This window comes from Triticum aestivum, chromosome 1A (assembly GCF_018294505.1).
Source record: "Triticum aestivum cultivar Chinese Spring chromosome 1A, IWGSC CS RefSeq v2.1, whole genome shotgun sequence".
Lineage (NCBI taxonomy): Eukaryota > Viridiplantae > Streptophyta > Magnoliopsida > Poales > Poaceae > Triticum > Triticum aestivum.
In genome coordinates this window covers 531,285,531-531,357,619 of record NC_057794.1, presented here as the reverse complement: position 1 = coordinate 531,357,619, position 72,089 = coordinate 531,285,531, and the positions used below count along the sequence as shown (strand labels likewise).

The 72,089-nt window shown below is 46.7% G+C and overlaps 2 protein-coding genes across 4 annotated transcripts; one reads left to right on the top strand and one right to left on the bottom strand.

Annotated features, from left to right (window-relative positions):
- Positions 1-20,159: 20,159 nt before the first annotated feature.
- Positions 20,160-25,516, top strand: LOC123063355 (uncharacterized). Of its 3 annotated transcripts, none has more exons than XM_044487130.1 (4): positions 20,160-20,490; positions 20,601-20,952; positions 22,180-23,884; positions 23,972-25,516. In XM_044487130.1, exons 1-4 carry the CDS (start codon positions 20,438-20,440, stop codon positions 25,105-25,107), a joined length of 3,246 nt encoding a protein of 1,081 aa, XP_044343065.1. In that variant the 5' UTR covers positions 20,160-20,437; the 3' UTR covers positions 25,108-25,516. The 3 variants fall into 3 exon arrangements, with proteins under 3 accessions (XP_044343065.1, XP_044343057.1, XP_044343051.1); XM_044487122.1 differs by having other exon boundaries at positions 22,180-24,763; positions 24,800-25,516; XM_044487116.1 differs by having other exon boundaries at positions 20,161-20,490; positions 22,180-25,516.
- A 214-nt stretch (positions 25,517-25,730) lies between these two features.
- LOC123063371 (GDSL esterase/lipase At5g45670) lies at positions 25,731-27,429 on the bottom strand. The gene is made up of 3 exons (XM_044487140.1): positions 27,053-27,429; positions 26,783-26,907; positions 25,731-26,677 (listed from the first exon to the last, which is right to left on the bottom strand). The coding sequence occupies exons 1-3, from the start codon at positions 27,297-27,299 to the stop codon at positions 25,952-25,954; spliced, it is 1,098 nt and encodes a 365-aa protein (XP_044343075.1). The 5' UTR covers positions 27,300-27,429; the 3' UTR covers positions 25,731-25,951.
- Between the last annotated feature and the right edge of the window lie 44,660 nt (positions 27,430-72,089).

Sequence of the window (72,089 nt, the reverse complement as noted above, 5' to 3'; positions counted from 1 at the left end):
TCCCACCTTAGTTGGAGCGGAATCGATGAACAGGGCCCTTATGAAGGGTAAATAGAAGTTGACAAAATCACGTTGTGGTGATTCGTAGGTAAGAAAACGTTCTTGCTAGAACCCAATTGCAGCCACGTAAAAGATGCAACAACAATTAGAGGACGTCTAACTTGTTTTTGCAGCGATTGATCATGTGATGTGATATGGCCAGAAGTTGTGATGAATGATGAATTGTGATGTATGAGATCATGTTCTTTGTAATAGGATTCACGACTTGCATGTCGATGAGTATGACAACCGGCAGGAGCCATAGGAGTTGTCATTATTTTTTGTATGACCTGCGTGTCATTGAATAACGTCATGTAAACTACTTTACTTTATTGCTAAACGTTAGTCATAGAAGTAGAAGTAGTCGTTGGCGTGACAACTTCATGAAGACACGATGATGGAGATCATGATGATGGAGATCATGGTGTCAAGCCGGTGACAAGATGATCATGGAGCCCCGAAGATGAAGATCAATGGAGCTATATGATATTGGCCATATCATGTCACAACTATATAATTGCATGTGATGTTTATTATGTATTATGCATCTTGTTTACTTAGGACGACGGTAGTAAATAAGATGATCCCTTATAAAATTTCAAGAAGTGTTCTCCCCTAACTGTGCACCGTTGCTACAGTTCGTCGTTTCTAAGCACCACGTGATGATCGGGTGTGATGGATTCTTACGTTCACATACAACGGGTGTAAGACAGTTTTACACAGCGAAAACACTTAGGGTTAACTTGACGAGCCTAGCATGTGCAGACATGGCCTCGGAACACGGAGACCGAAAGGTCGAACACGAGTCGTATGGAAGATACGATCAACATGAAAATGTTCACCGACGATGACTAGTCCGTCTCACGTGATGATCGGACACGGGCTAGTCGACTCGGATCGTGTAACACTTAGATGACTAAAGGGATGTCTAATCTAAGTGGGAGTTCATAATTTGATTAGAACTTTATTATCATGAACTTAGTCTAAAACCTTTGCAAATATGTCTTGTAGATCAATGGCCAACGCTAATGTCAACATGAACTTCAACGCGTTCCTAGAGAAAACCAAGCTGAAAGATGATGGCAGCAACTATACGGACTGGGTCCGGAACCTGAGGATCATCCTCATAGCTGCCAGGAAACAATATGTCCTAGAAGGACCGCTAGGTGACGCTCCCGTCCCAGAGAACCAAGACATTATGAATGCTTGGCAAACTCGCGCTGATGATTACTCCCTCGTTCAGTGCGGCATGCTTTACAGCTTAGAACCGGGGCTCCAAAAGCGTTTTGAGCATCACGGAGCATATGAGATGTTCGAAGAGCTGAAACTAGTTTTTCAAGCTCATGCCCGGGTCGAGAGATATGATGTCTCCGACAAGTTCTACAGTTGTAAGATGGAGGAAAACAGTTCTGTCAGTGAGCACATCCTGAAGATGTCTGGGTTGCACAACCGTATGACCCAGCTGAACATTAACCTCCCAGATGAGGCGGTCATTGACAGAATCCTCCAGTCGCTCCCACCAAGCTACAAGAGCTTTGTGATGAACTACAACATGCAGGGAATGGAAAAGACCATTCCTGAAGTGTTCTCGATGCTGAAGTCAGCAGAGGCTGAAATCAAGAAAGAACATCAAGTGTTGATGGTCAATAAGACCACTAAGTTCAAGAAGGGCAAGGGTAAGAAGAACTTCAAGAAGGACGGCAAAGATGTTGCCGCGCCTGGTAAGCCAGTTACCGGGAAGAAGTCAAAGAATGGACCCAAGCCTGAGACTGAGTGCTTTTATTGCAAGGGGAAGGGTCACTGGAAGCGGAACTGCCCCAAATACTTAGCGGATAAGAAGGCCGGCAACACCAAAGGTATATTTGATATACATGTGATTGATGTGTACCTTACCAGTACTCGTAGTAACTCCTGGGTATTTGATACCGGTGCCGTTGCTCATATTTGTAACTCACAGCAGGAGCTGCGGAATAAACGGAGACTGGCGAAGGACGAGGTGACGATGCGCGTCGGGAATGGTTCCAGAGTCGATGTGATCGCCGTCGGCACGCTGCCTCTACATTTACCTACGGGATTAGTTTTGAACCTTAATAATTGTTATTTAGTGCCAAGTTTGAGCATGAACATTGTATCTGGATCTCGTTTAATACGAGATGGCTACTCATTTAAGTCTGAGAATAATGGTTGTTCGATTTATATGAGAGATATGTTTTATGGTCATGCTCCGATGGTCAATGGTTTATTCTTAATGAATCTCGAGCGTAATATTACACATGTTCATAGTGTAGATGCCAAAAGATTTAAAGTTGATAACGATAGTCCCACATACTTGTGGCACTGCCGCCTTGGTCACATTGGTGTCAAGCGCATGAAGAAGCTCCATGCCGATGGACTTTTAGAGTCTCTTGATTATGAATCGTTTGACACGTGCGAACCATGCCTCTTGGGCAAAATGACCAAGACTCCGTTCTCCGGAACAATGGAGCGAGCAACCAACTTGTTGGAAATCATACATACCGATGTGTGCGGTCCAATGAGCGTTGAGGCTCGCGGAGGATATCGTTATGTTCTCACTCTCACAGATGACTTGAGTAGATATGGGTATGTCTACTTAATGAAACACAAGTCTGAGACCTTTGAAAAGTTCAAGGAATTTCAGAATGAGGTGGAGAATCAACGTGACCGAAAGATAAAATTCTTACGATCAGATCGTGGAGGAGAATACTTAAGTCACGAATTTGGTACACACTTAAAGAAATGTGGAATCGTTTCACAGCTCACGCCGCCTGGAACACCTCAGCGAAACGGTGTGTCCGAACGTCGTAATCGCACTCTATTGGATATGGTGCGGTCTATGATGTCTCTTACCGATTTACCGCTATCATTTTGGGGATACGCTCTAGAGACAGCTACATTCACTTTAAATAGGGCACCGTCTAAATCCGTTGAGACGACACCGTATGAATTATGGTTTGGAAAGAAACCTAAGCTGTCGTTTCTAAAAGTTTGGGGATGCGAAGCTTATGTCAAGAAACTTCAACCTGAAAAGCTCGAACCCAAGTCGGAAAAATGCGTATTCATAGGATACCCTAAGGAAACTGTAGGGTATACCTTCTACTTAAGATCCGAAGGCAAGATCTTTGTTGCCAAGAACGGATGCTTTCTGGAAAAAGAGTTTCTCTCGAAAGAAGTAAGTGGGAGGAAAGTAGAACTCGATGAAGTACTACCTCTTGAGCGGGATAGTGACGCAGCACAGGAAACCGTTCCTGTGATGCCCACACCAACTGAAGAGGAAAACCATGATAATGATCAAGGTACTTCGGATCAAGTTACTGCTGAACTTCGTAGGTCCACAAGGACACGTTCCGCACCAGAGTGGTACGGCAACCCTGTCCTGGAAATCATGTTGTTAGACAACAATGAACCTTCGAACTATGAAGAAGCAATGGCGGGCCCGGATTCCAACAAATGGCTTGAAGCCATGAAATCCGAGATAGAATCCATGTATGAAAACAAAGTATGGACTTTGACAGACTTGCCCGATGATCGGCGAGCGATAGAAAACAAATGGATCTTTAAGAAGAAGACGGACGCGGATGGTAATGTTACCATCTATAAAGCTCGACTTGTCGCTAAGGGTTATCGACAGGTTCAAGGGATTGACTACGACGAGACATTCTCTCCCGTAGCGAAGCTAAAGTCCGTCCGAATCATGTTAGCAATTGCCGCATACTATGATTATGAGATATGGCAGATGGACGTCAAAACAGCATTCCTTAACGGGCATCTTAAGGAAGAACTGTATATGATGCAGCCGGAAGGTTTTGTCGATCCTCGGAACGCTAACAAAGTATGCAAGCTCCAGCGATCCATTTATGGACTGGTGCAAGCATCTCGGAGTTGGAACATTCGCTTTGATGAGATGATCAAAGCGTTTGGGTTTATGCAGACTTATGGAGAAGCCTGCGTTTACAAGAAAGTGAGTGGGAGCTCTGTAGCATTTCTCATATTATATGTAGATGACATACTCCTGATGGGAAATAATATAGAATTTCTGGACAGCATTAAGGCCTACTTGAATAAGTGTTTTTCAATGAAGGACCTTGGAGAAGCTGCTTATATATTAGGCATCAAGATCTATAGAGATAGATCGAGACGCCTCATAGGTCTTTCACAAAGCACATACCTTGATAAGATTTTGAAGAGATTCAGAATGGATCAGTCCAAGAAGGGGTTCTTGCCTATGTTACAAGGTATGAGACTGAGCTCAGCTCAGTCACCGACCACGGCAAAAGATAAAGAAGAGATGAGTGTCATCCCCTATGCTTCAGCCATAGGATCTATTATGTATGCCATGCTGTGTACCAGACCCGATGTAAACCTTGCCGTAAGTTTGGTAGCAAGATACCAAAGTAATCCCGGCAAGGAACACTGGACAGCGGTCAAGAATATCCTGAAGTACCTGAAAAGGACAAAGGACATGTTTCTCGTTTATGGAGGAGACGAAGAGCTCGTCGTAAAGGGTTACGTCGACGCTAGCTTCGACTCAGATCTGGATGACTCTAAGTCACAAACCGGATACGTGTATATGTTGAATGGTGGAGCAGTAAGCTGGTGCAGCTGCAAGCAGAGCGTCGTGGCGGGATCTACGTGTGAAGCGGAGTACATGGCAGCCTCGGAGGCAGCACATGAAGCGATTTGGGTGAAGGAGTTCATCACCGACCTAGGAGTCATACCCAATGCGTCGGGGCCGATCAAACTCTTCTGTGACAACACTGGAGCTATTGCCCTCGCAAAGGAGCCCAGGTTTCACAAGAAGACCAGGCACATCAAGCGTCGTTTCAACTCCATCCGTGAAAATGTTCAAGATGGAGACATAGAGATTTGCAAAGTGCACACGGATCTGAATGTCGCAGATCCGCTGACTAAACCTCTCTCGCGTGCAAAACATGATCAACACCAGAACTCTATGGGTGTTCGATTCATCACAATGTAACTAGATTGGTGACTCTAGTGCAAGTGGGAGACTGTTGGAAATATGCCCTAGAGGCAATAATAAAAGTATTATTATATTTCATTGTTCATGATAATTGTCTTTTATTCATGCTATAACTGTATTATCCGGAAATCGTAATACACGTGTGAATACTTAGACCACACTATGTCCCTGGTAAGCCTCTAGTTGACCAGCTCGTTGTGATCAACAGATAGTCATGGTTTCCTGACTATGGACATTGGATGTCGTTGATAACGGGATCACATCATTAGGAGAATGATGTGATGGACAAGACCCAATCCTAAGCATAGCATAAAAGATCGTGTAGTTCGTTTTGCTAGAGCTTTGCAAGTGTCAAGTATCTCTTCCTTCGACCATGAGATCGTGTAACTCCCGGATACCGTAAGAGTGCCTTGGGTGTATCAAACGTCACAACGTAACTGGGTGACTATAAAGGTGCATTACAGGTATCTCCGAAAGTAGCTGTTGGGTTGACACGGATCGAGACTGGGATTTGTCACTCCGTATGACGGAGAGGTATCTCTGGGCCCACTCGGTAATGCATCATCATAATGAGCTCAATGTGACCAAGGTGTTGGACACGGGATCATGCATTACGGTACGAGTAAAGTGACTTGCCGGTAACGAGACTGAACAAGGTATTGGGATACCGACGATCGAGTCTCGGGCAAGTAACGTACCGATTGACAAAGGGAATTGCATACAGGGTTTGATCGAATCCTCGACATAGTGGTTCATCCGATGACAACATCGAGGAGCATGTGGGAGCCATCATGGGTATCCAGATCCCGCTGATGGTTATTGACTGAGAGCGTCTCGGTCATGTCTGCATGTCTCCCGAACCCGTAGGGTCTACACACTTAAGGTTCGGTGACGCTAGGGTTATGAAGATATGTATATGCAGAAACCCGAATGTTGTTCGGAGTCCCGGATGAGATCCCGGACGTCACGAGGAGTTCCGGAATGGTCCGGAGGTAAAGAATTATATATAGGAAGTGCTATTTCGGGCATCGGGACAAGTTTCGGGGTTATCGGTATTGTACCGGGACCACCGGAAGGGTCCCGGGGGTCCACCGGGTGGGGCCACCTGTCCCGGGGGGCCACATGGGCTGTAGGGGGTGCGCCTTGGCCATCATGGGCCAAGGGCACCAGCCCCTATAGGCCCATGCGCCTAGGGTTTCCCCCTAGGAGGAGTCCTAGTGGTGGAAGGCACCCCTAGGTGCCTTGGGGGGGAGGGAAACCTCCCCTAGGCCGCCGCCCCCCTAGTAGATCTCATCTACTAGGGCCGGCGCCCCCCCTGGCACCCCTATATATAGTGGGGGGGAGGAGGGACTTGATACACCAGCCCCTGGCGCCTCCACCTCCCCCCGTTACGTCTCTCCCTCGTAGTCTCGGCGAAGCCCTGCTGCTGTGACGCCCTGCATCCACCACCACGCCGTCGTGCTGCTGGATCTTCATCAACCTCTCCTTCCCCCTTGCTGGATCAAGAAGGAGGAGACGTCTCCCGTCCCGTACGTGTGTTGAACGCGGAGGTGCCGTCCGTTCGGCGCTGGTCATCGGTGATTTGGATCACGTCGAGTACGACTACATCATCACCTTGCAAGCTTCCGCACGCGATCTACAAGTGGTATGTAGATGCAAACTCTCTCCCTAGACTCGTTGCTTAGATGAACTCATAGATGGATCTTGGTGAAACCGTAGGAAAAATTTTAATTTTCTGCAACGTTCCCCAACAGTGGCATCATGAGCTAGGTCTATGCGTAGTTCTCTTTGCACGAGTAGAACACAACTTTGTTGTGGGCGTGGATTTTGTCATCTTACTTGCCTCTACTAGTCTTTTCTTGCTCAACGGTATTGTGGGATGAAGCGGCCCGGACCAACCTTACACGTACGCTTACGTGAGACCGGTTCCACCGACTGACATGCACAAGTTGCATAAGGTGGCTGGCGGGTGTCTGTCTCTCCCACCTTAGTTGGAGCGGAATCGATGAACAGGGCCCTTATGAAGGGTAAATAGAAGTTGACAAAATCACGTTGTGGTGATTCGTAGGTAAGAAAACGTTCTTGCTAGAACCCAATTGCAGCCACGTAAAAGATGCAACAACAATTAGAGGACGTCTAACTTGTTTTTGCAGCGATTGATCATGTGATGTGATATGGCCAGAAGTTGTGATGAATGATGAATTGTGATGTATGAGATCATGTTCTTTGTAATAGGATTCACGACTTGCATGTCGATGAGTATGACAACCGGCAGGAGCCATAGGAGTTGTCATTATTTTTTGTATGACCTGCGTGTCATTGAATAACGTCATGTAAACTACTTTACTTTATTGCTAAACGTTAGTCATAGAAGTAGAAGTAGTCGTTGGCGTGACAACTTCATGAAGACACGATGATGGAGATCATGATGATGGAGATCATGGTGTCAAGCCGGTGACAAGATGATCATGGAGCCCCGAAGATGAAGATCAATGGAGCTATATGATATTGGCCATATCATGTCACAACTATATAATTGCATGTGATGTTTATTATGTATTATGCATCTTGTTTACTTAGGACGACGGTAGTAAATAAGATGATCCCTTATAAAATTTCAAGAAGTGTTCTCCCCTAACTGTGCACCGTTGCTACAGTTCGTCGTTTCTAAGCACCACGTGATGATCGGGTGTGATGGATTCTTACGTTCACATACAACGGGTGTAAGACAGTTTTACACAGCGAAAACACTTAGGGTTAACTTGACGAGCCTAGCATGTGCAGACATGGCCTCGGAACACGGAGACCGAAAGGTCGAACACGAGTCGTATGGAAGATACGATCAACATGAAAATGTTCACCGACGATGACTAGTCCGTCTCACGTGATGATCGGACACGGGCTAGTCGACTCGGATCGTGTAACACTTAGATGACTAAAGGGATGTCTAATCTAAGTGGGAGTTCATAATTTGATTAGAACTTTATTATCATGAACTTAGTCTAAAACCTTTGCAAATATGTCTTGTAGATCAATGGCCAACGCTAATGTCAACATGAACTTCAACGCGTTCCTAGAGAAAACCAAGCTGAAAGATGATGGCAGCAACTATACGGACTGGGTCCGGAACCTGAGGATCATCCTCATAGCTGCCAGGAAACAATATGTCCTAGAAGGACCGCTAGGTGACGCTCCCGTCCCAGAGAACCAAGACATTATGAATGCTTGGCAACTCGCGCTGATGATTACTCCCTCGTTCAGTGCGGCATGCTTTACAGCTTAGAACCGGGGCTCCAAAAGCGTTTTGAGCATCACGGAGCATATGAGATGTTCGAAGAGCTGAAACTAGTTTTTCAAGCTCATGCCCGGGTCGAGAGATATGATGTCTCCGACAAGTTCTACAGTTGTAAGATGGAGGAAAACAGTTCTGTCAGTGAGCACATCCTGAAGATGTCTGGGTTGCACAACCGTATGACCCAGCTGAACATTAACCTCCCAGATGAGGCGGTCATTGACAGAATCCTCCAGTCGCTCCCACCAAGCTACAAGAGCTTTGTGATGAACTACAACATGCAGGGAATGGAAAAGACCATTCCTGAAGTGTTCTCGATGCTGAAGTCAGCAGAGGCTGAAATCAAGAAAGAACATCAAGTGTTGATGGTCAATAAGACCACTAAGTTCAAGAAGGGCAAGGGTAAGAAGAACTTCAAGAAGGACGGCAAAGATGTTGCCGCGCCTGGTAAGCCAGTTACCGGGAAGAAGTCAAAGAATGGACCCAAGCCTGAGACTGAGTGCTTTTATTGCAAGGGGAAGGGTCACTGGAAGCGGAACTGCCCCAAATACTTAGCGGATAAGAAGGCCGGCAACACCAAAGGTATATTTGATATACATGTGATTGATGTGTACCTTACCAGTACTCGTAGTAACTCCTGGGTATTTGATACCGGTGCCGTTGCTCATATTTGTAACTCACAGCAGGAGCTGCGGAATAAACGGAGACTGGCAAAGGACGAGGTGACGATGCGCGTCGGGAATGGTTCCAGAGTCGATGTGATCGCCGTCGGCACGCTGCCTCTACATTTACCTACGGGATTAGTTTTGAACCTTAATAATTGTTATTTAGTGCCAAGTTTGAGCATGAACATTGTATCTGGATCTCGTTTAATACGAGATGGCTACTCATTTAAGTCTGAGAATAATGGTTGTTCGATTTATATGAGAGATATGTTTTATGGTCATGCTCCGATGGTCAATGGTTTATTCTTAATGAATCTCGAGCGTAATATTACACATGTTCATAGTGTAGATGCCAAAAGATTTAAAGTTGATAACGATAGTCCCACATACTTGTGGCACTGCCGCCTTGGTCACATTGGTGTCAAGCGCATGAAGAAGCTCCATGCCGATGGACTTTTAGAGTCTCTTGATTATGAATCGTTTGACACGTGCGAACCATGCCTCTTGGGCAAAATGACCAAGACTCCGTTCTCCGGAACAATGGAGCGAGCAACCAACTTGTTGGAAATCATACATACCGATGTGTGCGGTCCAATGAGCGTTGAGGCTCGCGGAGGATATCGTTATGTTCTCACTCTCACAGATGACTTGAGTAGATATGGGTATGTCTACTTAATGAAACACAAGTCTGAGACCTTTGAAAAGTTCAAGGAATTTCAGAATGAGGTGGAGAATCAACGTGACCGAAAGATAAAATTCTTACGATCAGATCGTGGAGGAGAATACTTAAGTCACGAATTTGGTACACACTTAAAGAAATGTGGAATCGTTTCACAGCTCACGCCGCCTGGAACACCTCAGCGAAACGGTGTGTCCGAACGTCGTAATCGCACTCTATTGGATATGGTGCGGTCTATGATGTCTCTTACCGATTTACCGCTATCATTTTGGGGATACGCTCTAGAGACAGCTACATTCACTTTAAATAGGGCACCGTCTAAATCCGTTGAGACGACACCGTATGAATTATGGTTTGGAAAGAAACCTAAGCTGTCGTTTCTAAAAGTTTGGGGATGCGAAGCTTATGTCAAGAAACTTCAACCTGAAAAGCTCGAACCCAAGTCGGAAAAATGCGTATTCATAGGATACCCTAAGGAAACTGTAGGGTATACCTTCTACTTAAGATCCGAAGGCAAGATCTTTGTTGCCAAGAACGGATGCTTTCTGGAAAAAGAGTTTCTCTCGAAAGAAGTAAGTGGGAGGAAAGTAGAACTCGATGAAGTACTACCTCTTGAGCGGGATAGTGACGCAGCACAGGAAACCGTTCCTGTGATGCCCACACCAACTGAAGAGGAAAACCATGATAATGATCAAGGTACTTCGGATCAAGTTACTGCTGAACTTCGTAGGTCCACAAGGACACGTTCCGCACCAGAGTGGTACGGCAACCCTGTCCTGGAAATCATGTTGTTAGACAACAATGAACCTTCGAACTATGAAGAAGCAATGGCGGGCCCGGATTCCAACAAATGGCTTGAAGCCATGAAATCCGAGATAGAATCCATGTATGAAAACAAAGTATGGACTTTGACAGACTTGCCCGATGATCGGCGAGCGATAGAAAACAAATGGATCTTTAAGAAGAAGACGGACGCGGATGGTAATGTTACCATCTATAAAGCTCGACTTGTCGCTAAGGGTTATCGACAGGTTCAAGGGATTGACTACGACGAGACATTCTCTCCCGTAGCGAAGCTAAAGTCCGTCCGAATCATGTTAGCAATTGCCGCATACTATGATTATGAGATATGGCAGATGGACGTCAAAACAGCATTCCTTAACGGGCATCTTAAGGAAGAACTGTATATGATGCAGCCGGAAGGTTTTGTCGATCCTCAGAACGCTAACAAAGTATGCAAGCTCCAGCGATCCATTTATGGACTGGTGCAAGCATCTCGGAGTTGGAACATTCGCTTTGATGAGATGATCAAAGCGTTTGGGTTTATGCAGACTTATGGAGAAGCCTGCGTTTACAAGAAAGTGAGTGGGAGCTCTGTAGCATTTCTCATATTATATGTAGATGACATACTCCTGATGGGAAATAATATAGAATTTCTGGACAGCATTAAGGCCTACTTGAATAAGTGTTTTTCAATGAAGGACCTTGGAGAAGCTGCTTATATATTAGGCATCAAGATCTATAGAGATAGATCGAGACGCCTCATAGGTCTTTCACAAAGCACATACCTTGATAAGATTTTGAAGAGATTCAGAATGGATCAGTCCAAGAAGGGGTTCTTGCCTATGTTACAAGGTATGAGACTGAGCTCAGCTCAGTCACCGACCACGGCAAAAGATAAAGAAGAGATGAGTGTCATCCCCTATGCTTCAGCCATAGGATCTATTATGTATGCCATGCTGTGTACCAGACCCGATGTAAACCTTGCCGTAAGTTTGGTAGCAAGATACCAAAGTAATCCCGGCAAGGAACACTGGACAGCGGTCAAGAATATCCTGAAGTACCTGAAAAGGACAAAGGACATGTTTCTCGTTTATGGAGGAGACGAAGAGCTCGTCGTAAAGGGTTACGTCGACGCTAGCTTCGACTCAGATCTGGATGACTCTAAGTCACAAACCGGATACGTGTATATGTTGAATGGTGGAGCAGTAAGCTGGTGCAGCTGCAAGCAGAGCGTCGTGGCGGGATCTACGTGTGAAGCGGAGTACATGGCAGCCTCGGAGGCAGCACATGAAGCGATTTGGGTGAAGGAGTTCATCACCGACCTAGGAGTCATACCCAATGCGTCGGGGCCGATCAAACTCTTCTGTGACAACACTGGAGCTATTGCCCTCGCAAAGGAGCCCAGGTTTCACAAGAAGACCAGGCACATCAAGCGTCGTTTCAACTCCATCCGTGAAAATGTTCAAGATGGAGACATAGAGATTTGCAAAGTGCACACGGATCTGAATGTCGCAGATCCGCTGACTAAACCTCTCTCGCGTGCAAAACATGATCAACACCAGAACTCTATGGGTGTTCGATTCATCACAATGTAACTAGATTGGTGACTCTAGTGCAAGTGGGAGACTGTTGGAAATATGCCCTAGAGGCAATAATAAAAGTATTATTATATTTCATTGTTCATGATAATTGTCTTTTATTCATGCTATAACTGTATTATCCGGAAATCGTAATACACGTGTGAATACTTAGACCACACTATGTCCCTGGTAAGCCTCTAGTTGACCAGCTCGTTGTGATCAACAGATAGTCATGGTTTCCTGACTATGGACATTGGATGTCGTTGATAACGGGATCACATCATTAGGAGAATGATGTGATGGACAAGACCCAATCCTAAGCATAGCATAAAAGATCGTGTAGTTCGTTTTGCTAGAGCTTTGCAAGTGTCAAGTATCTCTTCCTTCGACCATGAGATCGTGTAACTCCCGGATACCGTAAGAGTGCCTTGGGTGTATCAAACGTCACAACGTAACTGGGTGACTATAAAGGTGCATTACAGGTATCTCCGAAAGTAGCTGTTGGGTTGACACGGATCGAGACTGGGATTTGTCACTCCGTATGACGGAGAGGTATCTCTGGGCCCACTCGGTAATGCATCATCATAATGAGCTCAATGTGACCAAGGTGTTGGACACGGGATCATGCATTACGGTACGAGTAAAGTGACTTGCCGGTAACGAGACTGAACAAGGTATTGGGATACCGACGATCGAGTCTCGGGCAAGTAACGTACCGATTGACAAAGGGAATTGCATACAGGGTTTGATCGAATCCTCGACATAGTGGTTCATCCGATGACAACATCGAGGAGCATGTGGGAGCCATCATGGGTATCCAGATCCCGCTGATGGTTATTGACTGAGAGCGTCTCGGTCATGTCTGCATGTCTCCCGAACCCGTAGGGTCTACACACTTAAGGTTCGGTGACGCTAGGGTTATGAAGATATGTATATGCAGAAACCCGAATGTTGTTCGGAGTCCCGGATGAGATCCCGGACGTCACGAGGAGTTCCGGAATGGTCCGGAGGTAAAGAATTATATATAGGAAGTGCTATTTCGGGCATCGGGACAAGTTTCGGGGTTATCGGTATTGTACCGGGACCACCGGAAGGGTCCCGGGGGTCCACCGGGTGGGGCCACCTGTCCCGGGGGGCCACATGGGCTGTAGGGGGTGCGCCTTGGCCATCATGGGCCAAGGGCACCAGCCCCTATAGGCCCATGCGCCTAGGGTTTCCCCCTAGGAGGAGTCCTAGTGGTGGAAGGCACCCCTAGGTGCCTTGGGGGGGAGGGAAACCTCCCCTAGGCCGCCGCCCCCCTAGTAGATCTCATCTACTAGGGCCGGCGCCCCCCCTGGCACCCCTATATATAGTGGGGGAGAGGAGGGACTTCATACACCAGCCCCTGGCGCCTCCACCTCCCCCCGTTACGTCTCTCCCTCGTAGTCTCGGCGAAGCCCTGCTGCTGTGACGCCCTGCATCCACCACCACGCCGTCGTGCTGCTGGATCTTCATCAACCTCTCCTTCCCCCTTGCTGGATCAAGAAGGAGGAGACGTCTCCCGTCCCGTACGTGTGTTGAACGCGGAGGTGCCGTCCGTTCGGCGCTGGTCATCGGTGATTTGGATCACGTCGAGTACGACTACATCATCACCTTGCAAGCTTCCGCACGCGATCTACAAGTGGTATGTAGATGCAAACTCTCTCCCTTGACTCGTTGCTTAGATGAACTCATAGATGGATCTTGGTGAAACCGTAGGAAAAATTTTAATTTTCTGCAACGTTCCCCAACAATGACTTCGGAGAACCATCACTATTTCATCTGGAAGATCAACTCCCACTTGATTCAAGCGATTGTTGTACTCAGACAATCTGAGCACAAGTTCAACAATTGAGCTTTTCTCCCTTAGTTTGCAGGCTAAGAAAATCGTCGGAGGTCTTATACCTCTTGACGTGGGCACGAGCCTGAAATCCCAATTTCAGCCCTCGAAACATCTCATATGTTTCGCGACATTTCAAAACGTCTTCGGTGCCTCAACTCTAAGCCGTTTAACTGAACTATCACGTAGTTATCAAAATGTGTATGTCAGATGTTCGCAACATCCACAGACGACGTTCGAGGTTCAGCACACTGAGCGGTGCATTAAGGACATAAGCCTTCTATGAAGCAATGAGGACAAACCTCAGTTTACGGACCTAGTCCGCATAATTACTACTATCAACTTTCAACTAAATTTTCTCTAGGAACATATCTAAACAGTAGAACTGAAGCGCGAGCTACGACATAATTTGCGAAGACCTTTTGACTATGTTCAGGATAATTAAGTTCATCTTATGAACTCCCACTCAAATAGACATCCCTCTAGTCATCTAAGTGATTACATGATCCGAGTCAACTAGGCCGTCTGTGAACATCTTCATGTTGATCGTATCTACCATACGAATCATGCTCAACCTTTCGGTCTCTTGTGTTCCGAGGCCATGTCTGTACATGCTAGGCTCGTCAAGTCAACCTAAGTGTTTCGCGTGTGCAAATCTGGCTTACACCCATTGTATGTGAACGTAAGAATCTATCACACCCGATCATCACGTGGTGCTTCGAAACGACGAACTTTCGCAACGGTGCACAGTTAGGGGGAACACCTTCTTGAAATTTTAGTGAGGGAACATCTTATTTACTACCGTCGTTCTAAGTAAACAAGATGCATAAACAAGATAAACATCACATGCAATCAAATAGTGACATGATATGGCCATCATCACTTTGCTCCTCTTGATCTCCATCTTCGGGGCTCCATGATCATCATCGTCACCGGCATGACACCATGATCTCCATCATCATGATCTCTATCATCGTGTCTTCATGAAGTTGTCTCGTCAACTATTACTTCTACTACTATAGCTAACGGTTAGCAATAAAGTAAAGTAATTACATGACGTTTATGTTGACACGCAGGTCATAAATAAATTAAGACAACTCCTATGGCTCCTGCCGGTTGTCATACTCATCGACATGCAAGTCGTGATTCCTATTACAAGAACATGATCAATCTCATACATCACATATATCATTCATCACATCCTTTTGGCCATATCACATCACATAGCATACCCTGCAAAAACAAGTTAGACGTCCTCTAATTGTTGTTTGCATGTTTTACGTGGCTGCTATGGGTTTCTAGCAAGAACGTTTCTTACCTATGCAAAAACCACAACGTGATATGCCAATTGCTATTTACCCTTCATAAGGACCCTTTTCATCGAATCCGATCCGACTAAAGTGGGAGAGACAGACACCCGCTAGCCACCTTATGCAACTAGTGCATGTCAGTCGGTGGAACCAGTCTCGCGTAAGAGTACGTGTAAGGTCGGTCCGGGCCGCTTCATCCCACAATGCCGCTGAATCAATATTGGACTAGTAACGGTAAGCATATTGAACAAAATCAACGCCCACAACTACTTTGTGTTCTACTCGTGCATAGTAACTACGCATAGACCTAGCTCATGATGCCACTGTTGGGGAACGTAGCATAAATTCAAAATTTTCCTACGTGTCACCAAGATCTATCCATGGAGTCATCTAGCAACGAGGGAGGAGTGGATCTACATACCCTTGTAGATCGCGCGCGGAAGCGTTCAAGAGAACGGGGTTGATGGAGTCGTACTCGTCGTGATCCAAATCACTGATGATCCTAGCGCCGAACGGACGGCACCTCCGCGTTCAACACACGTACGGAGCCGTGACGTCTCCTCCTTCTTGATCCAGCAAGGGGGGAGGAGAGGTTGATGGAGATCCAGCAGCACGACGGCGTGGTGGTGGAAGTAGCGGGATTCCAACAGGGCTTCGCCAAGCGCTGAGGGAGGAGGGAGATGTTTCATGGGAGGGAGAGGGAGGCGCCAGGGCTTAGGTGTTGCTGCCCTCCCTTTCCCCCACTATATATAGGGCCAAGGGAGAGGGGGGCGCAGCCTTGGCCCTTCCTCCAAGGAAGGGTGCGGCCAGGGAGGAGTCCCTCCTCCCCAAGGCACCTCGGAGGTGCCTTCCCCCTTTAGGACTCTTCCTTCCCCTTATCTCTTGGCGCATGGGCCTCTTGGGGCTGGTGCCCTTGGCCCATATAGGCCAAGGCGCACCCCCTACAGCCCATGTGGCCCCCCGGGGCAGGTGGCCCCACCCGGTGGACCCCTGGGACCCTTCCGGTGGTCCCGGTACAATATCGGTGACCCTGAAACTTGTCCCGATGGCCGAAATAGCACTTCCTATATATAATTCTTTACCTCCGGACCATTTCGGAACTCCTCGTGACGTCCGGGATCTCATCCGGGACTCCGAACAACTTTCGGGTTACCGCATACTAATATCTCTATAACCCTAGCGTCACCGAACCTTAAGTGTGTAGACCCTACGGGTTCGGGAGACATGCAGACATGACCGAGATGACTCTCCGGTCAATAACCAACAGCGGGATCTGGATACCCATGTTGGCTCTCACATGTTCCACGATGATCTCATCGGATGAACCACGATGTCAAGGACGTAATCAATCCCATATACAATTCCCTTTGTCTAGCGGTACGATACTTGCCCGAGATACGATCGTCGGTATCCCGATACCTTGTTCAATCTCGTTACCGGCAAGTCTCTTTACTCGTTTCGTAACACATCATCCCGTGATCAACTCCTTGATCACATTGTGCACATTATGATGATGTCCTACCGAGTGGGCCCAGAGATACCTCTCCGTTTACACGGAGTGACAAATCCCAGTCTCGATTCGTGCCAACCCAACAGACACTTTCGGAGATACCTGTAGTGTACCTTTATAGCCACCCAGTTACGTTGTGACGTTTGGCACACCCAAAGCACTCCTACGGTATCCGGGAGTTGCACAATCTCATGGTCTAAGGAAATGATACTTGACATTAGAAAAGCTTTAGCATACGAACTACATGATCTTGTGCTAGGCTTAGGATTGGGTCTTTGTCCATCACATCATTCTCGTCATGATGTGATCCCATTATCAATGACATCCAATGTCCATGGTCAGGAAACCGTAACCATCTATTGATCAACGAGCTAGTCAACTAGAGGCTTACTAGGGACATGGTGTTGTCTATGTATCCACACATGTATCTGAGTTTCCTATCAATACAATTCTAGCATGGATAATAAACGATTATCATGAACAAGGAAATATAATAATAACTAATTTATTATTGCCTCTAGGGCATATTTCCAACAATCCCGCTGTTGGTTATTGACCGGAGAGCGATCTCGGTCATGTCTACATGTCTCCCGAATCCGTAGGGTCTACACACTTAAGGTTCGGTGACGCTAGGGTTGTAGGGATATGTATATGCAGTAACCCGAATATTGTTCGGAGTCCCGGATGAGATCCCGGACGTCACGAGGAGTTCCAGAATGGTCCGGAGGTAAAGAATTATATATAGAAAGTACTATTTCGAGCATCGGGACAAGTTTCGGGGTCACCAATATTATACCGGGACCACCGGAAGGGTCCCGGGGGTCCACCGGGTGGGGCCACCTGCCCCGGGGGGCCACATGGGCTGTAGGGGGTGCGCCTTGGCCTATATGGGCCAAGGGCACCAGCCCCAAGAGGCCCATGCGCCTAGGGTTCAAGAAGGGAAGAGTACCAAAGAGGGAAGAGACCTCCTAGGTGCCTTGGGGAGGAGGGATTCCTCCCCTTGGCCGCACCCCCCTAGGAGATTGGATCTCCTAGGGCCGGCGCCCCCCCCCTTGGCCCTCCTATATATAGTGGGGAGATGGAGGACTTCTTACCGCACGCCTTTGGTGCCTCCCTCTCCCTCTCCAACACATCCTCCTCCTCCATAGTGCTTGGCGAAGCCCTGTCGGAGTACTGCGGCTCCACCACCACCACGCCGTCGTGCTGCTGTTGGAGCCATCTTCCTCAACCTCTCCTTCCCCTTGCTGGATCAAGAAGAAGGAGACGTTACGCTGACCGTACGTGTGTTGAACACGGAGGTGCCGTCCGTTCGGCGATAGGATCTCCGGTGATTTGGATCACGTCGAGTACGCCTTCCTCATCCCCGTTCTTTGAACGCTTCCGCGCGTGATCTACAAAGGTATGTAGATGCAATCCGATCACTCGTTGCTAGATGAACTCCTAGATGGATCTTGGTGAAACCGTAGGAAATTTTTTGTTTTCTGCAACGTTCCCCAACAGAAACATCTACAACCAGACATAGCAAATATGACCCCTTAAACGCATCATCATCATTGTTTGGTGTGTCCGTTTTGAGCCTCTATTTATGTGTCCGTGTAGGCACACTCCTCATTTTTCTTCTCATATGTCCGATCATTTGCACATAATTGATTGAGATGAAGAAAAAGAAATAAAAGAATGAGTAAAGAAAAAGAAAAGGTGGTCCAGGGTGGGGCCGCGACCTACGCGGCGGAATGCCTGAGTGCGTCCACGAGCCCTCATATCCTCCCCCATATTTGAGATGGATATGAGTGTCCGTGGACAGGCGTATAGGGATGAGATAAAGAGTCCGATTGAATCACGTTTTTTCCCATCTCTCTTGTTCAGCCACTGACCGGGCGCGTCCGCAGGCATATGAGGGATGATTTGAGGCGTCTGGCTGTAGATGTTCTAAGCCATGCCTACGAGGTCCGCAGGCTACTTGGCTTAGTTTAGATTAGTTTTGGTTGAATCTATTTCAAACCTGTTAAATTCCGTCTACGCTTGCAAGTATTTATAACGTGCTAGCTTAAATTCTGTCCGTGTTCGAATGTATTGATACGACACGGTTGAATGCCCGACACCCGGCTACGTGTCCATGTCCAGATGTGTTCGGAGACATTTTCGGCAGAAATTTGGCGATCCGAGGCTTCTTTCAATGCTTCACCTTGGACAGGTGTTAAGGTTGCCAACTAAGCGAAAAGTCTGATGTGGCATTGCTAGTTAAGAGGAAACGATGCTAAGCACGTGTACCTAGGTGAAAGCATAATTTTAAGTCTACAATTAATTAAATGCATGAAGCTTAGCACCCAAAAAATTAACACCTTTGCATTAGGACTAGAGTTGCTAAGGCATTTAATATACTTAGCACCTCATCTAAGTATCTTTGCATTGGAGTAGGTCTGAGATGCGCTCGCACGAGCCGAGTCAGAGATCGCGCGCACTGCACAATGCACATGCATTTAACTCGGGTATAAACGACGCAGTCCCGCCCCCCACCGAACACTGGCTCACAGTCGGTCACTACTACGACCACGGGCGGGGTCAGCCGGGTTCACAGAGTAATTAACTCGCGGCGCAACACACTTCCACCCACCTACTACCACTACACGTCTACACCACGCAGCAAACTACACAAACAATAATGCTAAACGTACTACAAGGAGTTAGGGTATTAGTTTCACTGCATTATCTTGCTCCATTGCAGCGTCTGCTGTGAAAATGGGCAAAACTGATCTTTATCTGAAACCTCAACACAAAGGGTATGTTTGGTTCTTGCCTATGGCTGCCCTGCCAATATTGGCTTGCCAATTATTTGGCGTGGGATTCCAACGCCCGGGGTTAGCCAAAGATTTGGCAAGAATCTGTGAAGAAAGCAACAATGGACTCATTGGTAGCCAAAAATTTGGCAACAAACCAAACAACACATAAGGAATTTGACGTGACCAATATTTTGGTAGGATGAGTTGGAGGTATAAACCAAACAAGCCCAAAACGACCATAATTTGGAAAAAATTCATGAAACGGTCCTTTTTGTATGACGTCCGTGGCTAGGGCATCATGCTAGCTAGCATGACGCCCCTAGGCTAGGGCGTCATACTATTTGGCATGGTGTCCTAAGCCGGGGCGCCATACTACATGTCGTTACCATGACGTCCTAGCCCGGGGCGTCATGCTCTCTAGCATGTCGCCACAGCGCGAGACGTCATGCAAAAGAAGACCATTTCATGAAATATTTTTAGATTAGGATTATTTTGTCAGGTAAAGGCCAGATTTGTTTATTTTGACGCGTCTGCTGGGCTCTTCACGTTCAAAACCACCATTATCAAGCAGCAGCACAGCACTGACAGCTTTTTTTACTCCTTGTTTTGTTTTGTTACCTTTGCACCCATCCCCATCGCCCGGCGCGGCGCCGTACAGTAATCACGGAGCGCGCGGCGCCCTCGCTGCCTCGCACTGTCACCTGTCGCCGCAGAGCTGCGGGAAAAGCGGCAAAAACCCACGCGGGCCGCGCCCTGGGCCTACCCCCCTGCGCCGCACCCCGCGCCGCGCCTGGGCCGCCGCACGGCTCCTCTCTTGGGTCTCCACCCGCGGTCTCTCCAGTCCACTCCTCTCCTCACCGCCGCCGCCGAGGATGGCCGCGCGCGCCGGGAACAGAGCCGGGTGAAAGCGGGCGAGCGGACCAGGGAGGGAGCCCTCCCGCGATGGCCGCCACTGCGGGCGGCGGCGGCGGCGGCGGCCCGTGCTTCTCGATCCGGTACCGCCTGAACTCCTTTTCCCTCCCCCGCATTGCGCGCCGCCGCCGCGCGCCCACGGGGCGAAGCTCTGATGCTGTTCTTTCTGTTTTGTGTGTGTTCTGAACGGAAGGGGGTACGCGGCGCGGGCGCGGGCTGGCGCGGCGGACGAGGGCGGGAGGTGCTGGCCGCTCGGCGGGCCGCCGGAGCCGCTGCCGCCGATGGAGGTGCGGCGGTTCCGGTGGTGGGCGGACGAGGCGGCGCTGGCGGACGACATGGACGAGGGGGAGGAGGAGCGGAGGAACGCGGCCATGCGCCGGAAGCGCTCCGTCGTCGAGCTCTTCGCCGCCGTGCCGCGGGTCGCCGGCGACGACGGGAGGAAGGTCAAGAGGAAGCTCGACAAGGGGAAGCAGCCGGCCGGGGCTCAGGCCAAGAAGGGGCCCAAGAAGGACAAGGCCCCGGCTGAGATTGCCGCGAGGAAAAAGGTGCGGTTTTTCTTCTACTTCTACCAAGCTCGCATCTGCATTACTTGGGTTTGGATTGGAATGCGTTTGTTGGGGATATTGTGTGCCTGGTTTTCCGGCATCTATAAAATTTGTCCGAGCTCTGTGAAGCAATTTCCGGCCATGGGAGAAGTGATCTTGCAAGCAGTTGAATGTGGATCCAGCGCAATGGCTTGCCAGGAAGATTGTATCGAGCGGATTAACCTTCATCAATCAAATCTCTAACAACCAGATAGTTTCTGTCTCCTCCTCCTCACACAAAGGCGGCTAGGGTTTCCTCTCTCTTCTCCAGATCTATTGGAGTTTGGTCCTTTCGTCGCTTCGGCATCCATGGGTGGCGCGGCGGCAGCGTCAGTAATCTTCTAGTAGCTTTCTCGTTGCAACAGTATTCTGTTGGTCAGTGGAGGTGTGCTAGAAGTGTTAGCACTTAGCAGCACTGGTGGCTATGCCAGATCTGGTTGAGGATGATGATGGACCTTCGTTTTGCTTGGTGCAGGATGGTTGGTTCGCTTTCGTCATGCAGACCATGCGCAAGTGGTGGCACCGGGTCGGAGCGCCCACAAGCTTGGGGCGTGGCCCTGCTGATGTTCCATCGACGTTGTCTTAGTCCCGTCGCTAGGGTTTTGGGCTTCAGTTGCAATCTTCAAATGCCATGAGGCAATTGGAGCTCATTAGGTGCTTGTGGTGGTTTATTTTATTTGTGCAGCGTTGGCTGCTCTTGTCCTTGTAATTGTTCCCTTAAGATAAATCAGATCTGACATGCCTTTGAGTGTTTTCCTGTAGAAAAAAGCAAGCTTGTATTGATGACTTGCAAGTAAAGAATAGGTGTGGATTGTGTTTAACGTGCTCTTACCATAAGCAGTATGTCGGTCCGTGCTTGCTCGTGCACTCTTCTGTTCTTGCTCCCTTACTTCCTGATAAACCAGTAAATGGCCAAAGCTTCATACTTGTATCATGCGCATTGGTAGGTACACCCACCTACTCAACTTTGTCGCAAAACGTCATAGTGTAAAACATGATTAGTGTACAATCAATATATATATATATATATATATATATATATATATATATATATATATATACTTTGAGTTGAGTTGCATGGTGACATCTTAATTATGTTGCAATTGGACTCTGTATGTGCTATACTGCTTTTCTAAATGTGAAGGCTATCTCACTTAGAATGGTGATCTGTCATCTTTTCCTTTTCAGGAGAAAGGTGAAAATGCGAACGCTAACTCACTTAGCATTTCCCAATTATTTCAAGATGCCATACAAAAGAGGAAGCTGAAAAAGTCTCCTAGCAAGAAAAGGAAAAATCAAGAGGTCTCAGTTTTACCGAACAAGAAAAATATAAATGGAAGCAAGAAGTCAGTTTTGTCTAATCAGAAGGCTATGGAGAATGGTTGTGAAGTTCAAACCATTCTTAAGAAACACTTAGGAACAGGAGAGGGCACATTTCTGAAAAACTCTGATGTCACGTGTCCGTCAAAGTCTTCTCTCAAATCAAAACATGTTACTTTTTCGGACACAGCTGACATATGTGGGTTGACTGCCTCCCAAACTGAAGATAACACGGAGCAATCACAGGTGGTTCAGGCATCCCAGCAACCGTCCCAGAGAGACAATTCTCAGGTAGTCAATGATCAGCTCAATACAGAAGAGCCAGAGTTGGTGCATCAGCGGATAGATGCTTTATCGGGGACTATTGAGCAGGATAGCAGCTCTTTATCTGAGAAGGTAGGTTCAACTGGTGCCTCCCATACTGTTCCACTTACCAAACCTGTGTATCTGAATCATTGCATAGAGATCTCTAAGAGGGACAACGGCAACCGTTTGAGCTCCATGAGCTCAGCTGCCCTGCCTAGTCCAGGGCTTGCTCAAAAGTCTGCTGGCGTTAACTTCCGTTTGCAAGAAGGCCCATGTCTTGGTATTGGGCGTCAAGCTGAAGAAAACTGTCAGATGATGCCAAGAGGACCATCTGTTCCTGCTGGTTTAGCAGTCGACAAAAGACCAGAATATCTTATGAGAACTCCGTTGCCACATCCTTACAGTTCTGGCTATGCTGCTTCTCTCAAAGAAGCATTGGATAGGAATAGAAGCACAATTCTTCAGGAAAGGTTGATTGCTAATTGCCACTTGACAGAAGTTCATCCTAGTGTTCTTAGATCTGGTAATGACGTGGTGAGCAATATAAACACCTCAACAGGATCAAACAAATCAACAAATGCACAACCTACAGTCTGTGTATCTGCATGCAGGAACATGTACAGTGACGGCTATATGGGTCTTCCTATTAATTCACATGGTGAATTTGTCAGGGTTCACACTGGTGGTACCCTTAATCCCGATGAGCTGCTTAAAACACAATGCTTGGGGAAGGATTCTTTGCATCCTTCAACACCTCCAACTTTCTTCACACCTAATACTTCCTTGGATTATGCCCATTTAAGAATCAACCATGAAGCTCCGCCATTTTTTACAGTTGCTAATTTTGGTATTCAGCCAGACCCTCGTCTTATCCCCACAATGCCAACTGCACTCAGTATGGGGTTCAGACAGCATCCCAGCTCTGAAAGAGTGGAAGCTCATAACCATGCAATTCCCAGCAGCATATATTCATGCAGGAACCAGCAAGGGAGTTCAGAGCAATGTTTGGGCGCTCGATTCCTGGGACATGATGATCAACTGCTGAAGTCACTTGAGATGCAAAGCTGCTTCCCAAGACAGAATTATAAGCAGAATATCCAACCTGCTGCTGAAACGACGATGCGCCTAATGGGCAAAACAGTTAGTCTTGGAACCGGCATTGGGGGTTTAGAAAACTGTGGTCCATGTTCCAGTAACCAAATCAGAGCTGAAGATCGTTGCTTTCTGGGGATGTACACACAAGTTTCTCCGCAATTGTTTCATGAAGGTTTGGTTGATCCTGCTGCAACATTTAGGATTTTGAATGGAGGAAGACCACCATCTGAATATGCATCACGTTTTTCTTCTGTTCCAGCAGCTGAGCAAGGGCCCGGTTTCAGCAAAAGTAATCAGAGTCGTCAACATCAACTAGCCGTGCCAAACAAGGTGTCTATGCAACCGGTGAGCAGGTACAATGAGGTCAGACTGGGGCATCAGCAACCAGCTGTGGCAAATCAAGTTCAGAGTACTGCTAATCATCTACAACCTGGTCCTGCGCACTGCGGACGTACCGCTAGTGTTGCAACAAAGCCATCTTACGATCCATGGAACAAGTTCAAAAACATTGCAGAAACAAGACCAGGGCCATCTCAGTTCAGCCTTTTCCCTGAAAACAGCAGCAGCATGACACAAATGACCCCAATATCCAACTGTATGTCTGGCTACTCTGTTCAGAGCACTGCTGCATCATCAACAACTCAAACAAAGTTTACCTCACTCCGTCCATTGCCCCCTTCAATGGTCTCTTCTCATGTTTTTAGCAGTGAAGCTGCACGGCCTCATGGATCTACTGCACCCCGGCCACTAGTTCCCCTGCCTCGTGAACCAGGTAAAAGTAATGCTCCAGGTGGTGTGATCTTTGAAGACAAGGGGAGCATGAAACAGGCCACCGTAGTAGTATCAAGATCGAGTCTTGAGAGTTCGAAGCAAATCAACAAGAGTTTCAAAGGACCGGCAGAAAAGGATGATGTGTTATTGACATCACCAAAAAAACCTTGCATAGCAGTACGAAAGGACCTAAATCCGCCTCCACTCCTGGTAGAAATCTATGGATCCAGACCAGGTGGGCAGCCCCGAGATATGCCAGTTCGTCTCAACGGTGGGCAACCCCGAGATATGCCAGTTCGTCTCAACGGTGGGCAACCCCGAGATATGCCAGTTCGTCTCAACAGTGGGCAACCCCGAGATATGCCAGTTCGTCTCAGCGGACCTGAAACAATTCTTCGAGCTGTAACCAGTGGTGCAAATACACGTTCGGCGTTGACAGATTCTTCCAGTACTGTGGGTACTAGACCTGTTAAGTTGCAATCTGGAGCAAAGCACATACTCCAGCCATGTGCTAGTGCTAGCTTGGACCAGGTGGATTCCTGGCCTGTGCGTTCGGTCATACAGCTTGAAGTGGAGAATGATGCTCGCGCAGTAGGTGCGTCGAAGAAGACCGACCTGTGCTGAAGCTGCAGAGTTTAACCGTTCCCAGGGTTAATGAGTCTTTTCGTCGTCATCAGACTAGCTAATCATGAAGATACTTCGTACCAAGCCCAACCTGAAACCAGATAAATGATCTTATGGGACGGAGCTGGCATCTTGCATCAGTTTCTCCCGTAATATCGCTAGCCCTTCCCTACTGTTGTTGTTGTTGTAATATGCTCCTGGCTCCTCCATTTAGGTTAGATTGTATTTGTCCTCAAGCAATCGGCAGCATCTCTGCCCTTTCATCTTGGTTAGATGGTAGTTTCAGCTGGGATAGATGGAGTTTTCCAGCATTGGAAGAGAAGTTCTATTATTTTCCAACTTTTCATGTTGAAACCATTGTTGTTTGTTTGTTTTCGAGCGATCAATCGTCGAGAGCCCTGCCTTTTCATCTTGGTCAGATGGTAGTTTCAGTGCTGCCATAGGTAGAATTTTCTAGCATTGGAAGGGAAAATCTGTTATTTTCCTCATGTGACTTTGGCAGTGGTGGTAATACGAAGCCCCAAGCTTGTTGCATTCCTATTCATATGTTTTTGCAGACTAAATTCTTCCAGCAAATTAATGAATTCTGTGAACTGCAAGCTATTCTTCTCAGCCAAAGACAGTTGTTTATACAGTATTATATTAAATGCTGCACAATTGTAGTACATGGTTGGTTGCCCATCTGAAGCACTGTGAACTGAGTAAGAGGGTACAGTTGGTGCAAAATTCAGACGCAAACGTATCATCTTGTATGTGCTGGTACACCGTAGAATCAGAATTATGCATATTTTTCACCGACACCAACGGCGGCGGCCGTCGCCCCTCCCTCCGACGAGCGGGCGGGCTAGAGGCTTGCAAGGGTGCGGAGGTCGACGGGGTGCACGTCGGAGGCGAGCCGGGCGGCGTAGGCCCGCTGGCCGACGAGCACGTTGGCGGCCTCGGTGGGGTGGAAGGCGTCCCAGAAGAGGTACTCGTTGCGGTTGGGGCACGGCGTCTGGAACGGCAGGCAGGTGACCTGCCCGTTGTTCCGCCCCACGCCGCAGCAGCCCCGGTTGGTCACCTTCAGGCCATGGCCGCCCGGCGCCCGGAGGATGTCGGAGAAGATGCCGTCGATGTTGATGTAGGTGAAGTGCGCGCCGGGGAGGAGGCGGTTGAACTGGTCGACCATGCCGACGAGCCGCTGGTTGAACATCCGGACGGCAACGTTGATCCGGTCGACGCAGGCCACGCCGTTGGCGCTCTGCGTGGCCAGCTCGTTGGGGCTGCACCCGACCTGCCCCACGCCGATGAGCGCCACCTTGCGCGCCCCGTAGCTGTAGAGCGCGCGCAGGAGCTGCGTGTAGCGCGCCGCCAGGTCGTCGGCGTACTGCGCCGGCGTGTAGCGGCTGCCGGTGTTGTAGAAGGCCGGCATGAAGTAGTTGTTGAGGTAGTCGTTGCTGCCCATGCCGACGGTGAAGATGCACTGGCTCAGGCGGTTCGCCGCCGCGTCCTCGTCCCCCAGGATGCTCACCAGCTGCTCCACCGCGCTCTGGTAGTTCTGCACCTGCCCGCTGAAGCTGATGCGCCCACCCTGCAGCCAGAAGCATCTCTTGAGGAATCGGCATGACATTCGAGATTGCTACGTAGTAACAGAGCGCGTAGTAGCATGAAGGTGGTAGTAGACTACGTGACGTACCAGCTGCTGCCCGGTCTCTTCCCGGATGCCGGCGGCGGCGGAGGCGAAGTTGACGCCGGTGAGGAGCTGGTCGCTGGTCGCGCCGGCGAAGGGGGGGATGAAGTCGTCGAAGCCCAGAAGCTTGGCTGCACCCAGCGCAAAAACAGAGCAAGATTGAAATGTAGTTTCACAATGTGTACGTGCCACGTATAGTGGAAGCAAGCTGCCGTACGTGCATTTTGGTAAAAGCATGCAAAGTACGAATACGGCAGAAGAAAGTTTTATGCTTACAGATGACGTCGACGGTGGTGAGCCCGTTGGAGAAGCGTCCGGTGGGGCCGCCGGCGAAGTCGACGCCGTAGGGCGGGTAGTTGGCGCGCGCCAGGGAGACGATGCCGTTGTTGTTGCCGTTGTCCACCAGCGAGTCCCCGAAGACGAAGTAGCAGGGCACCTGCGGCGCCGCCCCGGCCGTCGCCGCCGCCGCGCCCACCACCGCCAGCACCACGGCCAGCGACCGCCAGCACGCTCGCCCCGCCATTGCGCTACCGAGTATCTTCTCGGTGACACAGTGAGCGAGCCGCTGCTGGATGGAGTGAGTGAGTGAGTGAGTGAGATTGATTGTGATCGCGACAACACACGCACACACAGAGGGGATGTGCGTACTGTCATGCTTGTGTGTTATTTATAGGGCTGGTGAGTTGGGCAGCGGTGGAGATTAATCACCGATTGGGCCTTTTTGCCACTCGCGCGCTGTTGGGTCCGGCATTTAACTTGGAGGCGGCGGGCAATGTGGTTAAGCAATGCAGCTTCACCGCGTCGGCGACGACGCTCCGAGTGTAAACAAGGACCGGCAGGCACGGGCACGAGGGATTTATACAACACAGTCTGGGGTCTGGACGGACTCTGGAGACGTATCCAAATACAATCATACGTACAGTACCACAAAAGATGTTGAGAATCGGCGTGGATACACACTGGTCGTTTGCACACGCACTGTCCAGCTAGCGCCATGTGATGTGGATTAGTACATGTATGTATTGCTATGCGTAGCTGATCGAAAGCCGGGAACACGAGGTAGCTAGCTTAGCTCGACGTACGTACGTACGTATGGTACGTGTTTAGCTCAAGGACGAGGTAGCTAGCTATAGCTAGCTGCACATCAGTTACTTTCTGATTGGGTGAACCGAAGCTCCTACATTGTGTGAGTGCATCTTCCGTTCATGGTGAGTTGGTTTTGACTTTTGAGCAATGCCGACGTATAGTGCATGCAGTCTTTTCCCCCATAATAAGAGTACCCGATCGACCGGCTGAACTGACGAGTTACTGGAGCACGTACGTTGTACTAGTTCAGTACATGAGCCGCTAATTAATAACTCGCCGACATTTCCAGCCCTGCCTAGCAAGTTAGGATCACCCATCATCGTCGGGAAGCATCGCCACCGCACCGGCCGGCCGGGTACCGGTTAGGTTAGCAGACAGACTGTGAACGCGCACACCGGAAGCTTGGAAAAGGAGAAGCTCAGCTGGCCATAAAACCGGAGCAGATAGGGCAATCATCAACGCCCAATAACCGATCCGGCACGCAGGACATTCCACATGCACGCGCATACGAACGGCGTCGCTGGGTGGGGATCCATGCCCGTCCATCGTGCACGCCGCCGTACGCATGCAGCGCCCACACACTGCACCACAGCCAGCTCCTCAGCCCGTAGATTGGATTGATCTCTGGCCCCGCTCCACGCACGCCAAATTCAATGCGCCGCTATGGTGGCTGGCTGGCTGGCTTTTTTTTTTTTTTGCAGGGCAAATTAGAAAGTTTTATTCAACAGAAACCACCCCGGCAACATCTGCCAGGAGGCTAGTTACAAATAAACTAGGCATAGAGTCTAACCAACAATCTGTTACATCCATCATGTTAGGTTGCTTCGCACAAAGGTGAGCAGGAAAATTTGCTGATCTCACCACATGTTGAATAAGAAAAAATTTAAAAGAGCTGGCATGCTCCCCAATCTCGTCAAGAATCGGCGCCACCATTGAAAAATCATGGCGCGAGTGCCAGAGGTTAACAACCTCTTGGCTATCCGTCTCCAAGATGACTTGATCATAACCTCGAAGCTTTGCGAAAATTACGCCATCTCGAAGAGCCAACGCTTCAGCCAGAAGAGGGTCTGTGATTCCATAGTATGGCTTACACCATGCAGCCTTGAAAGCAGACGGAGAACGTGCTACCCCTCCAACCCCTCCTCGGCGGGACTCCATGGCAATGCTACCGTCGACGTTGATTTTTATCCACGCATCATCCGACGGCCTCCAACCATGACCAGGCAAGATCCGAGCATGATCTTGAGGTAACTCTAAAATCGCTAAAGCTTCCTGTATGTGCTTCATGGACCGAACAGGATCAAACTCTCCTTTGTCATGTGTGATGTTGTTGCGTGAAGTCCAAATAGCCCACATGATAGACACAAGTTTTGCTCTATCAGAATCTGAAAACAGAGACTCACACAAGACATCCTTAACCCAAGTAAGAGGGTGCAGGTCTGGTCGCTTAACATGCAGCCACTGCGGGGCTTCGTTTCAAAACCTTCTCGCATGGATACAGTTCAGTAATGCATGCATCATATCCTCCTCTGAACTCAAATAGATTTTGCACCTGCTCTCGCTGGATATATGCCGATATTTCAGTGTACTTTCGACGGGAAGAATCCCTCGCATCACGCGCCACCAGAAGACGCGAACTTTGGGCAGCACTTTGAGTTTCCATAACCGAGACCACAACTGTTTATCCATCTCCGAAGTATCTGTAGTCGTCCCTTCTTCTAGAGCTTTATGCTCGTTCTGAATCATTAGAGAGCGATACGCTGATTTTACAGTATAAATCCCGGACCTCTCAGACGCCCAGGCATAGAAATCATCTCCCCCTCCAGTCCTCAAAGGGATATTAAGGATTGCATCCGCATCTGGAGGGATAAAGGATTGTCTTATAACTTCAGACTTCCAAGTCCAATTCTCATCATCAATAATGTTTGCTACCCAGCTGATTTGTACATCGCCAAGACGTGCAACAGGTGCCTTTGTCAATGTATTTGGGATCCATTTATCCTCCCATATAGACACTGTTGTGCCACTTCCGATACGTTTGATCAGCCCAACATTCAAAGCTGGCTGGCTGGCTGGAGAGGTCACCTTGGCCTCCCATGCATGGCTCCGCCTCCGCGGAGGCGTCACCGTGGCACGCACGGCACGGCACGGCCGGTGCGGGGGGGCCGGGGCAACTCGACGCTGTACTTGCAAAGGTGCAATGCTCAACAGTCAATACCGTTGGTGCATGTGCTCCCTTGGATCTGGTTCTGGGCGAGGAACACACGGCGGCACGTACCAACGCGTGTCTTGTTGAGGAACGGTACCGCTAGTACCATGCATGTGCTGATGTGCGTCTAACCCGATCGAAATGTTCCGGTGAGCAGTTTGAGGCCCCATTTTCCATTAAAGCAAGAGCTCTTTTATGGTACCCTATACTGCTTGGCGTGAGCGGACCAGTATAATTAAATCTCACCGTTGAAACGGGATTGTTGATGGGCCAAGATGCCAGCCTATTTCGTAGTAATAGCTTGTAATCGGCATCGCCTGCTTGCTCCCATCGCCGCCATGCTCTCCTCACATACATACATACATGGAACCAACACTTGGCGACCACGGCTACCTCAACGCCCTCCTTCATCCTGCCTGGTCGTCATGGACGGGACGACGAACTTCTGCACATGGCAAGCCTCCGCATTGACGGACAACGGCGCCAAGTGGTTTCCTCGCTGCCGTTGTGAACCAAGATAAAACGAGCGCTCAGCCAGCCATGGGAGGAGCGCAAGCCAACGCCTCATGGTCGTCCTATCGGACCTATTGGAGAAGAAGAGCACGGTCTGGGCCGAGGCCTACGCCACGCAGTCGAGCGCCGGATCCATGCACGGGGAAGGAACGAGACTCGGGCTTCTTGAGCGAGGGAAGGCGGGCTGGAGAAGAAAGAGGAGGCACAGTGGTGGCCACCGGAACTCTACCAGAGTCCATAGATGAAAACAACGGGCGGGGTGGGTCGGTGCGAGGTGAATCGTAGAAGTCCCAGAATGCCCTGAGAACATGTATACTGGTTGGTCGAAAACGACCGGTGCTACTAATACTGCTTGCCATGTTGTTGGCCTGATTGCAGCAGTACAGGTCGGTCATGGCCGTTTGATTTTGCGGATGGACGGTCTTTATTCACTACAGGGTACCCTAAAAAAGCTCTAAAGCAAAATTTTATAATTTGAAACTAACGAAGGCAAGTTCGACGCAGTAAAGGTAAAGGAAAACCCACCGTCCAACCCGGCCCCAACCTTAATCAGGATCAAACCGAGGGATGTAAGAGCATCTCCAACAGATTACCTAAAATAGGGCATTCGGAAACAGTTTTAGGGCACCAGATTTCTTTCCTTCCATATATAACAGACGATATAAAATTAAGGCATCCATTTTTTTCATGCCGTAGCAAATGATGTGAAGTAGGGCACCGAATATCCAATTCTGAGCCAGGCCTCATCCACACTCATCGAACAGTAAATTCAAAAAAATACTGGAAAAATAAAAAAAAATCATTTTTTGCATGGGAGATGTTTGAGTGCGTGAGGTCGTGCCAATTCTCACCGCCTTCGGACACCTGAGTAGCTCTCAACAAACAAAAACAAAATCGGTCCGAACAATGCATAAATAGTAAACTTTTTCACATATCTCAAATTGTTGTTTTCTGAGAACTACCCAGATGTCCAAACACGCTAAAAATTGGCACGGACCTCGCACACTCAAATATCTTTCATAGAAAAAAAATCAGATTTTTAAAATTTTCTAGTATTTATTTTGATTTTACTGTGCACGAGCGGGAGCAGTTGAGCTCAGGAGCCATTTTGCCGCTCTCAGTAGGGCATTGACTATATTTTCTTCTCATCAAAAAATTGTCGTTACAGTCTCTGAGAACATCCGCCCTTGCCCCAGCCGCTTCATCTGCAAACTAGGACGCATCAACATTTAGCTTTACTGACCTAGGCTCTGGTTTTGCCCAGCGACCATCAACAACATTTGCTTAAGAATCTTTTATATTTGCAGCATTTCCTGTAACTGCTAGAATAGAAACTGCACCTCGCCATACGGAAAGACTTTTCCTTCATGCGTTACTTGGGGTCTTAGCCACCATAAGTACCAACAACCGACTGCAATTGTTTCTGTGATCCCGGTTATCTGAGTGCCTGGCATAACTCCTCCCGCACCACAGATTAGATGTTCCGAGGTCTCGGACCCTGAGCGATCTGCCCTAACCACAGCAACAATTCGATCATAGATTCCCAGTCTAGTCCTTAGTTGCACAACCATATTGCATGCTAACAAAAGGTGTTTCACATCCTCTCCTCCATGCTTACAGATTAGACATTGTCCTATCAATCTAATGGGGATTCGCTAAAATAGATTTTAAGGGAACAATACCCTGGAGACTTCGCAACAGAAGATATGCACTGTGGGTGGAATTTACAACTGCCAAAGAGCTCTCGAAACTAGATTTGTCACAAATGGTCCTAGTCCGAGTAAAGGAGTTCCCCGAGTAAACTAGTACCATATTTATGTTGCCCTTCAAGGTGATAAGCAGTTTTTTTGAGAAAAAAATCCTAGTCCTAGAACAGTGCCATGAGATGAAATCATGAAATGCCAAGTAATTCAATATAATTTGAAGGATCCTTCTAACACCAATTGGCCAAAAGGTGGATCTGATAAGCTCCTCGTCCCACTGATTGGTAAATGGATCTATGCATTCATTGACTTGGGTAATAATTGTCTAGCCCCTTGGAGATACTATCATTCTATTCAGATTAACAGGTACCCAGGGATCAGCCCATATCTTAACGTTGTTACCATCACCAATTCTCCAGATATACCCTCTTTGGAAAGTTTGCAACCCGGCTATGACACCGTGCAAAGTAAATGATGCCCCTTTTCTGGCTCGGCTTGTAATAGACCTCCATCTGGAATTGGCTACATGACAATTGACATCATGTCCAGGAGAATGGGTTGCCAAGCCCATTTACCGGCTTGACAATTCTCAGCAAACCACACGCGGAGCCTATCCCATTTTGCCGTTTTATTTTCACACACTCCATTTAGCGCTCACTCTATCAAACCCAGTCCAAGTCTTCAACCCAACACATAGTTTCCTTTTTGCTATGAACAAGCACTTCGTCATACGACGGAAAATTTCAATTTGTTGCGGGATATTACTGGTAAAGGAAATTGAGGCCAAATTTCCTCAATCTTATTTGCAAGCAAGTGGCGGGTCCTATTCCCCGCGTAGGGCAGGGAATTTCGACCAAACGCAAACCCCCCAAGGAGAGGACCTGCTATATGCGGCAGCCCATTCCAAGTTCCTCCCCCGACCGGTTTCGGTTAAGGTTCTAGGACCATCCCGTAACAGATTTTTTGTTCTGTGTTTTTCCCTTTTATTTTTATTACCTTTTACCATTTTTACCTTTTGCATTTATCATTATTATATTTTCGTGAACATGTTTCTAAAACATGAGATTTTATTTAAATTTTAACCTTCTCATATTTTTCATATTTGGAACATTTTATTAATTAATGAATATTTTCTATATTTGGAAAAATTTCAAATTAATGATTATATATATATATATTTTGAAATCTAAGAAGATTTTTTTGCATACAAGAATAATTTTTGAAATCTTGAAACATTTTATCATATTATTGCACATTTTCTGAAGTACAGAAACAATTTCAAATTCATGATTTTTGAAAATACATAAACATATTTTAAAATTCATGAATTTTCTTGAAATATGAGAACTATTTTCCAATTCATAAATATTTTTTGATCTCTAGAAACATATTCCAAATTTGTGAATATTTTTTCAAATTCAAACCATTTTTTGTAAATTCATGATTTTTTGGATTTTAGAATATTTTTTCGAAATATAGAAATAGTTATTGAAATCCAGGAAGATTTTGTAAATTCAAATGCTTTCTAAAATCACAACCTTTTTTGAAAAACAAAAAACAAAAAAGACAAAAAAATTACAAAAAGAAAGGGAAAAAACAGGCGTGAGCTCAAAGAGCACGTTGGAGGGAACCAGGGTTGTGCGTTTTGAGACGCGTATTACGTCTCGTCTCGCCTGAAGTGTTTCCCGATGTGTGATACGTCTCCAACGTATCTATAATTTTTTATTGTTCCATGCTATATTATCTACTGTTTTAGACATTATTGGACTTTATTATTTACTTTTATATTATTTTTAGGACTAACCTATTAACCGGAGGCCCAACCCAGAATTGCTGTTTTTGCCTGTTTTAGGGTTTCGAAGAAAAGGAATATTAAACAGAGTCCAAACGGAATGAAACCTTCGGGAACGTGATTTTCTCACCGAATACAACTCAGGAGACTTGGACCCTACGTCAAGCCACATAACAGGAACCCACGAGGTAGGGGGCGCGCCTACCCCCAGGCGCGCCCTCCGCCCTCGTGGGGCCCCTGTTGCTCCACCGACGTACTTCTTCCTCCTATATATATCCACGTACCCCCAAATGATCAGAACATGAGCCAAAACCCTAATTCCACCGCCGTAACTTTCTGTATCCACGAGATCCCATCTTGGGGCCTGTTCCGGAGCTCCACCGGAGGGGGCATCGATCACGGAGGGCTTCTACATCAACATCATAGCCTCTCCGATGAAGTATGAGTAGTTTACTTCAGACCTATGGGTCCATAGTTAGTAGCTAGATGGCTTTTTCTTTCTTTTTGGATCTCAATACAATGTTCTCCCCCTCTTTTGTGGAGATCTATTCGCTGTAATCTTCTTTTTGCGGTGTGTTTATTGAGACCGATGAATTGTGGGTTTATGATCAAGTCTATCTATGAATAATATTTGAATCTTCTCTGAATTCTTTTATGTATGATTGGTTATCTTTGCAAGCCTCTTCGAATTATCAGTTTGATTTGGCCTACTAGATTGATCTTTCTTGCAATGGGAGAAGTGCTTAGCTTTGGTTTCAATCTTGCGGTGTCCTTTCCCGGTGATAGTAAGGGCAGCAAGGCATGTATTGTATTGTTGCCATCGAGGATAACAAGATGGGGTTTTCTTCATATTGCATGAGTCTATCCCTCTACATCATGTCATCTTGCTTAAGATGTTACTCTGTTTTTAACTTAATATTCTAGATGCATGCTGGATAGCGGTCGATGAGTGGAGTAATAGTAGTAGATGCAGGCAGGAGTCGGTCTACTTGTCTCGGATGTGATGCCTATATACATGATCATACCTAGATATTATCATAACTATGCTCAATTCTGTCAATTGCTCAATAGTAATTTGTTCACCCATCGTAGAATACTTATGCTCTCGAGAGAAGCCACTAGTGAAACATATGGCCCCGGGTCTATCTTTATCATATTAATCTCCTACTACTTAGTTATTTACTTTGCCTTTATTTTACTTTGCATCTTTATCATAAAAATACCAAAAATATTATCTTATCATATCTATCAGATCTCACTCTCGTAAGTGGCCCTATATGGATTGACAACCCCTATTTGCGCTGGTTGCGATGATTTATTTGTTTTATGCAGGTACGAGGGACTCACGCGTAGCCTCCTACTGGATTGATACATTGGTTCTCAAAAGCTGAGAAAAATACTTATGCTACTTTGCTGCATCATCCCTTCCTCTTCGGGGAAAACCAACACAGCGCTAAAAGAGGTGGCAATGTGTCATTTCTGGGCCGACCCATTTTACGTCTCACCTGCAGTGTTCTCCCGATGCGTCATTTGTTGTTTTTCTTTGATTTCCTTCTTTCATTTCTTTGTTTCATCATCGGTTTAGCCCTTTTTTCCTTTTTATTTTTTGTCGTTTTTCATCATTTTATTTGATTTTCTAGGTTTTTTCGCCTTCATTACTATTTTTTCAATAGATAATGTACATTTATAGTGTATACGTGAAACATTTTTGTGATACACGTTAAACATTGATACGTTCATTTTGCATCATGCTTTAATATTGATATTTATTGCATTATGTACTGTTATTACACATTATATCATAATATTTATGTCTTTTCTTTTTTATTTTATAAGGTTTATATGAAGAGGGAGAATACCGGCAGCTGGAATTCTGGACTCGAAAATGAGCAAATATTAAAGACCTATTCTGCATTACTGCAAAAGTCCTGAAACTTCACGGAACTTATTTTTGAAATATATAAAAATATTGGACGAAGAAAGTACTAGAGGGGGGCCACCAGCCAGCCACAAGGGTGGAGGGCGCGCCCCCCGACTTTGTGGGCCCCATGGCAGGCCTTCGGTGCCCATCTTTGGCTATATGCCATGTTTTGACCTGGAAAAAATAGAAGGAGGCTTTCGGGATGAAGCGCCGCCGTCTCGAGGCGGAACCCGGGCAGAACCAATCTAGGGCTCAGGCGGAGCTGTCCTGCCAGGGAAACATCCCTCTAGGAGGGGGAAATCGTCGCCATCGTCATCACCGTAGATCCTCTCATCGAGAAGGGGTCAATCTCCATCAATATCTTCACCAGCACCATTTCCTCTCAAACCCTAGTTCATCTCTTGTATTCGATCTTGGTCCCAAAACCTCAGATTGGTACCTGTGGGTTGCTAGTAGTGTTGATTATTCTTTGTAGTTGATGCTAGTTGGTTTATCAGGTGGAAGATTATATTCTCAGATCCTTAATGATAATTAATACTTCTCTGATTATGATTATGATTATCTTTTGTGAGTAGTTACGATTTTTCCTGAGGACATGGGAGAAGTCTTGTTATAAGTAATCATGTGAATTTGGTATACGTTTGATGTTTTAATGAGATGTATGCTATCTCTCCTCTAGTGATGTTATGTGTACGTCGACTACATGACACTTCACCATTATTTGGGCCTAGGGGAAGGCATTGTGTGACGCCCGGATAATTAAGCTACAGTAATTCTCTGCTAATGATGCCATGTCACTTTGATCACGGTGGCTAATCTCGAGTTAGTTCGAAACCGATTCAAATTCAAATTCAAAATCAGGCAACAATAAAAGTTTTCAAATATTAAAACAAAAATGTTCGGAGTAAGCCAGATAATCCATATTAAATATTGGTGAAGAAACCACACTTGTGTAAAGTATTTAAATGCACTATAGTAAGTAAAACAGCAGCAAGACAATTAGTTAAATGCTTTTAAATACTAAACAGATGTTAATCTAGTTTATATAATCACCAAACTTTTTGGAGTAGGTGGCCTATGTTATTATGCTAATTTAGGAGTAGGGGTTATATTTTTGTAAAGCTGTTTTGCTAACTAAAATAAATAAAACAGAAAAGAAAATAAGAAAAGGAATGCAAATCAAAAAAAACAAAAGAAAACAGGACCCCCCCCCCCCGGGCCAAGTGGCCCAGCTGGCCACCAGGCCGATTAGGCCGGCCCATCCCCACACCTCCATGACCCCCCGTGACACCCAAACCCTAACAGATCGCCCCACTCCCCCTCCACACGATCCCCACATCTCTCTCCCCTTCCCCGATCCAGATCGGGATCGGGGGAACGACCCGCCCCGACTCCATCGACCCGCCGACCGCGTCGCCTATCGTCCCTGGAGCACCATCACCGCCGCCGCTTCGACCTCGTCGGAGCCACCACGCCGGCCTGCCTCCTCGCCTCCTCATCTCTCTCCTCGACGGAGCGCCGTCCCCGTCCGCCTCCTCGCCTCAACGCCGCGGTGCCGACGCCGTCGCGGGTGCTGCCTCGCCGGACGACACCGACCTCGTTCCCCCGCCGTCGGCCGGAACGCCGCCTCGACCATGCCACCCCGCTGGACCGGCCCCGCCTTCCTCCCTCGACGGCCTGCCTCGTCTCCGACGCCGTCGTCCCCGTCCTCCTCCCCGAACGGCCTCCACGCGCCTCGACGCCTCCCTGCTCACCACCGCTGGTGAGGACCCGTTCATCCTCCCCTTTCCCCCGCTCGTCGTCGCGGTCGCCATGGCCGCCCCGACCACGACCGCGGCCCCGCACGGCGCTCATCCCGCTCTTCCCTGCCGCTCCGGCCCGCTGCCGGCCCCGTCCACCGCTCCGTCGCCTCGCTGGCGCCGCTCGCAGCCCGGCCGACCTCGCCGTGGCTGCGGCCCCTCCGGCCGTCGTCGTGGCCTCACCCCTGGCTGGCGCCCCCTGTAATCCCGGGCAAGCGCCCACGCACCCGCACCCAGCGCCCGCCCCGCTAAGGCCTCTGTGCCAGTGCCAAACGGGCCCCACCCCCCTGAAACGTTATTAAAAAAAGAGAATTAAAATAAATAAATAAATAAGTAAATAGATAGATAAAATTAAATATTAATTAATTAATTAACTAAATAATTAACTTAATTAATTCTTTTTAAAGTAACTAATTAAGATTAATTAACCTAATTAACTGATTAACTTAATTAACTAAAATAGTCAATGACATGCGGGACCCACGCGTCAGCTTGACCCAGTCAACACCTCTGTTGACTGATGACATCATGCTGACATCAGCAAGCACTATTCTGGATAATGTTGCATTAAAATAATTAAATAAATCCTGAAAATGATTTAAATCTTTTAAAATTAATAGAAAATAAACCGTAGCTCAGATGAAAATACTTTCTACATGAAAGTTGCTCAGAACGACGAGACGAACCCAGAAACGCAGCCCGTTCGTCCGCCACGCATCCCTAACCTATCAAACTCGCAACTTTCCCCCTCCGGCTCCTGTGCTCGAAAACACGAAACACCGGGGATACTTTCCCGGATGTTTCCCCCCTTCGTCGGTATCACCACCTACCGCGTTAGGGCACACCTAGCACAACGTATTGCCGCGTCTTGCTTTGTATTACATTTGATTGCTCTGTTATTTATTGTGTTCCCCCCTTCGATACTTTTTCCGGTAGACCCCGAGACCGCTGCCGGTACCCCTGTGATCGACTACGGAGTTGACGACCCCTCTCTCTTGCCAGAGCAACCAGGCAAGCCCCCCCCCCCCTTGATCACCAGATATCGCCTATTCTCTTCTATACTGCTTGCATTAGAGTAGTGTAGCATGTTACTGCTTTCCGTTAATCCTATTCTGTTGCATAGCCTGTCATTGCTGCTACAGTCATTGATACCTTACCCGCAATCCTAAATGCTTAGTATAGGATGCTAGTGTTCCAGCAGTGACCCTACACTCTTGTCCGTCTGCCATGCTATACTACTGGGCCGTGATCACTTCGGGAGGTGATCACGGGCATATACTATATACTTTACACAGTTACATTACCTGTGATACTATTCGGAGATGGGGGCTGAAGGGGCAGGTGGCTCCATCCCGGTAGAGGTGGGCCTGGGTTCCCGACGGTCCCCGACTGTTACTTTGTGGCGGAGCGACAGGGCAGGTTGAGACCACCTAGGAGACAGGTGGGCCTGGCCTTGTTCGGCATTCGCGGATACTTAACACGCTTAACGAGATCTTGGTATTTGATCTGAGTCTGGCTACTGGCCTATACACACTAACCATCTACGCGGGAGTAGTTATGGGTATCCCGGCGTCGTGGTATCAGCCGAAGCACTTCAGACGTCAGCGACGGAGCGGCGCGCGCCGGATTGGAACGTAAGCCTGCTCTTGTATTAAGGGGGCTAGTTCTGCTTCCGGCCGCCCTCGCAACGTGCAGGTGTGCTATGGGCGATGGGCCCAGACCCCTGTGCGCTTAGGTTTAGACCGGCGTGCTGGCCTCTCTGTTTTGCCTAGGTGGGGCTGCGACGTGTTGATCTTCCGAGGCCGGGCATGACCCAGGAAAGTGTGTCCGGCCAAATGGGATCGAGCGTGTTGGGCTATGTGGTGCACCCCTGCAGGGAAGTTAATCTATTCGAATAGCCGTGATCTTCGGTAACAGGACGACTTGGAGTTGTACCTTGACCTTATGACAACTAGAACCGGATACTTAATAAAACACACCCTTCCAAGTTCCACAGACAACCCGGTGATCGCTTTTCTACAGGGCGACGAGGAGAGGATCGCCGGGTAGGATTATGCTATGCGATGCGACTGGAGATGCGCTTGGAGATGCTACCTGGATATGCTACTTGGAGATGCTACTTGGAGGACTTCAATCTACTCTCTTCTACATGCTGCAAGACGGAGGCTGCCAGAAGCGTAGTCTTCGACAGGATTAGCTATCCCCCTCTTATTCTGGCATTCTGCAGTTCAGTCCACTGATATGGCCTCCTTACACATATACCCATGCATATGTAGTGTAGTTCCTTGCTTGCGAGTACTTTGGATGAGTACTCACGGTTGCTTTCTCCCCCCTTTTTCCCCTTTCCCTTCTTTCTGGTTGTCGCAACCAGATGCTGGAGTCCAGGAGCCAGACGCCACCGTCGACGACGACTAGTATACTGGAGGTGCCTACTACGTGCAGGCCGCTGACGACGACCAGGAGTAGTTAGGAGGATCCCAGGCAGGAGGCCTGCGCCTCTTTCGATCTGTATCCCAGTTTGTGCTAGCCTTCTTAAGGCAAACTTGTTTAACTTATGTCTGTACTCAGATATTGTTGCTTCCGCTGACTCGTCTATGATCGAGCACTTGTATTCGAGCCCTCGAGGCCCCTGGCTTGTATTATGATGCTTGTATGACTTATTTATGTTTTAGAGTTGTGTTGTGATATCTTCCCGTGAGTCCCTGATCTTGATCGTACACGTTTGCGTGCATGATTAGTGTACGATTGAATCGGGGGCGTCACACATTGGAAAGTAATAAGTAGATGATGGGTTGTTAGAGTGACATAAGCTTAAACCCTAGTTTATGTGTTGCTTCGTAAGGGGCTGATTTGGACCCATATGTTTCATTTTATGGTTAGGTTTACCTTAATTCTTCTTTCATAATTGCGGATGCTTGCGAGAGGAGTTAATCATAAGTGGGAGGCTTGTCCAAGGAAGGGAAGGACCCAAGCACCGGTCCACCCACATATCGAAATATCAAAGTAACTAACGCAAATCAATGAGCATGATGAAAGCTAAGTTGACAATAATTCACATGTGTTTTCGGGAGCGCTTTGCTTTATATAAGAGTTTGTCCAGGCTTTTCCTCTGCTAAAAAAAGGATTAGGCCACCTTGCCGCACCTTAGTTACTTTATTTACTTATTACCCGTTACGAATTATTTTATCACAAAACTATCTGTTACCGATAATTTCAGTGCTTGCAGAGAATATCGTATTGAAAACCACTTGTCATTTTCTTCTGCTCCTTATTAGGTTCGACAATCTTACTTATCAAAAGAACTACGATAGATTCTCTATACTTGTGGGTCATCCAACATCTCCCAAATACACAAAGTATATTTTTCTTTTTACTCCTTTTTTGAGGGGCAAACTCTTCGGCGGGGTCACTGATACACAACACAACAGGGCAACATTAAGCCAAGTCTTATACATAACTTAATTAGTCAGTCATCCCTCGCAAGTAAATGAGCAGCCTTGTTAGCTGTATGTCTAGCCCAAACCATCTTCCACTCCACGGCACCGCCGAGTAGAACCTTAATTTCTTTGATGAGAGGACCATATCTCGAACGGTCGACCTCTAGTGATACGAGAACTTTAGCCACCAGTTGGTTGTCTGTCTCCAGTATGATTCTCTCCTCCCCAACTTCTGCAGACAATTGTAGGCCTCGCTGACATGCCAACGGGTCAGCATGTTAAGGATTAGAGATGTTGGGGAAACAAATGGCAGGCCTTGCTTGGAATAAGCCATTGTGCTTGTGAAGAACCGCAGCACTCCACCCCTCTCCCTTGTTTCGAAAAAGAGCAGTTTTCTTAAATACATCTTTTGAACATTTTTCAGATACACGGTGATTTATTTATGGCAATAAAAATTGATTAAATTATGCGGACATTTTTTACATTTGTTACAAACATTTTTACAAAACGTCACGAACGTTTTTTAACTATATGTTTTTTAATTGTCACATGCAATGTTTCTGAAATATATGTTTTTAGAATGTTACGAAAATATAAATGAAATTATAAACAAGAAAATGAAAAATAAAACGAAACCGAGTGAAGAAAGAAACAAACTAGATACTGGGCGAAATCACTAGTTGAAGAGTACTTGTTGCAAAGATCACTTCAACTCCCCTGATTGCGACAAGTGGCGCACATGCAACGTGCCACCTGTCATAGTTTTCCCTCTTTTCGTAGATCCGTTTATTCAAAACATTTTATCTCTTAAACCGTGCGTTCAAATCTCGAACCACTTTCACCGTTGGATTCCTCATGTTGACATCTTCAAAACTAGATCCCATGTTGATAGGTTTTGACGAACTTTTTTTCACGAAAAAAGCCGGACGAAAAAAATTGAACTGGGAGCACGGGTTTTTCCCTTTCCGAAAGAGGCACACCCGTATCTCTCACGAAATCACAGCCGTGCCTCTCGCGGAAACAAAACCGTGACTCTCGCGGAAGAAAATAAAAAGAGAAAACGCGTTTTTTCCCGTTTCCGAGGAGGCACGGCCATGACTCTCGCGAAAACACAATCGTGCCTCTCGCGGAAACAAAATCGTGACTCTCGCGAAAGGAAAAAAAAACAGAAAACATGTTTTTATTTCGTTTCCGAGAGGCAAGGGCGTGACTCGTGAAAGCACAACCATGCCTCTCGTGGAAGCAAAACCATGACTCGCAAAGAAAAAAAATTAGAAAACATGTTTTTTTTCGTTTCCGAGAGACACGACCGTGACTCTCGCTAAAGCACAACCGTGCCTCTCGCGGAAACATAACCGTGACTCTCGTGAAAGGAAAAAAAACAGAAAACATGTTTTTTTCCTTTCCGAGAGGCACGGCCGTGACTCTCGCGAAGCACACCCGTGCCTCTTGAGGAAGCACAACCGTGGCTCTCGCAAAAGGAAAAAAGCGCAGAAAATGCATTTTTTTTTGTTTTTGAGAGGCACGGAGATGACTCTTGCGAAAGCAAAACCGTGCCTCTCGCGGAAGCAAAACCGTAACTCTCGCGAAAGAAAAAAAAAGAAAACGCATTTTTTCGTGCATTTTTTTAAATATCGAAATCCTAAAGAAGACCGGTGGAAAATCAAAACATCGAAAAAAACCCCAAAAAACCATTTAAAAAGCCAAAAACACATTTGAAAAAATAAAAAAACACAATCTGAAGGGAGCATCCAGAGGGCGACACGTGACGAATGGCCGAGAGCACGCCAAATGACGCTGATCGTTGTGAAGCCCCCGAAGAAGCGCTCGTTAACTAGTTACTCTCGATACTGGGTGCGCTCACTAGGGTCGTTCCTTCAGGCGACGCGGCCATACCTATTTGCCGCTCACCGTGGCAAAATGCCGCTGCTTCGCACAGGCGAGGCATTGACCGAACCACACTGGGCCGTTCAAGTAGCTAGGAACCGTTTTTCCTCCTTGCTTTCTTTACGTGTTTTTACGACTATGTTTTATTCACTAGTTTTTCCGCTCCTTTTTTTCTTTTATTTTTTGGGTTTTTTATCGTAGTTTTCACAAACAAAATATGAATTTGAAAACTTGTCTGTGTTTTTTACTAAATATTCTCAAATTTTGAAAAATAGTTTGACTTTAAAAAAAGATTGTATTTTTACGTAATATTTACAATTGCAAAATCTGTATTTTCATTTTTTTGAAAATACAAAAATACTTGGAAATGTTTGAATTTTTAAATGATGTTTGCAACTCCAATCATTTCCTGTTTATTCTTTAAAAGAATCAGAATTCAGAAAATGTTCAGGGTTTTCCAAAAAATGATTTCATATTTTGCTCTAAACATGATCGCTACAGTAATGAGGATACAGTATTTAGGCGCTATAGAATCCAAAAATGCGTTCGAGCACACGACACCTCGGGATTCCATCCAATATATTAGAGTCATATGTATCCGTTGAATATTGATTTCCATCACTTCAGTATAATAGGACATATAACCACGTGTTCCCATACCGAGACAAATTATCCAGCCTAGCTCATCCCAAACTACCAACGTCCAAAACCAAAGGATCAATTCAATGAACCCCGGTCCTCATCCTCCCGCATACTCCTTTTCTCCATACCTTGGTCACCCCGGGATAGTTGTTCTTCCCCACCTACCCCCTCTAGAATCCTCCAAACTCTCTCATGATATACCATTACACAACTTCTCGAATCCATTTGAACTTCAATCTTCTCCCCTAGTCGACCTGGAGGACCAAGCTCCACTCCCACTAATGGTGTGCCTCCATTGCAACAAGGGCATGATCAATGGTGGGTCTCTCAAACAGTGCTCAATCCAGGGAAGCACTTCTACAAGTGCGAGCATCAATGGGTTTTATCTTCTACATTCATTTCATTTGAACCTATGTTCACTCTGTCACACCCTGATTTTCATGCCACAACACTTAAGCTAATCAATCATGATAAAATGTGGTTAGACAAAAACTTTTGAGTGTTTTGGTCTTTGTTTGATTTGATTTTTGTGTGTTGGTTGCAAGTGCTCTAAAAACCAAATAAATCCTCCAACTCTTATACTCCTTCTCCTTGATCCAAAACCTTGCCCAATGATCATGCCATGTGTGTAGGACACAAAAACAATTTCTTGCAAAAATATTTGGCCAAAAAGAATTTTCTAAATTAGGTTTTCCAAAAACCCCTGAATTGAGACTTGAACCACAAGTACTTAATTAAGGGTGTGAAAAGTCTTTCAAAAAGTATATTTGGAACCTATTAGGTATAGGACTCCCATAAACCACAAAAATATAATTTTAAAAGTTATTTTCCTATTTTATTTAAAGGCTTTTTCTTAAGGCCAGAAATGGTCTTTAATAGGTTTAAATTATTTTAATATTTAAAAAATATTTGAGAAAATTTAGGAAAGCTCAGTGGACATATATTGACCATATATAAGAGTTTCAACACATGGTCATGTTCAAATTATTGGTCAAATCCCTCAAAAACTATTTCTGGTCATTTCAAGCTTTTGAAATGTTTACAAAGAAAATATTCTCCATTAAGTACAGGAAAATTCTATCATGTACAAAATGACCTACTTGAGGATACTACAAAGTCTCATGTCATGGAGAACAATATAGCCCCACCAAACCCTCTCAAAACCATTTTTGTCCTGTTTCAAGTTTGAACAACTTTGCACTGCCAAACATGTCCAAATGCTCTCAAACTTGGTGCGCATGCTCAAATGGTGTAATAATGCATCTAGGCAAAATGGCTCAATTTGGAGAGAAGGATATCATGATCAAAGTGTTCTAAAACCCTTTCTGTCCAGAAGCAAATTTGAACAACTCTACATTGCCAAGTGTGTCCTTTCGATCTGAATTTTTGTGGACATGTTTAAATCCTCAAATGATGAGACTACACAAAGTGGTGCATCAAGGAGAATAGATTTGCATGACTAAATCTTGGAAAAGTCATTTTTGTTGGTTTCTAGGGTTTACAAAAGTTGCATTGGCCACTTTCTCCACTTGACCTCAAAATTGGTGGTCACTACTGTTATGTGATGCCACTCACTCCTGTTAAATATGATGGCAAGGAGAATGCATTTGCTTTCCCAAACCACCATCAAACACCTTCTGACAAAATTTAAAACTCCATGTTTCAGCCCCTTCCACTAATCTCCATGAGTTGAAACTCCACCCACACCCTAATCTAGTCCCTCTTAACCTCCCACAAGCTTTCCAGCCCAAGGGACAATGATTAAGGGGGGCAGAGACCCATTTTTCTTCTCTGGACATCATCATTCCCACTCTCTCTACCCCTCCTCTCTTCTACTGGCTCCCCGAGGCATCCAATGACATTTCCACTTTGTTTACTCCCCCTGCAGCCACTAGACACAAGTGGACACGCGAGTGCACGCGGAAAAGCCGCGGACGCCGGCCAAAGACACGCTCTGGAGCATGACATCGTGCTCCCGACCATTGACGCCGCGTCCCCCGACCACCTTGAGCCTCCCCTCGCGCCACTCGAGGTCCTCGACGTCCGCAACACGACAGCCGTGCAGGCCCCCTCCTCCCCCCTCTCTCTCACCTCCCGCGGCACGTGCCAGAGCCGCCTGGCTCGGCCAATGCTCGCGCAGCTCCGGTGGCTGCGTGCAGCTCGCCCCGCACCCTCTCTCTCTTCCTGGTGCCCAACTCCACCCCCACGAGCACCGCAGAAAACCCCTCGCTCTCTCTCCCTTGCCGCTCGAGCCGTTGCCACGGCCACCCGTGCGCCGCGTCCACGATGAGCCACGGGCCGACCACTTAAGGCCGCCCCGAGCCCCCTCTCTACTCCTTTGACTCTCTCAAACCCACTCCCCTCCTCGTGCCCTCCTTGCATCTCCATGGCCGGAGCAATGCCGCCGGCCTCCGCCTAAATTCGCGGCACTGAGAGCCCCTCCTCCCGACCTCTTTGTTCCAGAGCAGCACCAACACCACCACCAACTCTCCCCGCACATCAGTCCTTCCTCCCCATGCCTTCCTCACCGTGACTAGATCTCACCGCCGGTCCCGTCCGCCGCGGCCAGCACCCTGCTCCACCCGGTGCCCCTAGGCGACCATGCCACCCATGGTTAGACGCGGTCGGGTCTCCTGAGCACGTCGGCAGGCAGAACATCGCCGAAGACGCCCTGTAGCGCCGGTGACCGGCGTCGGGCGCCTCCTCTGTCTCCTGCCGCACCCGCGCAGGAGGTCGAGGACAAACCTGCCAGCGGGCCCCGCCTGTCGGCCAGCCAGCGTGGCTGAGCCACTAACGGGAGGGCCCCACCCCGTTTAAGTGGAGGCGGGCTCCGCCAGTTACCGCCTTCGCCAAAGGAAGGCGTATTCACGAGAATACGCCTCCTGCATCGACAGCCTGCGCGCGGCCGAGCCGCTGGGCCAGCTGAAAGATCGTGGATGTCGCCTAGAGGGGGGGGGGGAGGGGGGTGAATAGGCATTTTAAAATGATTACGATTTAGGCTTGAACAAATGCGAAATAAACCTAGCGGTTAATTTGTCAAGCACAAAACCTAAAACAACTAGGCTCACCTATGTGCACCAACAACTTATGCTAAGCAAGATATCAAATATGTGATAGCAAGATATATGACAAGAAACAATATGGCTATCACAAAGTAAAGTGCATAAGTAAAGAGCTCGGGTAAGAGATAACCGAGGCACGCGGAGACGACGATGTATCCCGAAGTTCACACCCTTGCGGATGCTAATCTCCGTTTGGAGCGGTGTGGAGGCACAATGCTCCCCAAGAAGCCACTAGGGCCACCGTAATCTCCTCACGCCCTCGCACAATGCAAGATGTCGTGATTCCACTAAGGGACCCTTGAGGGCGGTCATCGAACCCGTACAAATGGCGACCCTTGGGGGCGGTCACCGAACCCGTACACTTTGGCAACCCTTGGGGGCGGTCACCCGTATCCGTCAAATTGCTCGGGGCGATCTCCACAACCTAATTGGAGACCCCGACGCTTGCCCGAAGCTTTACACCACAATGATTGAGCTCCGAACAACACCAACCGTCTAGGGCGCCAAGGCACCCAAGAGGAACAAGCTCTAGGGTGCCCAAACACCCAAGAGTAATAAGCTTCTCAAACTTCACTTCCACGTATCACCGTGGAGAACTCAAACCGATGCACCAAATGCAATGGCAAGGGAACACGAAGTGCCCAAGTCCTTCTCTCCCAAATCCCACCAAAGCAACTAATGCTGGGGAGGAAAATGAGAGGAAGAACAAGAAGGAGAACACCAAGAACTCCAAGATCTAGATCCAAGGGGTTCCCCTCACATAGAGGAGAAAGTGATTGGTGGAAATGTGGATCTAGATCTCCTCTCTCTTTTCCCTCAAAAACTAGCAAGAATCCATGTAGGGATTGAGAGTTAGCAAGCTCAAAGAAGGTCAACAATGGGGGCAAAAACGAGCTCAAGAGATAGGGAACCATTGGGGAAGAAGACCCCCTTAAATAGGTCCCCACGAATCTGCCCGTTATGTACAGAATAACATAGGAGCGGTACAACCTCTAGGAGCACCGGTACAACCGGTAACAGGCAATAAGCGGTACAACCGGCCCACAACCGCCCAACAACTGCACCACAACAGAGACCAGTCCGGTGGTAGAGCGGTACATGACCGGTACAACCTCCGGACCAATTCTGGAGCGGTACAACCACTCCAAACACCGGTTGTACCGGTCAAGCGGTACAACCTCTCCATGGGGCGGTACAACCTCTCTGTGTAAAACATGCAATATCAAAACAGCCACAACTTTCGCATACGAGCTTCGAATTCGACGAAATCAAGTTTGTTGGAAAGTTAGCGACAAGGGCTAACACAATCTTGATAGAAAAAACAATAAGAAGCAAATAATAAAAGGCCCATAAGAAAAAGGTGAGAACCCTTCCTCGGATAAGACCGGTAAAACCTCCAACACCGAAAACATCATGGAAGATGCATGCGAACTCCGTTTTCGATGAACTCAAGCTTGCCATCAAGATGACCATAAGCTCTAAGACTCACAAATGGAACCAAACAAGAACCAAGAAAGATGATGCAAGGATGCAATGGTTTGAGCTCTCGACGAATGATACGATCAAGCCACTCCCTAGATAGCCCCCCTTGATAGTACGGCAATCGATCCTACAACCCGACCTCCCAACTACCACTATGAGACCGGTAAAATAGAAAACCTATCAAGGGCAAACCTTTGCCTTGCACATAGTCCACTTGAGCTAGATGATGACGATCTTGACTTCCTCAAATTGGACCACCTTTCTTGATTGTGTTGGCTCGATGAAGACTAGTTGATTGCTCCCCCATACTCCACTATGGGTGAGCCACTCTTTGGCACATCTTCACAATTCCATTGACACCACAATGGACGGCAAGCTTCAAGCTTGATTGCTCCCCCATACTCCATTATGGGTGAGCCACTCTTCGAGTTGCTCCACTTGAACTTGCATACTGCAAACTTGATGACGATCACCACTTGATGTCATCCTCCATGGGTTGTATGAGATCTTCCTCTTGACGCAAGACCATGGAAACACACCTAACCCCACAAAGAACTCTCACGTAGACCATGGGTTAGTACACAAAGCATAATGGACAATGCTTACCATACCATGGGATCACTTGATCCCTCTCGGTACTTCTTCTACGCTTTGTGAGTTGATCAACTTGATTCACTCTTGACTTAGTCTTGATCAACATTGAATCTTTCCAACTCTCTTCATTTGGATGATGTCTTGAAGGTAAACATGAATGATCACACAATATTCTTCTTCAAGACATGCTTGCAATAAGCTCAACTCACACATGACCAATCTTTGGATAATTCCTTGAAAAGCACTTTGGCCATCTCAACTCACACATGACCAATCTTTGGATAATTCCTTGAAAAGCACTTTGTCCATCTCATAAACTCCTTGAAACCAACACATGGACTTCAAGACAATCCTATGGACAAATCCTTCAAATATAACTCAAGGCAACCGTTAGTCCATAGAGATTGTCATCAATTACCAAAACCACACATGGGGGCACCACATGTCCTTTCAATCTCCCCCATTTTTGGTAATTGATGACAATCACTTTCAAGAGAGTTTATATAAGGAATTATTTATCACCATGCAATGCAACAACCAATAATGCATGTGTATGAGATGCAAATGCTTAGGTACAAAACCAAAGTAAGAAGAAAAAACTCTCTAAACTTATCCACAAAACTCTCTGAAACTTCTCCCCCATTGGCATCGATTGCCAAAATGGGCGAAAAGCTTAGAAGGCCAATATAAATTGTGTTCCTCCATAAGTTGTGTATTTCTCAACAAGAGAGTGGAATGCAATACACATATCCAACGGTAATACTTGGAGGAAGACCAACTATATTGAGGCACCAAGATTGCTAAAGGAATGATATGCCACAAGGACATAACAAAGAGAGACACAAGCAATCAAGCAATCAAAAGGTACCAATTGAAGCAAGCAATCAACGGGTGAGGGAGTCCTAGATTAGGGGCTCTTTGGACAGCCGGACCATCTCCATTGGCCGGACTGTTGAACTATGAAGATACAAGATTGAAGACTTCATCTCATGTCCGGATGGGACTCTACTTGGCGTGGAAGGCAAGCTAGGCAATACGGATATGGATATCTCCTCCTTTGTAACCGACCTTGTGTAACCCTAACCCTCTCCGGTGTCTATATAAACCGAAGGGTTTTAGTCTGTAGGACAACAATCACAACATACAATCATACCATAGGCTAGCTTCTAGGGTTTAGCCTCTCTGATCTCGTGGTAGATCTACTCTTGCACTACCCATATCATCAATATCAATCAAGCATGACGTAGGGTTTTACCTCCATCAAGAGGGCCCGAACCTGGGCAAAACATTGTGTCCCCTGCCTCCTGTTACCATCCGGCCTAGACGCACAGTTCGGGACCCCCTACCCGAGATCTGCCGGTTTTGACACCGACATTGGTGCTTTCATTGAGAGTTCCTCTGTGTCGTCGCCGTTAGGCTTGATGGCTCCTACTATCATCGATAACGATGTGGTCCAGGGTGAGACTTTTCTCCTCGGACAGATCTTCGTATTCGGCGGCTTTGCACTGCGGGCTAATTCGCTTGGCCATCTAGAGCAGATTGAAAGCTACGCCCCTGGCCATCAGGTCAGATTTGGAAGTTTGAACTACACGGCCGACATCCGCGGAGACTTGATCTTCGACGGATTCGAGCCACAGCCGGGCGCGCCGCACTGTCACGATGGGTATGACCTAGCTCTGCCGCCGGACAGTACCCCAAAGGCCGCGCCCGCATCAGCTCCGACCCTTAGCTCGGAGCCAACTGCGCCAATCAAGGATAGGTGGTTAGACACCGCCTTAGGGGCTGCAGTCTCAACGGCGATCGAGCCGAACACCAGCCTAACCCTCTGCGCAGCCCATGACTCCAAGGTGCCGGACTCTTTTTCGGACTTCGAACCATCCGCGCCCCTGTCAATCGAATCCGATTGGGCGCCAATCATGGAATTCACCGCCGCGGATATCTTTCAGCACTCGCCCTTCGGCGACATTCTGAATTCACTAAGGTCTCTCTCTTTGTCAGGAGAGCCCTGGCCGGATTATGGCCAACATGATTGGGATGCGGACGACGAAGAAATTCGATGCCCACCCACCACCCACTTAATAGCCACTGTCGATGACTCAACTGACATGCTCGACTTCGACTCTAAAGACATCGATGGTATGGACGACGATGCGGAAGGCGAAGAGGAACCACCGCCCATAGGGCGCTGGACGTCCACCTCATCATATGACTGTATACATGATGGACACACCAAAACAAGACGACGACGAGGAACGGAAGGACGCAACGAAGGCTTGTTCTCTCGAGAAGCAGTCAAAGCGGCGGCGCAAGCGCCACCCCAAATCCCGCCTCGGCAGAAATAACGATCATACAGACCCAGCGTTGGAGCAGGGCGAACCACCGCCGGACCACGGCAATACGGAGAATCAAACCAAACAAATCAATTCTGTCAAAGATAATAGTCCGGACAACATAACGCCGGACAGGCACCCGGAGCAGCAGAATGCCCGTCAAAGGCTTGTTGCCACCGCGAGGAGTCTGAAAAAGCAGAAGCAAAGGCTCAAGGCTGCGCAGGACACACTCCAAATCAGATGGAGTAAAGTACTCAACACAACAGCGAAGTACAGTGGCAATCGCCCCACCAAGAGCTACCCAAAGCGGAAGTTGCTACCTGAATTCGATGAGGAGGCCTCAGACCCCCCACAACCAAAAATTAAAACAGCCATCTGGCCGGATAGACGACCTCATGGCCAACATAAAGCGGCAAGCAACGCCGCACATAAGCCAATACGCGGTCTACGCGAGGGCTCGCATCAAAAGGAGGGTGAAACCAGATCCATCTATGGAACACGCAAGCGTGCTCCAGCATACGATGCAACACAACAAACATCCGAACAACGCGGTACACCCAGATATAGGGGTGCCGCACACCCCCTATGTTTCACCAATGAGGTGCTGGACCACGGATTTCCAGAGGGATTCAAACCCGTAAACATAGAGGCATACGATGGAACAACAGACCCTGGAGTCTGTATTGAGGACTATATCCTCCATATCCACATGGCTCGGGGAGATGATCTCCACGCCATTAAGTATTTACCCCTCAAACTCAAAGGGCCAGCTCGGCACTGGCTTAAGAGCCTCCCCAAAAGCTCCATTGGAAGTTGGGAAGAGCTCGAAGACGCCTTTCGGGCAAATTTTCAAGGGACTTATGTCCGACCTCCGGACGCGGATGATTTGAGTCATATAACTCAACAGCTTGGAGAGTCAGCCCGAAAGCTTTGGAACAGGTTTCTTACTAAAAAGAACCAAATTGTCGACTATCCGGACGCCGAAGCCTTGGCAGCTTTTAAGCATAGCGTCCGTGATGAATGGCTTGCCAGACACCTCGGCCAAGAAAAGCCGAGAACAATGGCAGCATTAACAAGCCTCATGACCCGCTTTTGCACGGGTGAGGATAGCTAGCTAGCCAGATGCAGCACCAGCGACCCCAGTACATCCGAAGTTAGAGATGGAAACGGGAAATCACGGCGCAACAGCAATAACAAATGCCGGAATAAAGAATACATCATGAAGAGCATGGTAGTAAACGCCGGATTCAAAAGCTCTCGGCCAGGTCAGCAAAAGCCGCCCTCTAAAGGCGCCAGAGACGAACTGTCTAGCCTAAACAAAATTCTGGACCAAATATGTCAGATCCATAGCACCCCTGGTAAACCCGCTAATCATACCCACAGAAAATGTTGGGTCTTCAAGCAGTCCGGCAAGCTCAATGCCATACACAAGGGGGAGGATACACCAAGCGAAGACGAGGATGAGCCTCTCAAGCAAGACACTGGGGAACGAAAGAAATTTCCACCAGAAGTCAAAACAGTAAACGTGTTACACGTGATCAAGGGGAGAAACAAGACGGCACTCTCAGAAAAATATGCCCAAGGGCCTATCACCGTGGAGTCCTGCCACTGGTCGTCTCAACCGATCACTTTCGACCATCGTGATTACTCAGCAAGTATCCGGCGTGCAGGATGGGCTGCCCTGGTATTAGACCCAATAATTGACGGATACCACTTCACACGAGTCCTGATGGACGGTGGCAGCAGTCTCAACCTGATATACCAGGATACAATCCGCGAAATGGGGATAGACCCAACGAAAATTTGCCATAGCAATACTACCTTTAAAGGAGTAACACCAGGCCCAGGGGCTCATTGCACGGGCTCCCTGCTACTAAAGGTTATATTCGGCTTCCCCGATAACTTCCGTAGCGAACATTTAACCTTCCACATCGCTCCATTCCAAAGTGGCTATCAAGCACTACTTGGACGCGAAGCTTTTGCTCGCTTTAATGCAATACCACATTACACTTCCCTGACGCTCAAGATGCCTGGTCCACGCGACATCATTACAGTGAACGGAAGTATTAAGCGATCCTTGCGCGCCGAAGAGAATGCGACTGCCTTGGCAGCCGCACACTAAAAACGGCCTCGCCAACTAAAGTATTTGATAGGTCGTCAAGACCACGGACGCGGTTAGACGAGTCCGACGCTGCTATATGTAATTTATACCGGATTGATGGCCACACCCCTATTACAAATACAAGGGGCCCAACACGCGCAGACAAGTGGCAATTTATACTCATTTCTAGTTATACATGGTTTCTTTAAAAACTATCTCTCTGCACGACAACTTTTTCACCTAAATTCCTCTCTTTTACAGATGACCATCGTGCTACACCCGTCCAGGACACGACACAACGGAGACACAGGCGCAGACGTGCAGCAGTGACCCGTTCCAAGGATTCTTTTTAGATCAAGGCCCTGCGTAAACCTTTTTTACTGTCTCTTGTTGATACACATCCACCGAATTCTCAGCACAATTGAGAAGGATGCTGACGTCTTGGCATGTGGCCACGTCAGAATAATGCACGTACCTGGACACAAGGGGCTTCTTACAAAGGGCACTATTTAGGCCCGGTTTATACCATAAAGACCGAATACCTTAGGGAGTGTTCGGCGTCGCGAGTTTGGCCTTATATGCATCAGCTCCGAATCATTGTCTTTGGTCAAATGTTGGGTTTGCCCGGCTCCTGTGTTTTGGTGCCTTACGTTCCGCTTTATCGGCTAAGGCAGCACCAGGAGAACTACTGCGATTGTGCCCTGGTTCATCCGGACGAGCACCTCAGTAGAGAAAGCCGAAAACTGACTGTCATGATATAGCGTGAGACTGGTCAACCACTCGATGACCTATCGGAATGTTAGAATTCCTCCGCCTTAACGAAGGGCCGTTTTCCGGCCAGGCATGTACGCACCCCGAGATCGGGAGAGTGCGGAGCCACCAGGGGCTATCTAGTAGCCCCACTGTCAAACTCCTATGGCTAAGTGAAAGTGTTAAAGCATTATAGTCCGGTTGCCTCGTTCGCTACGCTATCACCTCCTTAATAGGACCAAGACGTTGGGTTAAGTGTGAACACGCGTTTTTCGCGAGCACCTCCGCATTATATGCGTGGGGGTTGAAGCCGACGGCTGCAATCTTTCAGGTTATACACATGTATACATAAACGGCCGCACAGGAGGCATCATACTACTTTCAGGCAAAAGTATAAACATAGCCTTATAAAATTTCATAAAAGCATTGTGTTTACAATGAGAATACATATCACTCAAACATAATATTCTTCGAGCACTGGGCCTCTATCAAACGAGCACCCTCGAGAACCTCCTCGAAATAGTGCTCGACAGCCAATCGGCGTATGGCCGAACCCTGCGCTGCAACAGCGGTAGTGTCCATCTCCGCCCAGTATGCTTTAACACGGGCAAGGGCCATCCGCGAGCCTTCTATGCACGCTGACCTCTTCATCGCATTAATGCGCGGCACCGCACCAAGGAACCGCTGCACTAAACTGAAATAGCTATTCGTCTTTGGCTTTTCCGGCCATAGCAGATCCACGAGAGACCTCATGGCGAGTCCAGACAACCTATTTAGTTCGGCCCATTCGGCTAGCTGATCAGTCAATGGAAGCGGACGCTCTGGAACGTTGAATTGCAACCAGAACAGCTTGTCCACTTCATGATCCGTTTGACCTTGGAAGTATTTGGCCGCATCGGCAGCGCTCGCCGCCAAGTCCATATACGCATCTGCTGAACTCCACAGCCGATCCAGAGGGGCATACCGTGAATCTCCGAACTTCCTCCGTAGCATGAAGGGCTTCCCAGCCGCAATATCCCCGGCTTCCCACAGCTCCTCCTTCTTCGCTCTCATAGCAGAGCGGGTGCCTTTGTCCGCCATCGTGGCCTTCTCAAGGTCCGTTGCCTTTGCTCGGTTTTCTTTTTCAAGGAGCCGGCAACGGTCGGCAGTGTCTTTTAATTCTATGGCCATCTTGGCCATCTTCTCTTGGCTCTCGCAATGTGTGGCCTTCTCGGCTTTCAACTCTTCGGCCGCCTTCAAAGCAGCCGCATTACTAATCCCTGCTTGTTCCTTGGCTCGGGCAAGTTCTGCCCGCAAGGTTTCCATGGTGGCAGCTCCATCTGCAGTCACAACATATTAAAGATACTGGCATCATGCTGCTCTTACTATGTGGCGTTCACCAGATAATAACACTTACCCTGTGCCTCGTCAAGCCTCTTGCTAACAAGCTCGATGTCGGCATCTGCCGCATCCAGTTGCCGTTTTAATTTGGCAAACTCACTAGTCCGGCTAGCCACCGGAGCTTCCACCACCTGCACATACGGGCAGTCTGGTTATTGCCTAGGACTATGATCCTCTATTCGCCGCCATTCTCGATGACAACCAGAGTCTCAGGGGCTACTATCTACATAGGGGACACCTAACATGTGCGGTACTATCACATATTATCTCACGTACCTCAAAGCCTGTCAGTAGACTTATAAAGGCTTCATGTAATCCGCTTTCGGCGGACGAAATTCTCTCCATCACCATACCCATCAGCGTACGGTGTTCTTCTGAGATGGCCGCTCGCCCCACCAGCTCCCTCAGAATGTCCGACCGCATACCAGACGGTGCCAGACTCTTTTGTTTGCTCTCTTCGGGAGCCGGACGCTGGGGACTTCGGGGGTCTATGGGATTATCTTCTGGCCTCACCGTATCCGGAGAGGCCCTCCGTGACGACACTTCGGGGTCTCCCGCTTCTTGAGCGGAGGAGTCTGGGGGAGGCGTTTCGCTCTCCATCATCTCTGGAAGAAGATCCCCCGAAGACGAGCTCAGATGAGAGGGGCTAAGGCCCGAACCGCAAGATATATGCGGTGGTTATTTTCTCAGAAGAAAGATAGTATACCTTCACTATTGAAGTATTTTTTGGATCACTTATGACTCGTTGGAGGGCGGATCCCCCCGCGGACTTTGTGCGGCAAAAGCACCCTCCGAGGCAGGACCCTCTGTGGGAGACTTCTTCTCCAGTTTGGAGGCCTCGGCTTCCGGATCCTCGGAAGCAGTCCTTTTCCTCCCCCGGTTATCCTCCTTCATGGAGACGCTCATTCCCTCGGTGGGAACTGGCAGCGATGGGGGCCCGCGTCCGCCCGTATTATCCCCCGTATCTTCCTTCGAGGGCTCCGGGAAAGGTGCGAGCTCGAGCATCTTTTCCAATACCGGATTTTCCAAACCCTCAGGGAGGGGGGCCAAACACCGAATCATCTTCGCCTTTGTTAGCCAGTCCTGGTCAAAGAGCGAACTCTCAGAAATAACTTCATGATGAATAAAAGACAGTGTGTTCGGCTAGAGGATTTCTTACTTGTTCGGCGGCGCGGTTACTGCTCAGGCCCACGTCCTCGGTAGTATCCGGACACTCTATTTGAGGTCCGAAGAATGACTTGTACATCTCCTCGTGCGTCAGGCCGAGGAAACTTTGAATGGCACGCGGTCCTTCTGGGTTGAACTCCCACAAGCGAAGGGGCCGGCGTTTGCAAGGCTGGACTTGACGAACCAGCATAACTTGTATTACCACGACCAAATTAAAATCTCCCTCGAAGAGATCTCGAATGCGGCTTTGCAGTATAGGCACGTCCTTGGCTGGACCCCAGCTCAGACCTCTGCTAATCCATGACATTAGTTGTGGTGGGGGGCCCGAGCGGAAAGCGGGGGCAGCCGCCCACTTGGCACTTCTGGGAGCCGTGACGTAAAACCACTCCCGTTGCCATAATTCGGACACCTCTGGAAAGGAACCTTTCGGCCATGGAGCTCCTGCCATCTTGCCTATTGATGCACCTCCGCACGCTGCATGTTGCCCCTCGATCATCTTCGGCTTCACTTCAAAGGTCTTGAGCCACAGGCCGAAGTGAGGGGTAATGCGGAGGAAGGCCTCACACACGACAATAAATGTCGAGATGTGGAGAAAGGAGTCCGGAGCTAGATCGTGGAAATCTAGCCCGTAATAGAACATCAAACCCCTGACGAAGGGATCCAGAGTGAGGCCTAGGCCTCGGAGGAAGTGGGAGACGAACACGACGTTCTCGTTGGGTTCGGGAGTAGGGACGACCTGCCCTCGAGCAGGTAGCCGATGCGAAACCTCGGCGGTCAGGTATCTGGCCTCCCTCAACTTCTTGATGTCCTCTTCCGTCACGGAGGAGGGCATCCATCGGCCTTGAAGGCTGGATCCGGACATGATTGAAGATCCGGAGCACCTAACCTGGGCTTTGGGTGTTGGAACTCGAGGCGGGGGAAGGGTTCGATTGAGCACGAGAGGGAAAAAGCGAAAACCTTGTCCCTTTATAAAGAGGGTGAATATCAAGCGTCCTCTCCGTAGCCGTTTAGGACTTGCCTATAATCTAGGAGTCCTAGACACGGTTGGGTTACCCACGACCGCATTAATGAGAATCCCGTAATTGGGGGAACACGATCTCTGCTTTGACAAGACGTGTCAAGAAACCGCCTCGCGTTATGTGTGGAGCTGGTTGAAGAAAAACGGTTCGAATAATCACCGGGCCATGACATAACGTCATGCTGCCAAAACAAGTCAGCAAATTGGATTTGCGAAAATATTATTCTCTCTACGGCGGTATGTGGAACTTATTTTGCAGGGTCGGACACTATCCTCGTATTCAAATTCTTCTGTGATGTATTCGGAGAAGGAACCCGCCTTGCAATGCCGAAGACAATACTGCGCGCCGGACTCATCGTCATTGAAGCCTGGTTCAGGGGCTACTGAGGGAGTCCTGGATTAGGGGGTCTCCGGACAGCCGGACTATCTCCATTGGCCGGACTGTTAGACTATGAAGATACAAGATTGAAGACTTCGTCTCGTGTCCGGATGGGACTCTACTTGGCGTGGAAGGCAAGCTAGGCAATACGGATATGGATATCTCCTCCTTTGTAACCGACCTTGTGTAACCCTAACCCTCTCCGGTGTCTATATAAACCGAAGGGTTTTAGTCCGTAGGACAACAATCACAACATACAATCATACCATAGGCTAGCTTCTAGGGTTTAGCCTCTCTGATCTCGTGGTAGATCTACTCTTGTACTACCCATATCATCAATATCAATCAAGCAGGACGTAGGGTTTTACCTCCATCAAGAGGGACCGAACCTGGGTAAAACATTGTGTCCCCTGCCTCCTGTTACCATCCGGCCTAGACGCACAGTTCGGGACCCCCTACCCGAGATCCGCCGGTTTTGACACCGACAACGGGTATCAATTCAACCAACTAGACCAAAGATCCTACGAACTACATGAATAAAGGATATTATGATATGAGCAAAGGCGTGTTCTAAAGAAACTAGAGAAGCTCCCCATGATTTGTGCACACATAAGAATTTTTGTATTTGGATACAAAGTGCACAAAATAGGATCACATCTCCCCCAAAATCAATAGAAACTTACAACAAGTGCAAGTGAGCATATAGGAAACTAAGCCTAGCACTTGCTACAAACACATGGTTGAGCAACAAGAGAAAGACAACTTAAGAATGGGCTCAACCAAAATGATGTGTGTGAGTCAAGGCAATGCACTTGAGAAGACTAATGTATGGATGAGCATTAAGCATCAATAAAGTCTTGAAAGAATGAGGCACACGGTGCAAGGCCTATCATTCCCACACACAACTACCAAATGGGTTCATAAGCTTACTAATAAGCATATAAAGAACCTATGCTTGTGACAACCCGTGGTGAAGATAGAGGATGAAAGCCTCATCAAGACGAGGGATAACAATTAAGGTGGCAAAAGCCTCGTAAATATAAGCATGAGGAAAATAATCTTCACCACACAAGAGTGCATCAAGATGCAACGATATAAGACACGCACTCAAGGCAAAAGCTTTCACTGAGCCACCAAAGAAATAACAAGAGAAAGACAAGGTGGACGTGAAATAAAGGATATCAACTAGATATGCAACTTCTCTCAAGTGTATAAGATTCTAGGTAGACGAAATCATGATGATATTTATCTACAAAGAAGGATGTACACCCGAAATAGTTACAACACGAGGAACAAGATATCCAAAGGGAGGTCATACATATACCAATAAGATATTTGCTTGGGAGCATAGCACATGGCTAGATATGGTCTTATTGTATATAAATGAAGTCCACACACGAACAACAAAGACATCACAACTAGCAACAAGAGATCATTGTTGGGATGCTTTGAGAAAGGAAACAAGCATCACAAGATGGAATGAATATTATGCCAAGATGCAACCTACACAAGGTTGAATGCAAGAAAAGAATGCATGAATAGATACTTGTTACCGAGATATCATTGGAAGGATGTAGAAGAAACCAATTGAAGGTAGTAGATAGTAGTTCATTGAGCATCCTAGCTTGAATCCAATAAGCACATGGTCACACCATCTTCCTTGTGAGTGAGCCGAGCATCCAATGCATCTCCAATTGTTCCTAGAACAACAACACAAACAAAATGGTACCCAAACTCATTGGGGCCAAAGAGTTAGAAACACCAATATACATAGGACAAACTCAACATAGATATGTGCATATAGATATGGACATGAATTTCATGCACATCTCATCCAATTTGAGACTTGGTGGAGTTTCCCCTACATATTGGATCAGAGAAAGAAAGCATGCCAAAGAAAATACATGAAGTAAATATGCATGCTAAAGACTTTCAAGAACCGATACCAATTGACAAAGAAATACCAAGTGAAGAAGAGATACCAAATGAATAAAACATCACTTGGAGGATATCCATAAGAGATACATCAAGGAATGAGATATCCATTGATACCCACTAAATAAAAGATATCAAACCCCCAAAAGAGAGGATGGTTCCAAACAAACCAAGCTCTCTACAAAGTTTCATGATGGCACAAAGTACCAAAACAAAAACGGCTTGCCTTCCACCAACACACACTTGATAAGGATCGCAAGATGAGTGTTTTATAGAAAATAGGATAGCTCCCCCACGACTAGTGCATTATAGAGAATTTGCATTTGAATACAAAATGCACGAGGTGGGATCACCACTTTCACTATATCTAGAAAACACTAGACAAGGTCAAGAAATTAACAAGATCCACAAGTGGTATGGAATACAATGGGTGTTGACACAAACCTAGGCAAGAGATAAAGCAAATAAAAGCAAAGGCCAATGTAAAGATGATCAATAATTTCTACCACACATAAGTGAGTACCAATTGTCAAAAGACAAGAAGTATTTGGAAATAATTCCCGGTGGTAGATAACAAAGATATCCGACATCATCTTCACACCAAACAAAAAGCAAATTGAAACTTGTAGAGCTAACATGCCACCTAGGAACAAGATAATTTACAATATCAATTCTAGGTGACAATATCTCAAATGTACACATTTTCTAGGCTAGTAATATACACATAGCATATTACTCCCCCATAATGTGATACCAATTAAAGATAGACAAGAGGCAATTAAAGGATCCAACAAGAGATAATTAATGGACTATCTAGAATTTGAATTTCTCATGAGAAGACATACCATATAGCGACTAGATAATCTTGTAATATCAATACTAGATGGTATTCCTCATGTACACACATTTATAGGATTGTGAGGTGCACAAAGCACATCACTCCCCCACAATGGGATATTACATTAATCTCTCACAAGAGCAAACTAAGATATAAACAAGATGCAAAAAGGCTCAACACACAACACACACGTACATGATGTGCACACCAACATACACATACTTGACTTCTCAAGATAAGCAAATTTGAAGCACAACATATACAATCACATGCAAGGTACAAAACCACAACATGCTAAGGGGCAAGTAACTTTCAAGTAAACAATTTAAGAACGAGTTACCGCAAGGAGGAACATTGGATATAAGATAGAAACTTGATAATCCGAATGACTTGGCTTGAGACAATAAGAATGATGAAGTACCCTTAATTTTTCATAATGTAGCCAAGTCTCCAAAGACCTCCAACAACACCTATTGATCAAGTATGAGCTAGTTGGTCCCCAGCCAAGTTGGGTCCTAAGAGGTTAGTCACAATAGGCTTGGCTACCCAAATGGTTCTTTGCTTCAAACCACTTTGAGTACCAACAAACTTGGCAACCACATTGCCAACCTTATCCTTCCCAATATAATAGATATCATCAATAATAATTGGGTTGGATAAGTTACCACTAGTGCATGAAGAAGCGCGGTGACCTTTCTCGCGACATAGGTAGCAACGTCTACTCTTCACTTTCTTCTCACTTGATTTCTCAACTTGAGAAGCATTAGCTTGAGTCTTCTTGGGAAGATGCCTTTCTTCAACTTGAGGTTGAGCATGAGAATGCACTTATATCCGCTTCCCTTGTTGCTCGTCACTAATGGCCTTCTTCTTCAAAGGGCAAGATCTAACATGATGCCCTTCAATTTTGCACTTGAAGCAAATGATCTTGGCCGAATTATTGACTTGTTTTTGGCCCTTCTTTTTGTTCACCTTGGACTTCTTCTTCTTGTTGGAGTTGAATCCAAGTCCACCTTTGTCATTGGGGGATTTTTGCATGCTCAAGATGTTGTTGAGAGTAAATTTCCCTTCACGACTCTTTTCCAGGTCTTTCTTCAAAGAAGTGACTTGGGCCTTGAGCTCTTTGATTTCCTCTACATGGTTAGTCTCAACACAAGTACTAGAGGAAGTATAAGCTTAATCATTAGAGCAACAAGGCAAGAAAGCAATTCATCACAAGATGTACCAATGTTATGCATGGATGAATTGCGAGGACTAGCACAAGGCAATATAGCATTTTGACCGAAAGTAGTGCTAGTATCCACATGAGGCTCACTAGATGTTACCTTAGCAAGCATGGCCTCATGAGCTATCTTTAGCACATTATGGGATACTAGAAGATCATCATGAGAGCTTTTGAGCTTTACATGATTTTCTTCCAACATCCCACGGTTGTTAGATAGCAACTCAAGTTGAGCCCTTAGCTCAACATTCTCCTTTAATATGGATGCTTCACAAGAGATAGAGTTAGTAGCACAAGCATAATCATTAGCAACAAGAGGAGAAGACAACTTGGCAAGCCCTTTTGAATATGAAGCTTTAAGTTGAGCATGAGACTCGGTGAGTTTGACGAGCTCACTCTTAAATGACCCTTGAGCCATTTTCGAGGTGCTCAAAGTCCTCAAGGAGTTTAGCATGCACAACTTCAAGCTCCTCATTTTTAGTTTCAAAATCATTGGCCACCTCAAGAGCTCTATCACGAGATTCCCTCACTCTAGATAATTCTAGAGCAAAAGTCTCCTCAAGAGATTCCTTGGTGGTTTGTTCAAGTTCAAGAGCTTGAGAGAGGTCCGCAATCTCATTAGCGTAATCACGCTCATGACCTTCCATTTTCTCAATGGTGACCTCATGCTCCTCGAGACGAGATTCCAACTCCTCAATATATTTCTTGCCCTGAATGGCAATGGACATAATTTCCATGAAGTTGGAACAAGCAATTTTATTTTTATGAAGAGCTTTAAAAACCATTTCCCCCTTAATTTTTAAGGAGGCAACATTATCATTCTCTTCATCATAATCAACATCATCATCATTCTTGACATCATCAATATCATCACAAGATATATTGGGATTCAAAGTGGGAGATACCTTTGAAGCCTTAGCCATAAGGCAAAAAGCGGTCGATGGTGATGCAGGATCTCTTGAAGCACCGTTCAAGACCACATCTTGTTCCATGGAGTGTTGGGTTTCCTCTACATTGTTAGCACAACAACTCGAGGAAATAGATACATTTCTATCATGGCAACAAGGCATAGCAAGCATATCATCATGAGATTTAGTCAAGAAATTTCTACATGATATGCAAGGACTATCAACACAAGCATGTGAGACATTCGAAGTGCTAAAGTCCAAAGATGGAGCATTGCAACAAGCTAGTGAAGAAGAGTCATCAACGATAAGCACACTATCATCATTGCAATGACCAACACTACTCACCATAGCATTACCTTGTGGAAATCCACATGTAGGCAAAGTAGAAGAAGTTGAGAAGGCAACATGGCCGATGTGGAGGGAGAACAATCATCCCCACAAAACTTAGACACGCCATATTTATCTTGAAGCTTTGTCCACAACTCATGAGCATCTCGGGACGGCATGAGTTGAAATATAACTACATTGCTCAAAGCATTGAAAAGCACATTAGAAGCTTGAGCATCGAGATAAGAGTTTTTCTCATCCTCTAAAGATAATATTTGGGGATCCTTTGGAGGAGAAAAACCCATATCTACAATTCGCTCTAAATTTGGGTCCATGACCCTAAAGAGATTAAGCATGCGAATTACCCAAACATCAAAATTTGTGCCATCGAAACTAAGAGTGTCAGAGAATCCTAATCCCCTAGTCGACATCATTACTCTCTAGGCGGTTAAGCCCTATAAAGAGAGACGAGGCTCTGATACCAATTGAAAGATCGTGGATGTCGCCTAGAGGGGGGGGGTGAATAGGCCTATTAAAATAATTACGATTTAGGCTTGAACAAATGCGGAATAAACCTAGCGGTTAATTTGTCAAGCACAAAACCTAAAACAACTAGGCTCACCTATGTGCACCAACAACTTATGCTAAGCAAGATATCAACTATGTGATAGCAAGATTGTTGGGGAACGTAGTAATTTCAAAAAATTTCCTACGCACACGCAAGATCATGGTGATGCATAGCAACGAGAGGGGAGAGTGTTGTCTACGTACCCTCGTAGACCAGAAGCGGAAGCGTTAGCACAATGCGGTTGATGTAGTCGTACGTCTTCACGGCCCGACCGATCAAGCACCGAAACTACGGCACCTCCGAATTCTAGCACACGTTCAGCTCGATGACGATCCCCGGACTCTGATCCAGCAAAGTGTCGGGGAAGATTTCCGTCAGCATGATGGCATGGTGACGATCTTGATGTTCTACCGTCGCAGGGCTTCGCCTAAGCACCGCTACAATATTATCGAGGATTATGGTGGAGGGGGGCACCGCACACGGCTAAGAGAACGATCACGAAGATCAACTTATGTGTCTAGAGGTGCCCCCTGCCCCCGTATATAAAGGAGCAAGGGGGGAGGCCGGCCGGCCCTTGCAAGGCGCGCCAGGAGGAGAGTCCTCCTCCTAGTAGAAGTAGGACTCCCTTCTTTCCTACTCCTACTAGGAGGGGGAAAGGAAGGGGGAGAGGGAGAAGGAAAGGGGGGCGCCGCCCCCCCTCTCCTAGTCCAATTTGGACCAGAGGGGGAGGGGGCGCGCGGCCCATCCTGGCAGCCCCTCTCTCTCCACTAAGGTCCATAAGGCCCATTACTTCTCCCGGGGGGGTCCGGTAACCCTCCGTCACTCTGGTTTTCTCCGAAATCACCCGAAACACTTTCGATGTCCGAATATAGCCGTACAATATATTGATCTTCATGTATCGGCCATTTTGAGACTCCTCGTCATGTCCGTGATCACATCCGGGACTCCGAACAACCTTCGGTACATCAAAATATATAAACTCATAATGAAACTTTCATCGTAATGTTAAGCGTGCGGACCCTACGGGTTCGAGAACTATGTAGACATGACCGAGACACGTCTCCGGTCAATAGCCAATAGCGGAACCTGGATGCTCATATTGGCTCCTACATATTCTACGAAGATCTTTATCGGTCAGACCGCATAACAACATACGTTGTTCCCTTTGTCATCGGTATGTTACTTGCCCGAGATTTGATCATCGGTATCTCAATACATAGTTCAATCTCGTTGCCGGCAAGTCTCTTTACTCATTCCATAATACATCATCCCACAACTAACTTATTAGTTGCAATGCTTGCAAGGCTTTATGTGATGTGCATTACCGAGAGGGCCCAGAGATACCTCTCCGACAATCGGAGTGACAAATCCTAATCTCGAAATACGCCAACCCAACAAGTACCTTTGGAGACACCTGTAGAGCACCTTTATAATCACCCACTTACGTTGTGATGTTTGGTAGCACACAAAGTGTTTCTCCGGTAAACGGGAGTTGCATACTCTCATAGTCATAGGGACATGTATAAGTCATGAAGAAAGCAATAGCAACAAACTAAACGATCAAGTGCTAAGCTAACGAAATGGGTCAAGTCAATCACATCATTCTCCTAATGATGTGAACCCGTTAATAAAATGACAACTCATGTCTATGATTAGGAAACATAACCATCTTTGATCAACGAGCTAGTCAAGTAGAGGCATACTAGTGACACTCTATTTGTCTATGTATCCACACATGTATTATGTTTCCGGTTAATACAATTCTAGCATGAGTAATAAACATTTATCATGATATAAGGAAATAAATAATAACTTTATTATTGCCTCTAGGTCATATTTCCTTCAGTCTCCCACTTGCACTAGAGTCAATAATCTAGTTCACATCGCCATGTGATTTAACATCAACAGTTCACATCACCATGTGATTAACACCCAAAGGGTTTACTAGAGTCAATAATCTAGTTCACATTGTTATGTGATTAATACCCAAAGAGTACTAAGGTGTGATCATGTTTTGCTTGTGAGGGAAGTTTAGTCAACGGGTCTGCCATATTCAGATCCGTATGTATTTTGCAAATTTCTATGTCAACAATGCTCTACACGGAGCTACTCTAGCTAATCGCTCCCACTTTCAATATGTATCCAGATTGAGACTTTGAGTCATCTGGATCAGTGTCAAAACTTGTATCGACGTAACCCTTTACGACGAACCTTTTTGTCACCTCCATAATCGAGAAACATATCCTTATTTCACTAAGGATAATTTGACCGCTGTCCAGTGATCTACTCCTAGATCACTATTGTACTCCCTTGCCAAAAACAATGTAGGGTATACAATAGATCTGGTACACAGCATGGCATATTTTATAGAACCTATGGCCAAGGCATAGGGAATGACTTTCATTCTCTCTCTATCTTCTGCCGTGGTCGAGTTTTGAGTCTTACTCAACTTCACACCTTGTAACACAGGCAAGAACTCTTTCTTTGACCGTTCCATTTTGAACTACTTCAAAATCTTGTCAAGGTATGCACTCATTGAAAAACTTATCAAGTGTCTTGCTCTATCTCTATAGATCTTGATGCTCATTATGTAAGCAGCTTCACCGAGGTCTTTCTTTGAAAAACTCCTTTCAAACACTCCTTTATGCTTTGCAGAATAATTCTACATTATCCCTGATCAACAATATGTTATTCACATATACTTATCAGAAATGCTGTAGTGCTCCCACTCACTTTCTTGTAAATACAGGCTTCACTGCAAGTCTGTATAAAACTATATGCTTTGATCAACTTATCAAAGCGTATATTCCAACTCCGAGATGCTTGCACCAGTCCAAAGATGGATCGCTGGAGCTTGCATATTTTGTTAGCACCTTTAGGATTGACAAAACTTTCTTGTTGCATCATATACAACTCTTCTTTAATTAATTTATTAAGGAATGCAATTCTGTTTATCCACTTGCCAGATTTCATAAAATGCGGCAATTGCTAACATGATTCAGACAGACTTAAGCATAGATACGAGTGAGAAACTCTCATCGTAGTCAACACCTTGAACTTGTCGAAAACCTTTTTGCAACAATTCTAGCTTTGTAGATAGTAACACTACTATCAGCGTTCGTCTTCCTCTTGAAGATCCATTTAATCTCAATGGCTCTCCGATCAATGGGCAAGTCAATCAAAGTCCATACTTTGTTCTCATACATGGATCTCATCTCAGATTTCATGGCCTCAAGCCATTTCGCGGAATCTGGGCTCATCATCGCTTCCTCATAGTTCGTAGGCTCGTCATGGTCAAGTAACATGACCTCCAGAATAGGATTACCGTACCACTCTGGTGCGGATCTCACTCTGGTTTACATACGAGGTTCGGTAGTAACTTGATCTAAAGTTACATGATCATCATCATTAGCTTCCTCACTAATCGGTGTAGTAGTCATAGGAACAGATTTCTGTGATGAACTACTTTCCAATAAGGGAGCAGGTACAGTTACCTCATCAAGTTCTACTTTCCTCCCACTCACTTCTTTCGAGAGAAACTCCTTTTCTAGAAAGGATCCATTCAAAGCAACAAAAATATTGCCTTCGGATCTGTGATAGAAGGTGTACCCAACATTTTCTTTTGGGTATCCTATGAAGACACACTTCTCCGATTTGGGTTAGAGCTTATCAGGTTGAAACTTTTTCACATAAGCATTGCAACCTCAAACTTTAAGAAACGACAACTTTGGTTTCTTGCCAAACCACAGTTCATACGGTGTCGCCTCAACGGATTTAGATGGTTCCCTTTTTAACGTGACTGCAGCTGTCTCTAATGCATAACCCCAAAACGATAGTGGTAAATCTGTAAGAGACATCATAGTTCGCACCATATCAAGTAAAGTATGATTACGACGTTCAGACACACCATTACACTGTGGTGTTCCAGGTGGCGTGAGTAGTGAAACTATTTCACATTGTTTTAACTGAAGGCCAAACTCGTAACTCAAATATTTTACTTCTGCGATCATATCGTAGAAACTTTTATTTTTGTTACGATGATTCTCCACTTCACTCTGAAATTCTTTGAACTTTTCAAATATTTCAGACTTGTGTTTCATCAAGTAGATATACTCATATCTGCTCAAATTATCTGTGAAGATCAGAAAATAATGATACCTACCGCGAGCCTCAATATTCATCGGACCACATACATTAGTATGTATGATTTCCAACAAATCTGTTGCTTGCTCCATTGTTCCGGAGAACGGAGTCTTAGTCATCTTGCCCGTGAGGCATGGTTCGAAAGCATCAACTGATTCATAATCAAGTGATTCCAAAAGCACATCAACATGGATTTTCTTCATGCGCTTTACACCAATATGACCTAAACGACAGTGCCACAAATAAGTTGCACTATCATTATTAACTTTGCATCTTTTGGTTTCAATATTATGAATATGTACTACGATTGAGATCCAACAAACCATTTTCATTGGGTGTGTAACCATATATGTAAACAGAACAACAATTTATTCTCTTACTTAAATGAATAACCGTATTGCAATAAACATGATCAAATCATATTCATGCTCAACGCAAACACCAAATAACACTTATTTAGGTTCAACACTAATCCCGAAAGTATAGGGAGTGTGCGATGATGATCATATCAATCTTGGAACCACTTCCAACACACATCGTCACTTCACCCTTAACTAGTCTCTGTTCATTCTACAACTCCCTTTCGAGCTACTACTCTTAGCAACTGAACCAGTATCAAATACCGAGGGGTTGCTATGAACACTTGTAAAATACACATCAATAATCTGTATATCAAATATACCTTTGTTCACTTTGCCATCCTTCTTATCCGCCAATTACTTGGGGTAGTTCCGCTTCCAGTGACCAGTCCCTTTGCAGTAGAAGCACTTAGTCTCAGGCTTAGGTCCAGACTTGGGCTTCTTCACTTGAGCAGCAACTTGATTGCCGTTCTTCTTGAAGTTCCCTTTCTCCCCTTTGCCCTTTTCTTGAAACTAGTGGTCTTGTCTACCATCAACACTTGATATTTTTCTTGATTTCTACCTTCGTCGATTTCAGCATTACGAAGAGCTTGGGAATCGTTTCCGTTATCCCTTGGATATCATAGTTCATCACAAAGTTCTACTAACTTGGTGATGGTGACTAGATAATTCTATCAATCACTATTTTATCTGGAAGATTAACTCCCACTTGATTCAAGTGATTGTAGTACCCAGACAATCTGAGCACATGCTCACTGCTTGAGCTATTCTCCTCCATCTTTTAGCTATAGAACTTGTTGGAGACTTCATATCTCTAAACTCGGGTATTTGCTTGAAATATTAACTTCAACTCCTGGAACATCTCATATGGTCCATGACGTTCAAAACGTCTTTGAAGTCCCGATTCTAAGTCGTTTAAGCATGGTGCACTAAACTATCAAGTAGTCATCATATTGAGCTAGCCAAATGTTCATAACATCTGCATCTACTCCTGCAATAGGTTTGTCACCTAGCGGTGCATCAAAGACATAATTCTTCTGTGCAGCAATGAGGATAAACCTCAGATCACGGATCCAATCCGCATCATTGCTACTAACATCTTTCAACTTAGTTTTCTCTAGGAACGTATCAAAAAATTAAACGGGGAGCAACATTGCGAGCTATTGATCTACAACATAGATATGCTAATACTACCAGGACTAAGTTCATGATAAATTAAAGTTCAATTAATCATATTACTTAAGAACTCCCACTTAGATAGACATCCCTCTAATCCTCTAAGTGATCACGTGATACAAATCAACTAAACCATGTTCGATCATCACGTGAGATGGAGTAGTTTCAATGGTGAACATCACTATGTTGATCATATCTACTATATGATTCACGCTCGACCTTTCGGTCTCCGTGTTCCGAGGCCATATCTGTTATATGCTAGGCTCGTCAAGTTTAACCTAAGTATTCCACGTGTGCAACTGTTTTGCACCCTTGTATTTGAACGTAGATCCTATCACACCCGATCATCACGTGGTGTCTCAGCACGAAGAACTTTCACAATGGTGCATACTCAGGGAGAACACTTATACTTTGATAATTTAGTGAGGGATCATCTTATAATGCTACCATCAATCAAAGCAAGATAAGATGCATAAAAGATAAACATCACATGCAATCAATATAAGTGATATGATATGGCCATCATCATCTTGTACTTGTGATCTGCATCTCCGAAGTACCGTCATGATCACCATCGTCACCGGCGTGACACCATGATCTCCATCATCTTGATCTATATCAATGTGTTGTCACATGGTCGTCTCGCCAATTATTGCTCTTGCAACTATTGCTATCGCATAGCGATAATTGTAAAGCAATTATTTGGCGCTTGCATCTTATGCAATAAAGAGACAACCATAAGGCTTCTGCCAGTTGCCAATAACTTCAACAAAACATGATCATCTTATACAACAACTTATATCTCATCACGTCTTGACCATATCACATCACAACATGTCCTGCAAAAACAAGTTAGACATCATCTACTTTGTTGTTGCAAGTTTTACGTGGCTGCTACGGGCTTAGCAAGAACCGTTCTTACCTACGCATCAAAACCACAACGATAGTTTGTCAAGTTGGTGTTGTTTTAACCTTCGCAAGGACTAGGCGTAGCCACACTCGGTTCAACTAAAGTTGGAGAAACTGACACCCGCTAGTCACCTGTGTGCATAGCACGGCGGTAAAACCAGTCTCGCGTAAGCGTACGCGTAATGTCGGTCCGGGCCGCTTCATCCAACAATACCGACGAACCAAAGTATTACATGCTGGTAAGCAGTATGACTTATATCACCCACAACTCACTTGTGTTCTACTCGTGCATAACATCAACGCATAAAACCTGGCTCTGATACCACTGTTGGGGAACATAGTAATTCCAAAAAATTTCCTACGCACACACAAGATCATGGTGATGCATAGCAACGAGAGGGGAGAGTGTTGTCTATGTACCCTCGTAGACCGGAAGTGGAAGCGTTAGCACACGCGGTTGATGTAGTCGTACGTCTTCACGGCCCGACTGATCAAGCACCGAAACTACGGCACCTCCGAGTTCTAGCACACGTTCAGCTCGATGACGATCCCCGGACTCTGATCCAGCAAAGTGTCGGGGAAGAGTTCCGTCAGCACGACGGCGTGATGATGATCTTGATGTTCTACCGTCGCAGGGCTTCGCCTAAGCACCGCTACAATATTATAGAGGATTATGGTGGAGGGGGGGCACCGCACACGGCTAAGAGAACGATCATGAAGATCAACTTATGTGTCTAGAGGTGCCCCCTGCCCCCATATATAAAGGAGCAAGGGGGGAGGCCGGCCGGCCCTTGCAAGGCGCGCCAGGAGGAGGAGTCCTCCTCCTAGTAGGAGTAGGACTCCCTTCTTTCCTACTCCTACTAGGAGGGGGAAAGGAAGGGGGAGAGGGAGAAGGAAAGGGGGGCGCCGCCCCCCCTCTCCTAGTCCAATTCGGACCAGAGGGGGAGGGGGCGCGCGGCCCATCCTGGCAGCCCCTCTCTCTCTCCACTAAGGCCCATAAGGCCAATTACTTCTCCGGGGGGGGGGGGGGTTCCGGTAACCCTCCGGCATTCCGGTTTTCTCCGAAATCACCCGAAACACTTTCGGTGTCCGAATATAGCCGTCCAATATATCGATCTTTATGTCTCGACCATTTCGAGACTCCTCGTCATGTCCGTGATCACATCCGGGACTCCGAACAACCTTCGGTACATCAAAATATATAAACTCATAATGAAACTGTCACCGTAATGTTAAGCGTGCGGACCCTACGGGTTCGAGAACTATGTAGACATGATCGAGACACGTCTCCGGTCAATAGCCAATAGCGGAACCTGGATGCTCATATTGGCTCCTACATATTCTACAAAGATCTTTATCGGTCAGACCGCATAACAACATACGTTGTTCCCTTTGTCATCGGCATGTTACTTGCCCGAGATTTGATCGTCGGTAACTCAATACCTAGTTCAATGTCATTGCCGGCAAGTCTCTTTACTCGTTCCATAATACATCATCCCGCAACTAACTTATTAGTTGCAGTGCTTGCAAGGCTTTATGTGATGTGCATTACCGAGAGGGCCCAGAGATACCTCTCCGACAATCAGAGTGACAAATCCTAATCTCGAAATATGCCAACCCAACAAGTACCTTCGGAGACACCTGTAGAGCACCTTTATAATTACCCAGTTACATTGTGA

Coding starts and splice junctions, on each gene's coding strand:
- LOC123063355 (XM_044487116.1), top strand. CDS start 20,438: ATGGCCGCCACTGCGGGCGGCGGCGGCGGCGGCGGCCCGTGCTTCTCG. Junction 20,491..20,600: donor GGCCCGTGCTTCTCGATCCG/GTACCGCCTGAA, acceptor TCTGAACGGAAG/GGGGTACGCGGCGCGGGCGC. Junction 20,953..22,179: donor AGATTGCCGCGAGGAAAAAG/GTGCGGTTTTTC, acceptor TTTCCTTTTCAG/GAGAAAGGTGAAAATGCGAA.
- LOC123063371 (XM_044487140.1), bottom strand. CDS start 27,299: ATGGCGGGGCGAGCGTGCTGGCGGTCGCTGGCCGTGGTGCTGGCGGTG. Junction 26,908..27,052: donor CACCACCGTCGACGTCATCT/GTAAGCATAAAA, acceptor CGCTGGGTGCAG/CCAAGCTTCTGGGCTTCGAC. Junction 26,678..26,782: donor AAGAGACCGGGCAGCAGCTG/GTACGTCACGTA, acceptor TTCTGGCTGCAG/GGTGGGCGCATCAGCTTCAG.